This window comes from Zosterops lateralis (assembly GCF_965231275.1).
Source record: "Zosterops lateralis genome assembly, chromosome: 13".
Lineage (NCBI taxonomy): Eukaryota > Metazoa > Chordata > Aves > Passeriformes > Zosteropidae > Zosterops > Zosterops lateralis.
This window is the reverse complement of record NC_139773.1, coordinates 13020975-13090466: the sequence shown is the minus strand read 5'-3', so window position 1 is coordinate 13090466 and position 69492 is coordinate 13020975. Positions and strand designations below refer to the sequence as shown.

Below are 69492 nucleotides of genomic sequence, written 5' to 3'. Positions count from 1 at the left end.
GCACAGAGCACTTCACTGCATGGCTCTGCTTTCATTGAAAGGCTGGAAAACTTGACAAACTTTGAAGAAAAATCTTCATGCCCTCAGGCTGCAGAGACAGCTGTAGTGTTTGCAAAGCAGGAATGGGGATGCCTCTGAGAATCCCACAGCGACACAGTAGGAGCAACACGATGTGGGAAGCCTCCACTTTTTTCCCCCCAGAGATCATTCACACAATTTCAGAAAGGTGACAAGAGTGCCAGCCTGCTCCCAGCCCCTTGCTGTCCTCAGGGTATCTCTGAAGCCACATCTGTACCAGCACATCTGGCAGGTGTCCCTCAGAGCAAAAGTTGTGCTCATCGCCTGAGGACAAACTCTGAGGCATCCCACCAGTCCCTCTGCACCCCCACCTATGGCCACATGGCCCAAATCTCCTCTGCTCCCCTTTCTCTTAATACATAGAAGGAAAACATCTGAGATCACTGCTGTTTTATTGTCAGATTTGGCAGCCTTTTCATATTTGCTTGGATTGAGATATAAATTGAATTTGGTTTTCTCCCGCTGACTCAGTTATTTGTTATAGGAATAAGCATGTGGTAATGGATTAGACAGGGGAAAGAGATTTCTCTTTCAGGCGTGTGCACAAGGTGGGATTTGCCATGCCCTATCCCACATTTTCCCGGTGTGGCTTTGCATCATCAATGACTTTGCAAGCACCTTCCCCTTGTTGTCTCTGGCCACAGCTGGACGTGGGATTCTTTTTATGGCAGACTTGTACTTCTTTCCCCAAATTCTGCAATGTTTTAGTGCAGAAGAAATTTAACCAACAGTGAAGTCATTTGCTAAGTCCACTCCCCACCCATATCCTTCCTCTTCCCTAGCCCCCATCAGTCACTTTGCTGAAAACAGTGCAAAGTGTTTCTGCAACTCCTCAGCTGTGCCTGCAGCAACCTCCCTGCCTGAGGAACTGTCAAGCTCCCTTTGCCCTTCCACCTTCCATTTGTGCAGGCCAGGAATGACACAGGATGCTCTCTGCATCCCAGCAGAGATCCTTCCCACCTCCCTGCTGGCAGCAGGGCCACGCTGCACCACCAGCAGCCCTGCAGGGACAGTGGCAGGGAAAAGGGCAGCGTAGGTGGCATTAACCCCTGGATTTGCCCACTTACTATGGAATTTCTATATTTCTCATCCCAGAATTGCTGCTTCATCCATGGCATGGCACACCAAGTCTTCATCCAGTGCTGCCTGCCCACCTGGGGGCAAACAGAGCCCTCCAAATCCCAAGCATGTTGCAGCAGTAGAGCCCAGCTCTGGCTCCCCAGCATCTCTCCTTCATGGCACCTTTGGGAAGTTGTCATGGCAAACACATAGGATCCTGCTATCCCTGGCACTTGGCAGGGTTGTGGGTCATTGCAGCATCCCTGAAGCCACAGCACACTCTGCAGGCACTCACACCACAGCACCCACTCCAAACCCTCCACCAGGTGCCTCCCCATAAGTGTCACAGCCTCGAGCCCTTGACACTCCATGTGTCCCCAGGGATGGTGGAGCCCAGCTCCACTGGGCTGCAGCGGAGTCTGTGCCCACAGGTGCTGGGAACTGGGGCCATGCAGAGCCCACGTTCACAGACACCAGCAGGCAAAGGCACCAAATAGAGCCCATCACATCATCCCCAAAAGCTCTACTGCCCCACTGCAGCCCCTCTTTACAAACCACCAGGCATTCACTGCCTGCAGCCCCATCCTCAGTGGTATGTGGCAGCTGAAGGCAGCTGCTGCAGGGCTTTGCCCCTCCTGATGCTCAGTGCAGCTGCAGGCCTCCAGCACGGCCGTGGCTCCACTAATTCTATCAGCATAAACATGGTTTATAGGGCTGCCACTGCTGCCTGTCAGCTTTTCTAAATCACCCCGTGCAATGGTCTCCATCCCTCATCAGAGCACCAGCCCCTCTCCTGAGGTCAGAGATGCTCAGAGATCCCCCTCAGCAGCAAACAGCACTGAAGGAAAGTTTGCATCTGGCACGGATGTGACAGGCTGGAGGCATCCAGCAAGGAAACCTTCACATCAGCCAGAGAGCAGGTCAGCCTCTCCACACCCCTGGAGCACACCCTGCAGGGAGGCATCAAGGGGAAAATAAAATCAAACAAACAAAGCCCTCAGAGGAAAGAAAATACAAGCTACACAAGCTACACAAAGTAAAAAAGCAGAATGGCCACAGACCGAGTTCCCCACCAACCCAACTGCTGCCAGTACACCCCACCCCTGAGCATTTTGGTGGTGGTGCTTTTGATTTTACTTTTTTGTTGTTGATACTCTGCCCAGCTCCCCCAGGACATGCCCAGTACCTACTCTCAGCCTTAGGGCAAACACCATTTTTTGAGCTTGAGCCCACATCAAGCTGGATATGAAGCACCAGTGGTCCCTGACCCCCACACCAGGCCCAAAAAGCCCGCACATCAGTGGTTTCATCTGCAGTGGTTTTCATCTGCCCCAGCTCTTAGGCATCTCCCTGTCCCATTGCCACACATCCCAGTGCAGGGAAGGAGGCCAGAGCTTGCCAGCAAGCAGCAGCATTTCTGAGCAGAGCTCTTGCAGCATTCCCGTCCTTTCCCTCACGATGGGCACCAGAAGCAGCCACGGCGTCCCCACCTCAGAGGAAAGGAGCCATGAGGCAGATGGAGTCTCTGGGCAATGAAGCACTGCAGCCAGGCTGCCAGGAGCCAGCCAGGGTGCTCCTGAAGAGCATCCAGCAAGCCTCAATAACGTGAAGCCTGGTGTGGCAGCAAAGCCCTTGGCTGTGACTCCCACTGGGAAAGCCGATGGCCAGGAGAGCCCCTGGGATGTCCCAGAGCTGGACTGGCCCCATCAATGGCTGCTCTGGGGTGACTCTTGATCTCTAAGGAGGCCACCCCCCCAAAAAAAAAACGTGTGAGTGGTCCCAGGAGACAGTGAGGATGATGAGGGCTCTGGGGAGCTGAGCACTGGGGAAATGTGACTCGAATGAATCCACGTGGGGAAGCGTGGGATGCCAGCTCTCTGCTTGAGGGTCTGAGCCTCCAGAGACACGTGTGTGGGGGTTAAAACCCACTGCTCAGCTGGCAGAGGCGCTGGGGTCCCCTGGGCTCCTGTGTCCTCCCTGCTGGAGTTGCACACTGATGGAGCTCAGCATTCTCCTGGGGTCCTCTGTGCTGCTCCCACCACAGCCTGCATTGCCCAGAGCCTGCCACCTTCACTCCCAAAATCTGTCCCAGGTGTGGCAAACTAAACAGCTAAGCCAGCAAAGGGACTTTGTTGCTGCAGCAGAGTCTCTAAGATGGCCCTGTCCACCCCTCGTGTCTTACCTGGGCTGAGCCCCCACTCAGGCACATGTGCCTCTCACAGATATTTAAAAATAGAAATAATAACAACCTCCTCTCTTTCCTGCCTGGCTGGAGAAATAGCTTAATTAGTTAATAAGGGGTTTAATTTGTTGTGTAGCTGTGTGAAGAACTTGCAAAGGGCAAGCTAAGTCAGTAAGTCCAAGCAACAAGCCTTAGAGGTAGGCTGGGGAGGGGAAAGTGCACCAGCTGTGCCCAGCCATGTCCTGCAGAGAGACCCAGCTCTGCCTCCAGCCTCACAAGAATTTCCAGGCCAGGCTTGAGGATCTTCTCTTGGTGGTGAAATAGCTGTGTGCAGGGGGAAAAGTTGTGCAAATCCATGGTTTTTTGTTTTGCTGAACAATTTCTGCCCATGTTAGCAGTGCAGCTGGATCTTAAGCAAGAGGTTGCTGCCCCCAGGTCTGGGGGGCTTCCCTTCTCTGCAGTGAGGTGTGGAGTTACCAGCATTCCTCTGGGATTTCCCCTTTCCCCTTTCCTGGGGAAAGGCAGGAAGGTGACCAGAAGATGGTTCTTTATTCCCACACACTCAAATCCAACAGCAATGAAGATTCTGGCTCTTTCACATGGATTCCAAAGTCTCTCTTTCCAAATGCACTGGGCTTGGGACACTGCCCTCCTCTCCTGTGCCCCTGTCCAGCTGCAGACACAGGACCTGGCCACCCAATACCCAGATCCTTTGGCCAGCAATGGTCTCAGTAAACTCCTGCCTGATCCAAAACAACTTGGCAATTGTTTATCCACAGCAACATTAACAAAGGCATAAAATGGATCTTTCTATGGAGTCACTGCCATGCTGCAGAAGAGGCTTCAGTGCTCCTCATCCCCAAACCTGGGGCAGGGGACGAGGACCCTGTGGTGGCAGCCAGGATCCTGCAGCAGTTACAGCTCTCAGGAAAGTCCTTACAGGCCTGGTTTCTGCTGGATCTTGTAGAGGGGGAGCTCTTACACTCTCTCGACCCCACTGAGCACCAGCTGATATCCTACCAAGGGCAAGGGCCAGTGCTGAGCTGCTGATGGAGTCAGAGGCAGGGAAGGTTCCTGGGGTCCACCAAGAGCCACATTGGGAGATACTGGAGGAGCCAAAGGATTTTCCCCAAGTATCCAATGCAAAGCCACAGCAAATTTGCCTTTCTTCCCCCATGGCAGCTCTCTGCATCCAATTTGGGTGTCATTATAGGTAATTCCCTGCTTGATGTCTCATCAGAGGTGGGGGAGGGAGGCACCATTTCAAGAAAAGACAAAAGGGCTCTTTCTTCATCAGCATTAACCTCAGGCAGCTCTCGAGAAAAATTCTGGGCAATTAGTGGAGCATAAGAAGATTTATAATTGAAATCTAGTTTGTAGCACTACAGGCAGCTCCCTCGAAAGACATTTCTCAGAGACCAAAAATAAGGGGGAAGAAAATAATAAAGAGAGACAGAGGGGGAGAGGGAACTAGTTAAAGAATTTTAAAATCTCACTGAAAACTCCATTTAGTTTAACATTGCATGATAGCTTTCATAATTCAGAACAAAGTGCAAAGCTCTTTAATGAGGCCATTAATGACCCTTTAATTTACTCCACCAGGGCTGAATTCATAAAACATTTATGTTCCATTTACACAGGATTTTCCTGAGACTGTTCGGGGCAAGTCACCATCACAGAGCAGGTGGGATGAAACAGAGGATTCTTCTTTTCTGTCCCCACTCTTCTTAACCCCAGCACTGAAGCTCCACATGTGCCTTTTAATTCTGCCAGAGAAGCTGCAGGGACCCAGGAGGGAGGAGAGCCATTTTTGACTCTTCTGCATGGTAAACAGATGCAGAGTGCTCTCTTGGATTCTGCTCTAGGAACAGTGAAATCCTTTTTAAGATTGAGCTGTGGCATCGACAGCCAGCCTTAGAAAACGTTTTTAGAAATCATTACAGCCCAGCTCCAATTCATTACTGACTTGTGATATCAGATTTGCTCTTGGGACAGCACTGTTGAGAGCATCTAGGGAGATATGACCCCCCAGAATTCCAGGCTGCTTTCCATGCTTTGGGTAGTGATGGGGGAAGGCTCAAAGGATGCAGGTACAGAGATGAGTGCTGAGGATGCTGCTGCTGACTGCTCTGCTTGCTGGTGAGGGTGGGCTGGACTGGGAGCTGCTCCCAGACTGCTGGTGGGGCTGGTCACTGAGATTGTCTCTTGCCATCTCAGCATCTCCTGTCCCTGCAGCTGTGGGAAGCTCAGAGAGCTGTCAAGGACACAGAGGGCAGTACCCTGAGGTGAGGAGGGGCTGGTTCATTGCCCCCATTCAGCACTTCCTAAAAGCCACATGAGATGCAGGGCGTGCTCCAGCCTGGTTGTCCCATGATCCAAACCAAGATATTTGTCTCTCCATGATTTTTTCTTCTGTTACAGACTGCAAGCAGGGAGAAACACCTAGGAATGCTTAATTGCTTGTATTGCCTGAAACACCTCTTTTATTTAAAAAAAAAAAAAAGACGAGACAACTCTTCCTAGCTTATTCTAAAGACCTCACTCTCATTTCTTCAGTAAATGTCAGTTTCGGAACATCTTCATATAAAAAGAGCCATTAATCATTGCAACGAAGTTCACAGCATCTTAATTTCTCTTTGACCAGCCTTCTCAGCTGCTTGCACAGCTTCAGGACTGTTAAACACTTCTCATCTGCTTCCCTTTGTGGTTTTGACTTAAGGAAGGTTTGTTGCACCAGCAAACAAAATATTCATGGCAAAAACAGGAGGACAGAGGTGCCAACCCACAAGAATGAGCCCCTCAAAAGCCTCTGCAGAGTGAGGTGAGGAAGATGCTCCAAGGCTCTCTGCACAGTAAGAAAGTTGAAACCATTGGAGAACATGTCCAGAGTCAACGTTTCCAGCACCAATAAATAACAGCAGCAGTTCACACCTCACAGTCTGTGGAGCTGGGTCTCCCTGCAGCTTGTGCCTGGTGAGGTGTGGGGACACAAGCTCAGAGGGAAATGCATTTTCCATCTCCCTTGCTCCCTGCCCCTCAGGTTCAGGTTCAGGTGTCATTCTCATTTCCATTCTTCACTCTTTATTTTGCTGACGCAGATTAGAAACCTGATGGCCCATCGAGGTACTGCCACTGCTTGTGTTGGTGCAGTTCATGAGTCACCCTCCTCATTTCACAGCTAACAGGGCTGCTGACGCTGGTGCCCTCAGAAAGGACACATCAGCAGGAGCATGAGGACCTCTGAAACCATATCAAAAGCAGGCTGTGTGCACACTGGTTTGTTATTGTAGGGTCTCTGGTGTGCACTGGGTTCTACGCACTGGGTTTGTGGTTGTAGGGTCATTTTTTACTTCAGGGGAAAGAAGCAGAGAGGAAGATTGCTTGACCTACTTGGATCATTCATGCAGAACTGCTTTGCAGCATAGGGTCAAGTTTGTCAGAACACTTACATCACAAGAAGAAATCATGGCCAAAAGAAACTTTAAACAAGTTCAAGGAAAAAAATAACAAAACCCCCACAGACATACACTCTGATGGAGAGAAAAAAAAATGGACACTGTTTTTCAAGTATTTCAAAACATTTTGAAATCTCACACTCAAAAGTGATCTGAGCTATTAAAGGCACCAGGACCCTGACAGGACAAATAGGAAACTGGTCCCACTTCCAGCCTAAAGTGTCAGCAAAGTGGTGTTACAGGAGACCAGTGAATGAGAGGGGAGGGAACCTGCAGCAAGAAGAGGAAGCAAAATGGAAGTGGCTGCCCAAGGGACCAGCAGCAGGTTACTCACTCTGAAGGGATGCTCTCCATCCCAGCACAGAGGTGGGACACCTCTAGGTGGATGCATTTTGTGGACAACAGAGATAGGAAAAGGCAAATTTTCTTGCTGATACCACCCTCAAAGGGAGAGGCAGGAGTGCTAAGGGGAGCCCTTGGATGGAGCTGGCTGTCCCCAGCAGTGGGATCATTCCTGGGATGCTGTGACAGCTGACTGACAGCAGGGAAAGGACCACATCAGAGCAGAACAGGAACATCCTGCTGTCCCACAGAGCTTCCTGCAGACCTGGATGCTCCAGGGGTTCTTTACTCCCTTTGGCCCAATAAACAAACAGCTCTGGGCAGCTCCAGGAACAAGCTGCCTTAGTTCAATTGCAATTTGATTTCCAGAAACATCAATGCAGGGATCCAATCCAAACTGGACCCTGGGTTGTTTACTAAGCACAAGCTGCCATTTAGTTGGAAACACATGGGGTCTTATTATGTTTCCCTGGAAAAAAAACAATGGTTTAAACTAAAGGGGAAAATATTCAGTAAAAATCAAAACTTGTACTCATACACATAGAGGCTGTGAAATCTCATAACCACTCAGTTCCTCACTCCTCCATCCAGGTTTCCTACTCAGCACAACTCTATTTACAAAGACCACCTCTAGGGAAGCTTACAGCCAAGAGACTGGGTTTGCTAAGGTTACTCACACATTGACAGTCACATGGGGTCAAGACTTGCAGGCTATGAAATACAGGCAAGCTCTTGAAGCTTTCCATATTTAAATAAAATTCTTTTCACCTTCAGGTAGCCCATACACCTCCGGGGCTCCCAGAGGTAAGACCTGGCAGCTCCTGTCCTTGAGGACATGCAGTACTTGAAGGCAGCAGATACACCACCTTTATGAGGCTCTTTTTGTATTTCAGCTAAAACCAGAAATGCAGTTTTGGCCATGCTGAAAGACCCCTGCACATACATCCATGAGTAACCCAGCCTCTTCTGAGCAATCCAAGATCTCTCTCCACCCTTACAGCAAAGTGCAGACACTTGAGGATCCTCATGTGTCCACTTTGCTGCTGCTACTTTAAAACCCAAAGGACAGGGCAGCTGAAACACTGAAAGCCTCAATGTGGTCACTTTGACAGGCCTAGGAGGTGGGCCAGTGCTCACAGGGTGTCTGTCCCACTGGTGGTGGGGTTGCTGTCTGAAAATCAACGTGGTTTTGAGGCAAACCACGAGGTACAGACAGGAGAGGATCAGAAGGCTTGTAGGAATGCCCTGTTTTCCTCTGTACAGCTGCTGGGTCTTCTAATCAAGACTATCTGATACACTGATGTCATGCTGGTAATGGTATAACTCTATATCAGCCTAATGGCACAATGGGTTTACAAAAGGAGCAGTATATGCAGAAATACGCATTCATGCTTGCAAATCCTTCGTAAGCCTGTAATCCTGATTTTCTTTTCCAAATAATAAGTGCAGATCTATTAAGACCCTATCACTAGCTGCATGCTAAATTCCCCTCTTCCTGCCCGGAACCTGCAGTGTCCCCTGCACTTGGAGGGGCAGGGGGTGACATGCCATCCCCATCAGCTCACAGCCCCTGGGGTTCTTCCTTCACCTGTACCAGGGGGAGCACACAGAAGCAGCCATAGCTTCACTGCCATTCACCTCATTTCTGGGGGGTCTGAGGATGCCTTCTTGAGGGCACTTCTGCACCAAAATGAGATATATTTATTCACAGGCATGCAAATAAGCAAGGAGATAATCAGCAGTGCTTGACAGCTTCCTCCATCCAGCCCTAGCATCTCCTTCTTGCCATTTGTGCCCCAGCACTGACAAATCCTCACCTCCACCAGCATCTCCAGTCACAGACAGCTGCTACCTGGGAGTCTTGGTATCAAACAACATTTCACAACCATCCTCCAGCCCCTTCATACAAACAACCTGGAAATAACCCTTCCAGGAGTGACAAAGTAACAGTCACTAATTATGCAATTAATTTATTCTTTGGCACTAATAAAAAAAATTACTTTGTTACAACGGAGGAGAAAAAAGAAGAATCTAAGGATTTATTCAATTAAAGCTACAATGTATTGAAAAACCAAGTAATCGTAATGACACAGACAATGCTGAGATTGTATAATTAGTAATTAATTACCTACAGAAATGACACTTTCTTTTCTTTAAAGCTATTAATTTTTCTTTTTCTTGTTGTTGTGTTTTTGTGGTTTTTTGGGGGTTTTTTTGTGTGTATTTGCATGCAACTGTCTTCAGGGCACACAAACCATGGGAGCAAACTGGTGCATGGCACAGAAGTACCAACCTGGTTCAGTGTGCATTTTTACCTGTGGACAGAGATGCTGTATTCTCACCTTTCCCATGCTGACCCCCACCAAGCAGCAGTCACAGAACTCCCTCCCTGGTTTCCCTCTGCCTGTAACAACTGCTCTCCACACCAAAATCCCTAGAAAAAAATGGGCAGCAGGGCAAATTGTGACTCCAGCCATGAAGAGCCACTGGGCCAGAGCTGACAGGCAGAACAGCCACAGCCTTCTGTGGAGAGAGTCAAGGCACAGACTGTTAGCCCACTGCTATATTTATATATTATGCTTTATATATTATGCTTATAAGTCCTGATGTTAACCAATGTTATATATATATTTTAAGTATTCATGTATTCACAGCCATAAAGGCCTTTTCTCTACTTGAGCTAAATTGTATAACCGTGACCTATTGTCCCAGAAGGCTTTTTATTCATGTTAAATGGGTACTGAGATTAGAGCGTTCCTTGGTAGTAGGTGCAGAAGTGTTCTGGACGAGACAGGAGAAGATGAATGGTTGTATTGAGGCTCAGCACAGAAACCAAAAACAGGAGAACCAAGCAGCTCTGCAGGCCAGATGGCTTGGCATCTGAAAAATCAGATGTGGGGTTGGAGTGGGGACAGTACTTCCCAGCACACATCTCTCACTCACTCAGATACCCCCAGTCCTGGTAGCTCCAACTTCCCAGAAGGATCCCTCACCACCCTGCAGTCCCATCTGTTCCTTGACCTGTGAGCAAGGGAGAGGGAGCCAGGTTGGGCTCTGTGGTGCTGTCCATGGTGATGCCTCACAAGTGCTCCATGCTGCACCTCTCTGGGGCTGTCCCACCCTGCCCTGCCCCTTGGGGACAGCATTCCTGCTTGTACTGCCCCTGGCAAACAGCACAAGTGTTACTGGCTCTCCCATGGAGCCTCCAGCCCCACCACTGAGCACAGATGCACCTTGGCAGCTCCCAGTTAATATTCACAGGGAAACGCAACCTCCCTGGAAAAAACTCTGCATCAGCATCCTGCACCTGCCTCCCTCCCTGCCCAGCCAGGAGATCACTGCAAATCACGTCAGTGAGGCTGGCAGTTCCCCTGCTCTGATCTTAACCTTTATCCAAGGCCAGGGAACCCCTCTGGCTTTGAGTCTCATGGTCACACAGGCACAAGCAGCGAAATGTTCCTCGTCCGTCTGTTCATTCCCAGTGCGTGCCAAGGACAGCCTCCAGTTCCTCAGGGACATGTTACCTCCACGCTGCCTTGGGAAGAAATCAGGACAAGGCAGGCCTGGGTGCTGGTGCCAGGGATGTATGGTGACAGCCAGGGATGCTGGTGTCCCCTCACTGGCTGTGATACTTCAGTCACTCCAACACAGTCAGGGTGGAAGCGGCAGCGAGCTGGCTGCTGGCTGTTACACTGGTGCCAGATGGTGGATGAGATTAAAAGAATTTGATTTTCAAATAATCCATAAACCTGGCTGAGCTAATGTCGTTTCATATGCATTATCTTGTAATCCCAGGGAAGAGAACGTCTCAGAGCAAAGAGCCTTATTCTCCCTCCCTGCAAGGACTCTAACAAGCTAAAGATAATCCCCTTTTTGTTGGAAGGTGCTTACAGAGGACCTACAACACCCAGAGTGTGGCACAGGCGCTGTGGCTCTGTGCTGGTGCCTGTGAACAGGACAGCCAGGCACCCAGCACCATGGGTGCTCTCTTGTCCTGAGCTTCATAGAGGTGGGAGCAGCAGAGGGTCCAGGGACACATTGAATATAGACCCCTGGCCAATAAAGAAGGGGTTTTGCCACTCCCACCTCCTAACAGTGCATGGGAGCAGATGCTGCTGCATCACTGGGGTAGAGGAGGGTATACATATATTCTTCTAGGTGAGTCCACTTTTATGTGCACTTTTGGAGATAAACCCCAAAGCCCAACCCAAGTAAATCAAAGGCATGCTGTGCCAATCTAGAGAGAGGATCAGGCCCTCCCTAGTGACTAAACCCCACAGGCAAAGTCTGGTGACCACCCTCCCCCTCAGAAAGTGAGGGACAGCATGCGGCTGAAACCTCAACACTGCCCTCTCCAAAGCAACTGCTGCACAAGTAGGCCTATAGGAAATTCATCCTTAGGGATTTCTTGACTTCTCCTTGTTTGCATCAAACACACACAATCATTTTTTGCCTCTATCCCTATCCCACATGGATGCACCCCTATCCCTCCCTAACCCCTGCACAGTGCCCTGGGCAGACCTCAGCACCTGCCCTCCATCCACCCTCTATCCTCAGATGCTGCCTGCCTGCTCTCTGCCTCTTTTCCCTGCTCTAGGAGCTCCTTGGACTCTCCTGCTACTTGTCAAGCCTCAGTGGAGCAAAGACAACCATCTGCCAATCACTGGGATCCTTCAACATGTGAGGTACAAACTTGAAGGCTGCAGTTAAAAAATTGTTGATCCTTATTCCATGCTCCAGGTTCCCACGCTGCAGCGTGCGAGAGCTAGAGCAGGAGGTTATTTTAAGGGGAAAGGGAAATAAAACTCCACTGAAAGGATTTCCCAGTCACTGCCTGCCATCTAGTGCCTAGCACTGAGCTGTTTCACGGGCAGCAAGCAGCATCCACCTCCATCCTCGGGGGATTTTGGATCTTAGATTAGAGCCAAAGACATTTGAGCATCAAGCTCCCAGCACTGATAATTCCCTGTCATGCTCCTCACTCTGGGCCAGAGCCAGGGAATGGGTTTGGAGTCAAACAGCCCAAATCCTGGTGGGACCTATCAGGGAAAACAGCATGGGAGTGAGGAGAGGCAATGCTGTGTGCCTGCCTGGGTTGTGACACGACGCCCAGCTACAAGAAGCTAACTAAATACAACACAGTTTGACTTGCTGCAAGCTGCTGCCTTCAAGGTCATGTCATCGTCGTCAGCAGCTCTGATCAAAGCAGTGCACACAGGCATTGTGTGAAGAGTGCCACAGACAGGCTAAAAATAGGGAGAAAAATGGAAGCATGAGGGAAAGGGGTGAAGGGTGAGGCTTGTCAGCTGTGCAGGAGACTGAAAACTCAGAGAAAATCGGAAAAGAAACAAAAGTAATCTAGAAAAACCAGCTTTGTGACTTGGAATATTCTGGTGCTTGGACACACCTCTGAAGTTTCCCACTCAGTTCAATTCATGGGCAACCACTGCAGCAGGAGCACAGTCCCTACCAACCCCTTGTAGCTGGTGATTTTAACTTTGTCTTCAAGCAATGTGGGGAGCTGATGCTCTCCCTTCCTTCCTTCAGCAGGGATGTACCTGGTATCACCTTAGAGGGTGTCTGGCAACTTCTTGTTCCTCTGAAAGGGCTCAGACAACTACCTACCCACAAGGCAGAAGAGAACAGGCAAAACAGGTACAGCTTACCATAATCCTTTTTGCAGGAAGAGAAAATATGGATATGAAATCCAGAAAGATCTGGGACAGGTAATGCCCATCTTGCTCACTGCCTCCTGCCCCTGCTAGCCCCGGAGCCTCCAGCATTGCAGTGGAAGGCACTGTCTGCTGCACCACACTCCCTAAGGAGGGACAAGACTGGATGCTGAGCTGGTGGAGCAGAGGCTGAAAAGTGGGTGCCCATGGGTCCCACCCCCTTAAATGGAGCACTCAATGCCCCTCCAAACAGGGCACTGGTGGGATCAGACACCCTGAATGCCCAATTTATCTCCTCTCTAAACCCTTCATGGCTTGGCTGCCCGCTCCCCATCAGATCCCGCTCTCCTCAAGCTCATCCAACACTTGCAGTCTGTACCAGTTGGTAGTAGCTCAGCTTGGGAAGCAATCGCTGTTCTGCAGAGGGGCGCTTTGGGTGTGACACAAATGGGCTGCACCGGCCATTCGGAAAGGGCAGGCGGGGCGGGCAGCGCCTTCCCAACACGCAGAACCTGATTTACTGATTAGGACACGGCTCCGATTTCCTCCAATGCGTCCAGAAAAGCAATGGCAACATTAACAAAAGGATTACTCAGAATTCAAAAGCAAATGAGATTTGTGACCTATTATATTAACTGGGGACTGAGGAAAGCTCTACAGAGAGAGAACGCTGCCGGCAGGTCACCAAACCAATTATTAAGAGCTCACAGATCACGAAACTAGATATATACACACATCAAGATAAATTTCTATTTGCCTGCAGAAGCAGGATGCTGGCTGAGCCACCCTCCAAAACCAGTGTTTTTTCTATGTGCCCATTAAACCTGGATTATATCTAGGTTTGGGTTTTTTGGGGGTTTTTTTTGTTGTTGTTGTTGTTTGGGGGTTTTTTTGTTTATTTTGGTTTTTTTTGTTTTGGTTTGGTTTGGTTTGGTTTGGGGTTTTTTTTGGTTTGGTTTGGTTTGGTTTTTTGTTGTTGTTGTTGTTTTGGTTTTGGGTTTTTTTTGTTTTTTTGTTTTGGTTTGGTTTTGTTTGGTTTTTTGGTTTTTTTGGGGGTTGATTTTTTTTTCCCAATAATTCACTCACCCCACAGGTTTAATGCTGAGGAATAACGTTTGGGAGGGTAAAACCTGAAAGGAGAAATGTAGTGGTATAATTACTTTGATAAATGAGAGCAGAAAGCAGGCAGGCAGCAGCAGTGCTGGCCCATGCCCATGGCATGATGTCCCCAGTCTCCCTCTGCCCAGATGCCTGAGAGGAAGAGCAGCCCCTCAGAAGATGATCTGCCTTCAACATCAGCTCTCACCTTAAGCTCCAACAGAGCTCAGCTTAAACTTCAAACTGTTAACTGAAAAATCTTTTCCTCAAGTTTTGCATCAGTTAATTATGAAATTGGATGTTCCGCAGCCAGGTAAAGAGCCAGTTGCTGGCAGCACACAGTCCTGCTCCTGGAGTGGGCTGTGATGGTGAGTCCTAAAGCTTTGCATTCCTTCCATAAAGGCTTCGTTGCTGTGCCTCGGTTTTGAAGCTTCATTTTAATATTGCTGAAAGACCCTTCATAATTCAATTGAAAAATGCTCCTGGGTCTTCAAGCATTGCCTATGAAGTCCTGACAAAGGATTTTATACCCCACAAGATCTGTTAGGGGAAAGTAGCCTTGACAGCAAAGCTGTAGCTAGAACTACCTGAAGGGGGTTCCTGCTGTCAGCATTTCACATTCACCTCAGAAATTCCTGGCCTTCCTTTTTGAGGCATTGATGTCAAGGACTGGGTAGTATCAACAAAGCTTCTGGGGAAATTTGACCCTAAGTACAAGTTTCCCAGTAGCACCCCTTCTTTTACATCCATTCTTACTTTTGCAGAGATTCACTCAAGCCTTGCCTCCTGACTGTCCCACTCTGTGTCTTTCCAGCATGCTGGTTTGTACCAACCCACAGGGGTTTCACAAAAAAAGGGAGGGAAAAGGTGTCCTCAAAAGCAAAAGGATGGGACCTAGTCCACTCCTGTCACTGGTGACATCAAGCAGATTTCTCACACAACTTTGTGCTGGGTCTCTGGGCTGCCATGAGCAGAGCAGCCCATGCTGCATCCCCTGCAGGCAGCAGAGCACAGCAGGAAAGGGCAGCACCTGCAGAAAAATTCCTTCCAAGGAGACAGATCCCTTCCAACACAAAAATGGGATCTTGAACATAAAGGCAAAGGGACTGATGCTGCTGGAAATGCTTCATCCTCCAGGACAGGGAGTGAGCCCAAAGGCTGCACCAGCTGGGACAACACAATTCCCATCCTCCCTGAGCCAGCTCACTCCTTGCCCCAGCAGTCAGGAATGCCTCAGGATGCCACCTGCACCCCAGCAGCTCTCCCTGCTCATGGTTGCATTTGGGAGAATAGCATCTCTCCTCCTACAGGTTTTCAGAGAGCAGGAAGAGGTGTAGCCTGTGGCTCCAGAGGTCTCTCCTAGCTCTGTATGTATTTATCTCCCAATTTTGAAGCCTTTCATTGCTTGGGGCCAGCCAGAAGGAGCAACAGTCAACAGTTTCCCATTATGTGAGAAAGTGTGAGGTTCTGAACAGTTCACACTGTTATCACACAACATATAAAAAAAATTCTGCTTAGAGAGCATCAGCCCCCAAAACTTACACAGACAAGGAGGGATATCAGCTAGGGAACAATTTTGTAGAAGTAAAGGAAAACTGCACCTGTGAAGCTGACAGGTGTTTTTATTAGGACTTGTTCTTTCTCCTCCACTGCAGAGGAGTGCTGGTATCAACTTGCCACAAAGAAAACCTGCAGCTCTCTCTTCTAACATGGTGGCTTAAGCAATGGCTTAGATGCCAGTGCTTTAGAATGCAAGTGCTCCTTCCCTTTGTGTCTGCTACTGAAGACTTTTAGCAACATCTGCTGGACTGCATCACACCAGGGTCAGGACATCCTGAGATGCTTCTTTCCCCCTTGGAGAGGAAAAAACTGAGGTTTTTGTGTATGACTCTAAAGAATGGACGCATCCTATGCCAAAAATGGCTTTGAGAAGCAGAAAGGCTCTGCATCCTGAGCAGTCAGGAGCAGGTAAGAGCAGCACAGATCTAACCTTGCACTGCTAAGATAAGCCTCACATTGCTGGTCTCAAGGTGAGGAGTTACAGATCCTTTCCAAGACCCCTCTCTCCAGGGCAAACTTCACAGGAGAGCTCTTCAACTGATCTCAGTGCCATGCACTGAAGAGCCACAATAAACTTAGTTTCTCTCCCAGGCACAGTTGTGTCAGATTCTGGCAGAGATCTCATGTGAGGGGGCCTTTGTCAAGGTGAGAAAAACCCTCCAGGGTTTGGGTGCAAAGAAGCTCCAGGCTCCCTCAACACCCAGACAAACTCTCTGGTGGTTCTCCATCACGTTTGCAAGGGGAGCTCTGTGTTTCATGTTCAATAAAAGTAAAATGCTCACCCTGCTCTTTGTGCTGGACTGCAGGAGGAACACCTGGCTGCAGCAGCTCTCACACAGCCACCACTCCACAGGTTTCTTCTGCTCTCTCAGGAAAGGCTCTCAGGCTTTGTGCTGCCCTTTCAGCAGTTACCAGCAAAATATATCCCACCAGCCTGCTCAGAGTTCTGCAGCTCTGAGTATGGGAACAGGTTCACACTGAGTGGAAAGACAGCCTGCAGCCACCAAGTTCCCAAAGGAAAAGAACAGCCTCAGTGACCTACTGCAGGAGTTGGGAGTAGAGGAAATGAGAAGACTCAAACCATCCTCTAGGATCCTCCTGCCATCCCTCTCCCCAAGGCTGGGGAAAAAAAAGAGACCACACAGGAGGTGTGTAAGAAGGTCTGAGGACAAGGAAAAATTATTAAAAAATGAGAGATGCTGTTGATTCTGACCTTACCACTGCTGAAGGTGCTACACATCTCTCAGCATAGACAATGCCCAAAGACTTGCAGCTTGAGTAATCCAGAAATAGGAACTGCCTGTGTCTGAAGATCAGCAAGGTTTCAGTACAGCCTTTTCTTTCATTTGTGCTCTGTCTTTTGGGAGCAAGCACAGATTAAACAGAATTTTCTATGCTTTGAAAGTTTTGTCCCAGCAATACAAAACCTGCCTTGGTGTGGGAAACAGGACAGACTCTTTAGTTAAGAGCATGCTTTAAGCCAGTGGCCACAAGGGCTCTGCTGCATCTTCTGGAGCCAGTGACACCTTGAAACAAGAGTGGCAGAGAAAACCTGTACTGACTGCACCCATGCCTGCCCACAGGAGGGGAAGGATTCACTTCCTCCTGCTGCAGGAGCTTCCAGCCCTGGAGAAGGCACCAGGCCTCCCTTCGTCAGTGCTGACCTCAGAGAGCAACCATAACTTTGCAGTCTTTCAGGCACATGTTCTGCTCCACATTTCTTCTTTGCCACTGCTCTCTGCTGCAGACTCAGCCAGGCCTCTGAGGATGCTTCCAGGAACCAAGTTTTGTTGGTAATTTATGGGAAACCTGCAGCTCCCAAACTGTCCAGCATTAGAAAATAGAAGGTTGCTGTGCTACCATGCACCCCAATGGCTTGCAGAGTGATTAAGGATAACTTTAATTTGAGGCCTGGAGCTCAACAGCTCCCAAAGGATTGATAAAATACATACAGCAATCTCCAGTTCCACCTCTGGAGGCTGAACTCTCTCCGGATGATTAACGACAGTGATTTCCTCCCTCTCTCCCTGCTGCTGGGGGAAGCTCATTCCCTGAGAGGTCCAGCAGCACTCCTGACTACTGAACAGCAACATTTACAACCACAAAAATCCTTCAACAACAGGACCAGCCCCAGAAGGCCAAGACAGCACCACATAAGCCCCAGGACAGATCTTCTAATAAAGAAATTGGGGTAATAGGGTCAGGCTACCTGAGGCAGACCCAGCTGTGCTGGTTAGCAGTGCTGGCCTGATGCAGTGGGAATGGGAGCCAAGAACTCCCTAGAGACACCATTGAGGCTGCTCCCACAAGGCAGCAGTGCTAAAGTACTTTCTCCTCCCAGGAAAAGTGAGCCTCCCAGCCCAGAAAGAAAGCAGCTGCTGTTATCCTCCTTCAGTGTCTATTGCTGTAACCTGAGGCTCACAGAGTTGGGAAGGCAGCTGCCTATTCCTCATGGATCCGTGTCCTCCATGGCCACTGTGCATCACAGACTTGGCCAGAGGCAGCTGAGGCTAAAAGTTAATAAGCTGTGAATATCCTTGCTTACATCTCCCCAGAAACCCGCCTTATCCTGGCTGGTGTTCCCACCTGGACACACAGATAACCCTCCAGTGCTGCTCTTATCAGAGAGCAGGTACCAGCAAGAAGCATTAGTTACAGCAAGGAGAAACCCTTTGAGGTTGAGCCTGTGACAGGAGCCTGGAGAGGAATGTAAACCTTCTGGGTACCACAGCCCCAGGGAACCACACTCTTGGGAGAGGTAAGGATCACAACATGAATTTCCAGAAGAGGTGGAGGAGGAGAATTCAACAAGAGCAAAGAACTCCCTCAGGAAAGCTTCACTTCCGAGTATAGATTTTAATATTTATTCAGTACAGGGCCAGTGAAGAGAACTGGGAAATAAGGCAAAGGCAAATTATCCTCCAGAGCCCAAGTGAACATCTCATACACACAGACCATGCAAAGCAGCAGCTGTGCTCCTCCCTGGAGCCACATCCCACATCTTCCCCATCTGCTGGAGCACAGGCCATTGCTTACAAGTCCAGGAGGAATCGATTGACTTTTTTCAGGTATTCCGACTTCAGGTAATCTCCCAGCTCCTTCTTTGTGACCCACAGGTGATCTGCCTTCAGCTCTGCCTGGGACAAATCACTGCTTTGGAGAAAGGCTTTGAAGAAGAAGACTTTGGCTCCCACGTTATTCTCAGTTCTGATGGCCCTGGGGAATTTATACTTGTAAATCCCATATGGTGCATTCCCCAGGACTTTGGCTTGAATGTGATCTCCTGTAAGAAACCAGCAATGCAAGAGAAAGACAGTAAAACCTAAGAACACAGAGCAACAATAACTGCTCCCTGGATAACAAAACCGCAGCATCAGCCATTCCTTGTATGTGATTCAGACTGACTGTTCCCTCTTTGGCAGAATTTTTTCACTGTGAAAAATCTGTGGTTTTTTTCTCATGAAAAAATAGCTCATTTGGAGACCGGAGAATCCTCTCAGAGTGGGAGAGGGAGAATGGGAAGGAGAGGGTATCCAGCTTTGCCAATCTTGAGTGAAAAGCAAGGACACATGTTTGCCATCATCCCTCACCTGCCACAGAGAAGCTACTACAGGGCAACAAAAGAGAAAGAGAAGCCCAAAGCAACCCCAAACATTAAGGCATGTCTGGTGATACCCCAAAATCAGACCATGATGGCCCAGACACAGCACTGCTGCTGCTGGCAGCCAGAGATCCCAGCTCAGTGTGCCAGCCCTCTGCCATAACATGCCTTTTCCCAGCACATGGGAGAAGACTTCACTACAGCAGGTGGTAAATATCCCTCAGACAGGGCACTGGAAGAAAACCAGTGGGGCAAACAAGAGGGAGGGTAAGCTACACACCCAAAAATGTGGCCATGGCTCGCTCAGCTGTGCTCCGTAGCGTCTCTCCAGGCTGCCACTCTGCTTGAGGCAGGAGCCACAGCTCCTGGTTCCCGATTTTCTGTTTCACCAGAAGCGTCAGGTTGCTGTCCAACTTCCTGTTCAGCGACGTTCGATCGTTGTTTTTATCAGCGTCTGCCAAAAACCAACACGTGCTGGAAACAAAGTCTCCTGGCAGCATGCTCTGATCCCCTTGACTATCAACCCTCTGTGCCTCACACCCAGAAACAATACAAATGTGGAGAGGTGGAATAAGACAAAAATCTAGACAGGAACGCTCTCAGTCACTCTGGAAATCATTGCAGGATTGAGCTGCTGTTTTCCTTTCCAGAAGGACTCTATAAGAAGCAACCTGGATCTCCACCTTCATAAAAATCAACAAGAGCACTAAGCAGAGCTTGGGAATTAAATGACCAAACATTTCTCTTGTCTGGAAACCACATGTATTGTTATCATTTTGCCCTGGTGAACACACACATTTTTGCAGCATGGGAACACTGATTTCCCTGTCAGACAGTTAATTGCACACATGCTGCCACAGAGTCAAGACTTTCTTTAAAACAAACAGAAAAAAGACCCGAAAATGCCTTCCTTCTACTGAACTGCACTCTGGCAAACAACCCAGGTGTTCTCATCCACCACGAACTCCAGGGTGTACCTGTTATCCGTGGGGCAGCTTTGAACTGCAGAAACTTCTGTTCCCACTTCTCCTCCAGGTCCTGAGCCATGATGACCGTCTTGCCAAGCGCTTCATCCTCATCATACAAACTTTCCTTCTTCTTCTTGAGCTGCTCCTCCTCCTCCAACTTACGAACTTCGTGGTCTGAATAGTGGCTCTTCTCCAGCTCTATCTAGAAAACGGACATAAAGAATTCTTAAGCCACCAGCACTCTAGGTATCAGCAAGCAGAATTATTTCCAACTCAGCAAACGTAAGGCAAGGGAATTTCCTGAGATTGAGCAAGGCTTCCCCGCTTGCAGCAGGAGCGTGTGACCGGAACACCAACACCACAGAGAAAGACCATAGGAATAGCACGAATGCCCACAAGATGTGGTGCAAATCGCAGAGCACCCGCAACATCACAGACGGCGTGTGCAAGGCCCTGATGTTGCTCTCCCCTCATGCCTGAGGGCGCCATTTCGCCATCAACACCCTCAGCCAGACACACACACACACACACACCTCCCTTTACCTGCTCCATGAGCGCCGCCATCTCTTCCTCCACCTTTTCCAGAGGCTGCGTGATTCGGGGAAGCCTCAACAAGCACATCGCCCCGAAAAGCTTCCACGGGCGCTGCGCGGCAGCGCTGCAAACCCACCGAGCGCCGCCGGCCGCCCGCTGCCGCAGGGGCGCCGCCATCGCCGCCCGCGCCCCACAATGCCCCGCCATGTCCCCTCCTCGCTCCCGGCGTGCCCCGCGCCCGCCGCTCCCCGCCGCGGGTCGGAGCCGCCGCCATCAGCGCCGCCATGGCGGTCGCCGGGCAACGCCTGCTGGGCTGGGGGTGAGCGGGGAGGGCGGGACGGGCTGTGGGGAGCGGGGGACAGCGAGGGGACAGCGGGGAGGGTCCTCTTCGCTGCGGGGTGGGGGCTGGGGGCTTCCCTGTATAGCTAGATCCGGTGCCCACACGCTCAACCCCGGCTCTCACCGGCCGTTGTCTCCTCAGGGCCCGCGCCGCCGCCCTGTGCCGCGGGCTCCGCACCGGCCCCCCGAGGCTGCAGGACGTGGCGGGGGCGGCTGCCAAGGAGACGGAGAAGCAGAGCGCGACCGAGCAGAGGTGAGAGCCGAGGCCAGGCCGCGCCGGGAGGGCGCTGCCATCTGCCGCTTGCTGCGAGGTTTTATCGCCTCCGGTGGGTTTTCAGACGAGGGAGGGGAGGGAGCCGCTTGACTCAATCAGAAACGCAGCTTGTGTTTTTCGGAGGCTTGATCCCCTTCTTTCTTTATTTCCCGATATGAAATGAAACTTTGTAGTGTTTAAAGAGCGAGGCCTGATAACTCTTGTTTTGCTCCTCAGCTCTTTAATCCTGCAGAGGAACTCCATGAGATGGGATGGCAAGGTGTATGAAGAGGTCCCGATAGCGCACATCAAAGCAACGTACAACAAGTAAGCAAATGAGCTGCTCCATTCCTGCTCTCGTGTGAAATAAAAGCTTAGAACCCGGGGTTTGGCCTGTCATCATTTTGATCTAAAAATCAAAAACAGAGAAAACAGAGAAAAACAGCCAGGGGAGTGGCGTTCATGGCTGGGAAGATAATACTGATTTAAACCTCAATGTTCAGAGAGCATAACTCCTTGGAGTGTCTTAAAAGCAATGAGATTGTTTTTATACATTTTGATTACATTCTGATACAAATAATCAGATGCTGGTAGTTTTAACAGCAGGTTACTTCCAGCCCACTGCTCTAGCACTATTCTTGTACAGGTGTTGAAAAAATTATTATATTCTCCATGAGAGACAGTTGTGTTTCATCAGTGATTCCTCCTGTGATACGTTGCTGCTTAAGGCTCTTTCAAGTTCTAGAAGTGGTTTGTGCCTTTTTTTTTTTAATAGAAAAGATAAAATGCAGTGAGAAGTGGGTCTGGAAGAGCGGAGTGGGGTCTGAGGTATACTTAGATTAAGCACACCTTCTCCAGAAAGGTTCTGCCCGGGTCTGTAAGGTGACCAGAAGGTCACTGCTGGGTGGTCTCTGCAGTGGGATACTTTGAAAAGGAGATACAAGTCCTGCAGCCAGCTATGCCAGTAAGGTGAGAAACTGGAGAATAAAGTTTGCTTCTTCCCTTCACCCCTCTCCATGGGCAGCACCCACATCCAGGTGGTGAGCTTTGACAACAAGCCGTTCTCCCGCACGTCCTGCGGCACCGAGGGCTTCCAGAACGCCAAGAAGGGCACGGCCATCGCCGCACAGACCGCGGCCATGGCAGCCGCCGTGGTGAGTCCGGGATCCCGCCTCCAGAGGGCAGCTCTGACTGCCTGCCCCGCACCTGGCACAGGCCTGGCTCACAGGCAGCGCTCCAGAGCTGTTTGTGGTGCTGGAGCAGCGTCCCAAGTTACATTTGCACACAGACAAAGTGTGTTTGAAATGCCCTGAGCGTGAGCTGAGCTCTGCAGGTTGTGATTGGAAATGTGTGACTGTAACTTGGAGCCTGTGCTTCCCTAGCGCCAGTCTGCAGAGCCTCCTGTTTTCCTAAGTGAACATTTCTCAGTCATTTGGGGAATGTAGCCCCTGAATCAGCAGCAGTTCAAGTTTTGCACCGTAGGGGACTGAGAAGTAACTGTAGTTATTGTCTGGATGTTTCATGTCTGCTCTCTGCCACAGAACTGAGCTCCAGCCAGCAGTTGCAGTCAGAGAAAGTGATGTTCTTGCACCTGTAGTTTCTAGCTGCATATGGTTTATTGTAACTCTTTCTAAAAAAAAACCATCTGGGTGTCCAGGTGGAGGAGATGAGGCTGGCTGTGTCACAGCCCTCATTACAGCAGAATGAGGCAAGGTTAAACTGAAAATCTTTATCCTAAATTAGGTGGAACTCACTCCAGCCTTTCATGCCAGAGGAGTTTGGTGCCACTGCTGGCCAACAGCTTATTGTGGTTGACTCAGAGGGATATGAGAACATCTTCACTATTAATCTGTGCTCGTTGGAGCCTCGTAATAGCTGTGTAGCTGTGCTTGGACAGATTTATTCTGTCACTGTTGAAGTAGTTAGTACATTAATTGCACCAGAACACAATGAGAAAGAGAGCCAGAGGAGCTCCCTCCACGTGGTGGCAGCAGGGCTGTGCTGTACAGCAGTTCTTCATTTCCAATTTGCAAGCCCCTAGAATTTTTGCACTGGAGGTGTGGACTCCTGCACAGCAAATCTAAAGCTTGCCTGCTCTTCTCATTTACCCTCCAGAAAGAATCTGCCTCTCACAGGGGAGAAGTCACCACATTAGAGAAGGGAAAACAGCTTAGAGTTAGTCCTTGTTAGTCCCTTGCCACTTCAGTCATGTATCCATGGATATGTCCTTTTCTGCCCTGGCTTTAGGTCAGAAATAGTTTGATTTGAGAGCTTTCTCTGTGTGCAGAACTGACAGTCTAGCACAGAAGTTCTCTTGAACTGCCATGGCCATACCCAGCCTCCTTTGCTCTTGGTGCCTCTGCAATAATCCCCATATGTAGCTTCCATTACTACCTAGTCTTTATTTTTATTTAAATATTATTATGAAAACGAAAGACACCAGAGGAGCCAGATTTTTATGCCCAAGAGAACACTAACCAGTTGTTCTTTCCACAGAAGGCACGTGGGAAGGGTGTACTGCACGTGCGGGTCATAGTGAAAGGACTGGGACCAGGACGCAAAGTAGGTGTTGGAGTTTCTTTTCCATACTTTATTTTATCAGCTGTCATGGATGTTTTCTGGACTCAGGCTGGTCTCAATTAACTTGTTTTTTCTGAATCTGATATACAGGATTCCTCACCCAAGTGCCCACTAATGAATTTTTAGTCAGTAGAATTTTAGAGTAATACCATTTTGGAGGGGGAATAAAAGCTGTATGGGTGAAATAGCCCCATAGCTTATGGGTGAAATAGGAAAATCAGTGGGAATGCTCAAGAAAGGACTAGAGCAGATAAGTTAAACTGGGTTTTCTGAGATGAGTTATTATTTTTAAGAATTACAAAGTGAGAAACATTGGAACAAGTTGATTTTCAGATGGGGGACGAAACTGTTGAGCCCTGAGGTTTTTCCCTTCTCTGTTGTGTGTGTTGATGATGTCATTGCTGTCTGGTTGCAGGCTGCCATCAAGGGGCTGACGATGGGAGGTCTGGAGGTCATCTCCATCACCGACAACAGCCCCATCCCCCACAACGGCTGCCGCCCACGGAAAGCCAGGAGACTCTGAGGGGCAGTGCAAGGGGCACACAGCTTCCAACATCACTTCATCAGGGACTGAGCTGAACGTTGGCTTCTGTGACAGATGCTGGAAGGCCACCCTCCATGGAAGTACTTGTTGAGGGAAGCTTGGAGAGACCATGCTGAGCCTTAAAAGTGCAGGAGGTAGAAGCTGCTGGTGAAAGCAGGAATCCGTGATTCCCTTAGTAGGAAGCCTCTTGTCTATGAAGTTTGTTGATTAAAATGTTGGTCTTTTGACAGCCATTCCTGCTGTGTTCCCAGAGGTATTTTGGCTTATTACTGCCTTTTGACTGCTCTCTTCCTCTTACCACCATATGTGGTTCTTGTCTAGCCCTCCATTTCATTAGTCCCCTTGTCAGGCAGAAGGAGAGCCTGAGATCTCGATCTCTTTGTAGTCATTTGTAGTAAACAACTGCACGGGGTCAGGTCATCTTCCTTCCCTCTTTGTCTCACTGCTCACATTGGGAAACAAGGCATGGGGTAACTCTTTCCTTCCCCTTGGCTCACAGAGCTACATGTGCCCTGTGGGAGGCACCTGTTCACAGAGCACCAGCCTGGATCCATTCCTGGCAAAGATCTGTTGCAGTGCTTTGTTTCACCCAAGCTGTACTGACCTGCCACTGCTCTTGGCAAAGGAAAGTCCTGTTCTTTATAAAGGGGCTGCTGGGATCTTGCCAGGTTTGATGTTTGCAGTCTCTGGCTCTGCCTTGTGCACCACAAACTGGATTTTCTGGGGTCCTGGGGAAAGCAAGCAGGGGTTAGTAGGCCCAAGTAATAATGAAATGCTGCCAAGGAGATACAAAGCACTTAAGTCTTGAGCTGTACCTCTGTGTATCCACAAGCAGCAGGAGCTTGTGGGTCTGTGATGTATTATCGCTGTCCCAGCTCCATCCAGAATTTCTGCCAAGGAAATATGTCAGGAGCATTAAGCAGGGAAGGTAACAGCAGTAACTGACTACAGGATTGATTTGCTGGATGGCAGAGGCACAGTGCCTAGCAAAGGGCATCTCATTGAAGTCCCTGCTGCCAGAGAAGCCCTGGCCCTATCCAATATGCTGTGGGCGAGTACTTCACCTGTAAACATGGTGTATTTTAGAGCAGCCAGCAGTTCTATTGCAAATGCGGAATCTTCCTTTCTATTATATCTCGTTCTGTCATTCCTCTGTAGTTTCTTAAATTGCATAGTTAACTATTTTCTCCCTCTTTAGAGAAAGGGTGCCATAGCAACAAGGCAGTGAACCTCCTTGATGGGGCTGAGTGGCATACGGCAGGTTTTGAAAGAAATCACTCTGCTTAGAAAAGCCTGGTGAGTTGCATTTGACAGGAGAAAACAAGATTGAGACAAATCTACTTTAGTCCAGCTCTGAATTTGAAGGGAGGGTAGTTGATCTTAAAGGGAAGTTCCTTGAGCTGTCACAGATTTGCCAGTGAGGAAGAGAGGCTCTTCCATAGATGTTTGATGCACTAGAAGAGTTTTCCCCTCACTCCAGAAATACGGCTGCACTAGGGACTTAATATTCTGCTTTTTAAGAAGATAGCAGGTCAGCCAGAAACTGCCAAGGTGAACTCTTGAGTATGCAGGCAGCTGGCTGGGGAAGGTGTGTGTGATGTGCTTACAGCAAGGCTGAGCTGTGTGCCCAGCACAGCAACCAACCTGACAGAGGAGCACCAGGCTGTGCTGGCAGGTTTGTCTTAACACACAGAAACCAAACTGCTGTTCTCCACTGCAGCCTGTTCATTGCATCAATGCAGAGGTGCCCACATCACATGAAGGTGGTAGAACAAATTGAAAAGTAAGATTGTGAACAGATCTGTGGTCCTTCTGGACTACAGGAAAAGGTATGTGGGTGAATCAAGAGTCAGAAAACAAGAATAAATCCTTGTCTTACCCTGACTTAAAACCAAGGCTGTGTCCTCTGCAAAGGCCTCTCCTTGATTTCTGGGTGTTTGTGAAGGTTTTAGGAAGTCTGCCAGTGCATCACCACTGCTTACACACTGGGAAGCTTTATGTCCCTTCCTTCCCTGCCTCTTTCTGGTAGCTGCCCTTACTTCTCCCTTTGACTGACAGTTCTGTAACACCCTCTGCGCTGGACAGAAGAGGCTGACACGATTATCCATGGCTCAGTGGCAAGGATCTGTACAACCTGATGCAAATCTTCCAGACCTCCAGTCCCTGTCCTCTGAGCTCCCCAGCACAATACTTCAGTTGTACAGCTTTTTACTGAAATCACATTTTCCATCCACCTTCTCTCCTGCCCTGATGGAGCACTCCCAAAACCATGTCCTAACTTAGTGCACAGTCTGAGCTGTTTATCCTGCAGCACATCCTGGGGCTCTGGAGCAGTCAGTGAGCTGAGGGAGCACAGCCACACAAAGCAAAGGCTCGGGTGCTCCTTCCTGCACACACTGTACAGTGGGAGAAGGCTTAAAACTCTATTGTGGTTTGTGTTGCAGGGAATTAATAGACACCAATAGTGCTTAACGATTTCCTTACCCTTCAAATGAAACTATTAATTAAGGACCTGGTTTTAGGCAGACACTGGTGTTTGCGAGTTCTAATTGCTTTTCTTGGCGTCTGGGTGGAAAGCTGTTTTCTACTGGCTCACATTCCTCCTGAGCAGCAATTACTTTATTTGTCAGTAGCATGGCCACAACATTAGCACTCTCATTAGGGTCATATCCTCTCCCTCTGGGCTTCCCTATCGTTTTTGGACATTTTTCTCTCCATTCCCTCCTAACTTCTGATTCCCTACACACAAAGATGACTTTTTCTGTGAAACAATCTCAGAAATTGCTGCTGGCTGCAAAGCTTCATCCTGGTTCAACCCTGGCCTTTCCTGAGATTTTGCCTTCTGTTCTAAAAGACAGTCACGTGGACCTTTCTCCATTGTATCCCTGTAAATCCCTGCGTAAAACACAAAACACTTACAGATAAAATGCTGCCTCAGGTCTGTTTACCCCTTACTGAGTGCCACACCACCTTGGGGAGTTAGTCTAACTTAGTTATCCTTCCCTTGGACAGGGATGGCACCTGGTGGCCTGGAAAAATAGCCCTCAGCCATCTCCCTAATAGTGTATTACTCTGCAAAGAGGAATTACTTCCCAATCCCCAGCAACAAGGACTTTCTACCCAGAGCTGCAGCTTTATCTGCTGAATTGGTGATTTACTATTTCTTCCATGAGCATCTCACTGACAAGAGTCAGGCAGCCAATTTGGATCCCTTTGTGAGATTCAATTAAACTGTTAAGTGATGTCAGTGTCCTTTAACAGCTGACTGTACACACAAGCAGGCAAGGAGCAGGGGGAGAAGGGGACAGACCCTGCAGTGCTAATAAACTGTAGCAGCAGGGGTGGCTTACGGCAGCCTGGCTGCAGCTGTTAAAGACATCTGTGCAGGTTTTGCTGGCTTTCCCTCTGGTGTGGGAATACCTGGCTCGAGATGTGCACAAAGCAGGTCACTGAGTAGGTGTTTACAACCCTAAAGCACTCCTGGGAGTCTTGAAGAAGTAATAGTTCAAATCAGGTTATGTTTTTGCACTCAGACTTCGGCAGATAATCACGGTGCTGCTTTCATGCCTGGCATCCCCACCTGGCTCCTCTTCCCCTCCAACCCCAGCCCATGACCTCCCAGACCAAAAAGAGATAAAAGGCCCTCAGATTGTTTTTGTGCTTTCCCAATGCTCTCCTCTCCCTGAAGAGGCATTAATGGGTACTCCATGGTAGTAGGAACTGCTCAGAGGTTTTACTAATGAACAGCCTAAGAGCATCCAAGTCTCCAGACTGATGGTGAAGCGGGGCTGCAGGGTCCTCTTGGGGAGATGTAGAAGGGAGCCAAGCCTCAATGCTATTTTGTTTTTTGAAACCACTCACACCTCTTCTGCTGAGTTCTCCAAGCTTCCTCTGCACTAGTGCCACTTGGCAATGTCCTCTAATTTCTCCATAGTCCATAACTCCCCTCCTATGCCCACATCTACTGAGAGTGGAGGCTGTGCACCTGGACCCCAACATCTCAGCAGCTCGGGAGCCCTAACAGCCGTTGCTTGGGAGAGCTGCTTCCAGCAGCAACCTTGCTGCTTGCTTTTCTAAAAAAAAGTAAGTAGAAGGGAGAAAGGATTAGGCACAAGGGGCTCCTTTGCACAGTAGCAGGCCAGGTTTCCCACCCACACAGGGCTCCAGGTAACAAATAAAACCTGGGGCCCCAGGCAGGAGAATGGCATATTTTAGCCACCTGTCTCCCATCCTCTGCCTCTTCTGCAGGTCTCAAGGTGAGGTGAAATAAGACTCATCTCTTCATGCACCAGCCTGCAGGCACACAACTTGCTCTCCTGATTGCCAGCCAGGCTCTCACACAGCCCCTTGGCAAGGGCTGGGCACTGCCTTTTGTTTTGCTTGTGCCAAATCCACAGAAACAGCAATTTCCTGAGCTGCCAGGGTCAAACTGACAAAGAAATGCAAATTTAGACTGGCCAGCCCTGTGGACTTCATAGGAGGGCCAATGGCTGGAAAGCAACTTTCTTCAGCACTGGGAGATACCCTGAGATAATCTGTCTCTGGACATGGTTGTAAAACCTGCCCTTTTACCAAAATCCATCAAAAAAAGTGAGGCTGGCTGAGGAGATCCCCTTCCAAGTGATCCTGCAGCCAAGAGACACAGTCACCAAAGGGCCAGTGTAAAACTGGAACAAACCCTGCTTGGCCATAAGCAGCTGTACAGCAGAGCTTCTCTCCCCAGCCCTTATCAGCATCAGCAGATCAGCACCAACATCACCTTCAAACATGAGCCTCTCTGGGGAAGCAGCCGATGGGGGATTTAAGGGGTAGGAGGCAGGATGAGGATTAACTCAGCCTTTGCTGCCCAAAGCCAGACAGGCTGCACTGCACAATGATGCTGACAAGATGACATTTATCTGTCCTATGTTACAGGAGACCCTGTTTAGCTGCCAGTTGCTCCTTCTTCCTTACAAAGAGGGATTTTACGAGCATTAAGTACGAACCAGTCAGGGGTGAACCAGTGACTTACCTACGCTGCTGCAGGTATCAGCACAGATAATCTGGACCTTACTCTGACTTCAGGACCAGCCCCCAAAAAATAGGGCAGCAGCAATGAAAATTATCCGTGACAGCCAGAGACAAGGGAGCACGTGCTGGCTCTGCACTGGGGCCAATGCCGGTGTTTTGGGATGGGAGTCCCACACGCAGGGACAGCGCCAGCGCTGCAGGAACCCACAGCGCGTGTGTTCATCCCCGCAGCTCGGGCCAAGGCTCCCTGCTGGCCAGCACAGGGGTGCTGGTGCCCCTCACCTTCCCGAGCTCGCCCTCTGAGCGGCTTTCCCGGGCACGGCAAGGCCGTTTCCATGCGGATGGGCTGTTTCTCCCCGTTGCTGTGGCGACGGCACTGGGCGCCAGCAGGTCGGAGGCGGGAGGGCGAGGATCGTATCTCCCCGGAGCTCACCAAGGGCACCGGGTACATCTAATCCGGCACTGCTCCATTTTAGGCCTCCGCGGAGCACCGAGGAGCTATCAAATGACCGGCTCAGCGAGGCAGAGCGGGCACTCACAGGGATGCAGCGCTGCCCACTGCTCTTAACAACACCCTAAAATCACGTCCAACAGCAGCCAGATGGCCCTGGCAGGGCTTCCCTGCCACCTGCCTGCTTCCCACCCTTCCAAGGCTCTTAAGCAACTGGTCCCACACATCCCAGCTCCAGCACCCCCAGGCTGGCAGGGCTCTGGCAGGGCTGGATGTCAGTGCTGCCACTGCACCCTCACTGCCCCATCCAAGGGAACCAGAAGCTGCTGCCCAGTCAGGCAGTGGGACACTGACAGTGTGCTCAGCCACCCACTTCTCTCTCATACCCTTCTGTCTCCCTACCTGATGCTGTGGCCAACACACCTGGTTAGAGGAAGGACACTGGCAGAGGGAAGGATGAACTTGTGCAAGAGTAGCTTTCTGAGGGAAGGATTCGCCGCCAAAAACAGGGGCTTAGGGAGTCCTCTGGGCAAAGCCAGGCCTGCTCTGGACTACATTTGGCATTTTGCAAAGCTGTTGGGTAGAAGGAAAGAAAACAGCCATGGAAAGTAGAAATAACATGTTCCTGGCTTTAAAGACTGAACTCAAACTAGTTTTGTCATCCACAGAAAATAAACTCCTCCAAAGGCTCCAGTTCATACCTGGACAAAGCAGAAAGCAGCAAATGCTGGGGACTTGGTTGTGTTATCCAAGGGCCCTGGGCATCCATGAGCCATCCCATCACATTCCTCCATAACTATCCTCATTAATCAAGTGAAGCCCCACACATTTCCCAGATGCTGCAGCACAGCCCTGAGTGGCCAGAACCAAGGGCAATGTATCTTTTTCAGTTCTCACATGCAAGACCACAGCAGTCGGCCATGAATTATCAGTTTCCAGATTGCTAGTTTAAAACTGCAGTATTTTAATGTCAAAACATCATTAAAAAAAAAAAAAAAGGTGCCATTCAGTGTTTTTCCCACATCAGTATTTTTCTGAGAACTCATTTCCTTACACAGTAAGTACAGCTCTTCCCCAAGAGAAACAAAGTCAAATCAGACCTTGGCCAGCAAACAGCTCTAGCAGGGGCTGGGGCTGCCTGAGCTAGCACCAGGCTGGAACTGCACTGCACAGCTCAGCCCACAGCCCTGGAGCAAGAAAAACGCCATTTCACCATTCCTTCCTCCTGAGGAGTATTTGACCAGAAAAGCTTTTACAACCATGTAACAAGACAGGGAAGCACAAGATTTAGGCACATCAATGACACAGACTCTGGAACTTGCATAGTAAGGATAAAGTAAGCCCACAAAATTGTGTCCTGTTGTCCACAGGACATAATTTGGTCTGCAGCATGCACCCATCTGAAAAAGGCTCACAGAAGGGCAACAGGCAGATTTGTCTCATTGCTATCCCTTTACCACCTCTCTGCCTGCAGCCCTGAGAGATCCTTGCAGGAGAAGCTGTCAGAAAAGCAGCAAGACAGATCATAAAGGAGAAAAACAAAGAGATTTCCTAAAGCATTGGAAATCTGATTCCTCTAGCTGGGTCAGAATGACCAAGGGAAGAGCTTAATAGATGCAGAACCTGAGAAAAAGGGAGGTCCTGTCAGTACACACAGGCAGCTAAATCAGGGCCAGCCATGAGCACTGAAAGGTTAATTGACAGGAGTCTTTAGTAGGGACACATCTTAAATGTATCCATATGTTTGACTCTAAAGGAATTTCTGTCTAATGCCTTTTATATGAGAAATAATGCAATTGTCCTGCCTTCACTACATTTTTTTTTTTTTTCTTAAAGCAAAGGCAGCACAAGAAGTAACGAAAGTTGGGATTTTGCTGCCAGTCAAACATGGTTTCCAGCTCAAGCATCTCCTTGTCACTTAGTGCCTATCTAAAAAGCCTCGGGCTCAAGAGCTTTCTGGTGTGCTCAAGGTCTGCACAGGAAAGCATCTGAGAAATGGAGGAAAGGTTCAAAGGAAAATCACTTTCATGCTCCAGATGCAAATGGTTAGAGGAACTAACACAAACAGGGATGCTGCAGAGTTCTCAGCCAGACTGTTCTGCAGAGGCAGGGAGCAGCTCATGGAAAATCTGTCAGTGCCTCAGCCCAACCTAAAAGAGTGGACAGGCTTCTCTGTCAAGCAAGGTGTGTTCAGCTTTGTGCTGGTTTTGGCTGGGGCAGTTACAAAGGATGGAGCCCTGCTTTCCTGGAGATGGCTAAACACCTGCCAGACCATGTGAAGTGTGAATTAATTCCTTGTTTTGCATTCCTTGCTTTGCTTGCATGTGGCTTTTGCTTTTCCCATTAATCAGTGTTTATCTCAACCCACAAGTCTTCTCACTTTTACTTTCCCAATTCCTTCCCCAGTCCCATTGGTGAGGGAGTGAGCAAGTGGCTCTGTGGGGCTGAGTTGCCAGCTGGGGTTAAACCACAAACTTTCATCCCTTGATTATGCAGAAAATGACCAAAAGGTTAGATAAATGCTGTAAATGGAATAACGGAGGAGTCCCTGAATTCAAGCTGGGCTAGTAATAATATACAAAATGTAACCAAGAACTCCTCTCTCGGCATTAGTTCATGTAGACAAGAATTTGACAAATCTGCAGGAACTAGAGAAATGCCTCAGGTGGGAACATTCTTAAGCACACTTGTACTCCAAGTGCCAGGAAGAGGCAGCAAGCTCCCATGTGATATGTCTGCACAGTCCAAGGCACACCTCTGTCATCTCTTCTTAGAGAAGGAATTCCCATCTATACCATTCACATTTTTGGAAAAAAAAATACAATAAATCAGACTCTTAAAGCAAATTCTGTTTATTCTGTTTTTGTCTTGTGTTGCTAACAAATCTTTACCTTAACCTAGGAAAAATATCAGGTAGAAAATATTTCCCCTTTTCTCCCACCCTCCCCAACACACACACTTTTTGTTTCTTAAATAAAATCATCAAAATTTCAAGCATGAGAGACTTTTCTTTCCATACATTTCTGTAATAAAATTAACTCTGTTGTTGATATAAAATGCAGCAGCCAAGACCAGAGGATCTGCTGTGCTACTCCAAGGCAATTAGTACCCAGTATGATCAATTTGTCTGCAAACATAATAAGAAAATACTTAGCACTTATCCAGCACTTTTTATCCATGAATCTCAAAGTGTTTTACAAAAGCTGAAAATATGTTTTTGGCCTCATTTACAGAGAAGAAAACACCAGCTGGAGCAGGAAGAGATTTGCCCCCAGCCTCAGAATTTAATGGTGGTGCTAAGAACAGATCTCTTTCTCAGCCTCAAGTCCAACAATCCGTGCCACACTCTCTGCTTCACACAGGACAGCCTGAATTTGGCAAAAGCCCCTACTACAGAAATGCTGAAGTTTATATTTTTGCCACTAAAAAAATAGTCTCAGTGGAGCTCTGACAGGTAATTTAGTAAGCACTGACTTCACTGACTTCCCAAGGCTGTGACACCAAGGAGTAAACACAGTCTCAGATGGAGCTGCTGGAAGCTCGAGGGAAAAAAAAGTCTCATACTGAAGTGCGAACAGCTGTAAGAGTGGTGCAGAGGGAGGTAAATCCATGATCTACAGTGTGCAAACGATTCTCCACTTGGAGCTTTAATTGAATGTTTGAGGAACAGATCACAGGATAAAACCCTAAAACCTTGACAAATAGTGTTATTAGACGAGAGGAACCTGCAGCTAAAGCACTGACACCTCTTCTGTTAGCAGTCTCCTGACCCGCCAGCACTCCTGACAGACCTGAGACACCATCAGTGCAAACACCAGGAAAAGAGCAGTGAAATGCAATGTCTTCCCTAGGAATATGTTTAGCAAGGCCAGGAGAAGAAGTATGGTGAGGCAGAGAGCAAAGGCTGATTCAAGGACCCCAGGACACCCTTAATTTTGAGGTCCACCACTCATACCATGAGCAGGCACCCCCAGCCATACAGTTCTTCTCCGGTGCATCACCAGCCAAACAAATGCATTACTGCAACACTCCTCTTCACAGGCATGTGGCCACAACCCATCACCCACAGCTCATTTTGGTCCAATCAAGACACCCACAGGGTCCTTTAATGGAGAGGGTCTCCTGTGTATTAGCACCAATTTTCTATTGCCCCCACTCTACCTGCTAAAGGAATGGGACAAGAACAGGCTCCAGTTTCTGATGGAGCACATTGTGATGCTGAGATGGTTGTGCTGCCTGGCAGCAGTCATAAACTCCTCATGTAAAAACCCCTAAATGCTGGCCTACAACCAAAAACTACATTTTTAAGAGAGAAGGGCAGGCCAGCATTCTCACTGGCCCACAGTGGCAGGTAATTACACTCAGGAGCTTAATTTAGCAGCATCACAAATACTGCCATGGTCCAGCCAACACTGACACACTGGCCAGCTGTGCTCTGAAGCCTGGAAACAGCATCTGGGTTCTCACAGAGAACAGTGTAACAGACAGAGGTAAGCAACCTAAGTCAACAAGTTCATCGCCAAACTGCCCACCCACAGCAGTGAACATGAATTCAGGTCTCCACCTTTCTTCCTGGGCAAATCCTACTAATTTTCCACGCTGGTACTCCAACATAACAGAGGGTGCCAGCAGCTGGGTCTCCCTCAGGAGCAAAACCTGAAAATGGCCATGAGGATTAACCCCCATGCTGCAGAAAAGTCCTTCTGACATGACCAAGAAGGTGCTGTTTCTCCCCACACTCTTCCCAGACACGCATCTTCCTCCTGCACTCACCTCCTCGTGTGTTACAGACACAACCAGCTGCCCTGGCCTGCTGGTGTAACACCACCTCTCACTTAGGAGCTTTTACAATACTAAGGCACAAAGATTAAGTGACTTGCATAAGAGTCAGGAACACACCTTGTGTCTCTCAACTGTAGTGATTTCCCATACCTCTTTTTTCCTGACCTTTTGCATATTAAAATGATGTGAGTAGACTGTGTGGATGAGAGCAGGATCTCATTTCCCTAGCAATTCTGAAGATACAAACAGGGGTAGCTGCATCCAAGCCCTCCCCAAGGCTCCCATCCCTTCCCTCTGTGACAGGCCATTTGTCCAACAAGGTAGGAGGGCACCAGTGCAGAAGGGAGCACTCCACAAGTGTGATGCAAAGCTCCATCTCTGCCATCCTAAGACCCACAGCAGGACAGAAAACAGCCCTGCCTCTGGGAAACGCGGAAAGGACCCTTAGCTATGCTTTGTTCATCAGCAGGAACGGGGAAGGACAGCAGCACTTAATGCAGGGGGATCTCCACAGTACAAACAGGGTCAGAGGAAGCATCCACTCCCATAACTGGGGTGGATCAGCTTCCCACAGCTGAGGCTGAGGGCCCTGCGAGATGCCACCGGCAGGAGCTCCCAGGTGAGGCTTCTTTCCACGAGTGATGATTTGGTTTCCCAGAAGGTGACAGTGTGTGGCTTTGGTGCAGCCGTGGCAGAGCCCCAGAGCCGAGGAGAGCAGCCCCCAGCCCCTCTAGGTGCAGCTGTGCCTCATGTGGAAGTTGACCACGTACTCAGCGTTGGTGCGCTGCACCGAGATGGCGAAGGGCTCGAAGGGGTGGAAGGTGAAGGCGACCAGGCGCCGCACCGTGTGGTTGATGGGGCGCCCCAGGAGCCCCGCCTGGATCTCGAACTTCAGCAGGCCAGAGTCACGGGCGTAAAATCTGAAAGGAAGAGAAAGTCGATTATGGCTGTTCCCGATTATTGACTTTGCCATCTGGGCTCATCGCACACAGAGACAAGTGCCTTGTTCAAGCTCTGGTGCTCCCTGAGGGGCAGGAGGTCCTTAGCTGGGTGTCTGGCTCTTGGCTTTGCAGGAAAGTCCCTCTCGGGGCAGTTGTTTTCTACTGTCTAAAAAAGCATCACTTTTGTTATTAGCATTGAGAGAGCTCTGCCTGTCACATTGATGGACAAAGCTGACTTCACAAGAGGGAGTCAGTTTGGTTCAGACCCCGCCTGTGCTGGCTCTCCATCCTCTCTTAATGCAAGCTGCTCCCCTTGATCCCTAAGGCAGAAATACTGTACACAACTGAGCTCCCTTCCCTTAGCAATGGCCTTCACTGAGAGTGTCAGGCCACCCTTTCCTCCCCCTGGTACTGCCAGGGAAGACTTTACACTGGTGTCCTTGTGCCTGCTACCTCCCTGTTCAGTCAAGGATGTCGATCCAATCCTGCTCAAGTGTGCCATGTTGTACTGTACAGTTCAAGTGAGGCTTTGCAATTCCTTCTAGATTGCCACCAAAAAAGCATTAATGACATAGGCTGTGCAGGAGGTACCTGAAGAATTGGATTCAATAGCCACAGCAAGGACAGAGGTCAAGAAAAACCTTATGATCTTGTGCTGACACCCACACACCTGCCAAGCTGGGTCAAGCTCACATGCATCTCCAAACAGGTGAGCTCTGGAACACAGCTCCAGCACAGAGGGAACATTTTCAGGGGGATGAGACAAACAGCACTGAAGAGACAGGTGAGTCCAGGGAAGCTCTTTGCTTTTTGAACCTCCTCTGCACACTCTATGTAACTGACATAAACCCAGGTAACGCCACTGTGCTCTGCTGCTGTCAGAACACAGGACTCTCTGCAAGGATCCCACCCTCCCTGAGACTTTGGGGAAGGCTTTTGGGATGAAGTGGTGGAGGTTTCTGGATGTGGTACCTTCACCAAGGAGCTGGGCTCTAACTCAAGTCCTCACCCTGAAGCTGTCTCTGTTTGTTAGACCATTTTCATTAGACCTCTTCCAGCTTTGGGCACAGAATTGCCATTATGCCTCCCAGCTGTTTTCTGTTCCACCAACACTTAGTGCATGCGGGTATTTTGCATTTTCCTCTGATTTTAACTCCAAGAATGCTTTTAATGTCGGAGCACATCTCCCCCCTGCCAGCAATACGATGCACTCAGCTCTCAGCCTGGAAGAACGGATGATGACAGATACCAGCGATGCTGTTTCAGGAGCAGATATACTCCACATTTTAACAACACGGCCTATTAAGAACCTCATGTTCTTCCTGGAGGGCCACTCTCCTCTCCCTTCCTCTGAATCAAAGTGCCAGCCAGCCCTGCCTGAAAATTGCACACAAGAACCCAGCAAGAGAGTCACAATCTTGGTATTTGGCTTTTCAAAAAGCCCTTTCCCTCCTACACAAGGCTGGGTATGCAGAGGGTCATTCTTTAAATAAAGCACAGTCCCCCATCTGTTCTTCTCTCCCCCAATTCACAACAATTTACTACTCAAGATGAAGCTCCCTGTAATCTTAAAGATGTGCTCACTTTGGTATTTTTAAAGGTATTTTTAAAAGTGCTCTGCAATCAGAGGCCATTTCCATAGGCTCTCATTCTGGGGCTAAATTAGGCACTGCAATATAAAATTGTATGTCAACAGAAACAGCAAGACCAGCCTTTTCAAACCGTAGGAAAATGGAAGATTTGTCTGCAGACAAATTCTTTGGTTAAATGGCTCCTTATTAGCCATCTAGATGGATTTTAGAGACCCCCTGCTATAAGCTGTGTTAGAGGCTCTTCCTTCAAGTGCCATCATTTCACCCACTGAATATCTCTTCAAGCCTCCTGAAAAGGGACTGGAAGGTGGTGGTGATGGGGAACCCAAAGTCCTTCCCACCTGACAGCAAACAACCACTGGTCTCTTAAGCAGGCAGAATTGAACCTTCTGGGATGCAGAAAAACACTAAGGGTTAAAAGAACACAATGCACAGAAATATTGAATTGATGTGGAAAAGGTCTGGAAGCCTTCCTAGCTCACACATCGTGCTAGGAAACTGCACACAGATTAAAACACCCTTAGCTACTGAAGGGTTTTCCATTCCAGACAATTACAGGACTTATATTACAAATCCTGTGCTCCCTCATTTCCAAGCCCTCTAACCCCAACAGGCAGCTGGCATTATTTTATTAATCCCTTTGTTTTGCATGTGAGAACCACAGCAGCAGTATTTCAGCTACTGAATGGTTAAGGTTAGCGCCTCATCTTCTGCTTACTTTCCAAAAAACCAGGAGCCCCACTGCTCCGAGGCTCTATTCAAGTCCTAATTGACTCTGCACAGCTTTGAGCTTTAAAAGCTCTGGCTATGAAACGCTGGTTTGCTCAGGGGAGGGAGGGAAGGTGGCACTTGGCTTTGTTTACTACAAAGACTCCACCACAGCAAATGACTGCGGTTCTGCTGCCTTTTGTCCGCGGGAGCCGGGCGCAGGTTGGCGCTGGCAGACAACTGCCACCCTGCAAGTTTTCCCAACGTCAAGCATGACAAGGGGGAAAAGGGCAGGCTTTCTTTGCAGATAACATGGAAGCTGGAGATCAAACCAAATCATACAGGCAGAAGAATCAATTAAATATACATAATTTGGGAATTGAGAGCGCAGGAATAATCAGAAGTTCCCTGCCACCTGAGTCAGGGCCAGGGGAGATATGAAACCACTTTTTGAGAATGCATTGATGAAAATAAAGTTGGGAAGCGGTCCAGAATGATCTCCCTAGGCTGCCTGAGCCCCCAACATGTGTGCAATCACTAAACAAAGCACTCAGGCACTGAAGGCTCTCTTTGTTTTCAGAGCATAGGTTTGCTTCTGCAGTACTATGAGCAGAAAGACTATTCTGCCTGGATAACTCAGGCTCTTTAAGCCTTTCAAGCTGGAAATGTTGGATTTTTAACCACTACCTCTTTCAGCCAGGGCTGTAAGCCAACGGAAAGAAATAAATAGTCCTGATGTTTCTTCAAGAAGCACTGCGAAACTCCCTATTCTCAAGCTCAGACTTACTCCCCCTGCCAGCACTGGAGACTCAGACAGAAGAGGCACAGAATGGCCCTGACGTCTGGCTAAAATTCCTACTACAGACAGAAATTTCCTACAGATCAAAGAGAGAAGGGAGTATGAAAAGGAGTAGAGCTCCCAGGGTGAGAACAGTAAACAAGGGAAGTCTGAAAAGAGCTCAATCAATACCACAAGGTTTCTGAGTAACACCTAGCCCAGATACTATTTTATTCACAGGACAAACCAGACAATCCTTGCCAACTAAACCCACATGCTCAGAGGATCCTTCCAGCATAGGAAAGCAGACATCAGAGCTGTATCATTCTGCAACCCAAACACAACAGCAAGCACTGCAAGAAGAGGAGGAGGAACAAGACCATTCATATGGAAAAGGCTGAGACTCCACCACCCAAACCTTCCCCAGAGCAGCTCAGCGAGAAAACATGAAGAGCTCTCCCACACATCCACATTACTGTAAAGGAGTGAGGCCAAGTTTTGTGGGACTGCTGAAATAAATCCCCTGGTGAAAGGATTTCCTAAGGGAAAGCCTTCCATCTACTCCCTATTCTGCCTTGATGCCACACAGCAGAGGTGATTTACAGTGACTCCTTGCACTCCCTCCTCACATACAGCTCCCTGGCCCCTCCCTTACCTTATGGGGTGATCACCACAGGTCTTGGGCCGCTCCATGACTGACACCCACTTGTCATCATAGCTGAAGAGGGACAGGTCGAGGTAGGGGCTGCCGCTGTAGGACTGGGCGCTGATGGGGAGCTGCCCCAGCAGGCGCCGCACGGCCTCCGTGTGCCCTCCGTACTTGGCGTTCACAATCGTGTCTTTGAACCTGCAGCAAACCAAGAGACACCTTCTGTTCACAAAGGCCACGGGGGAACAGCACATCTGAAATAAACTAAGCAGGAAAACAGACAGGGAAAGCAAACAGCTGCAGTGTAAGAACTAAAACAGCTCACTTCCAAAGATGTATCACAGTGATTCAAGCATCAACCAGTTCTGCTGACCTTTTCATCCTCCCTCATCATTGCTGTCTCACTCAGAATGTCCAGAGTGACAGGAGAAGAATGTGCCTACCCACAAGGTATGGACCCAGCTGCTCTGCAGTACAGGAAATGAACAGGATCAGAAACAGGGAGAGATGGATTAGCAGCTCATCAGTCAATCCAAGTTTTACCATGAGGCCTGGAAACAGCATGAGCAAAAGCCAGGGGGTTTTCACAGTAAGAGTTGAGCCCTTAAAGTTGACTTGACAATCCTCCTCTCTCCAGCCAGTATTTTAAATACGTAAAGGGAGAAACCTTAGATGAAGAAGAACCTTGATGAGAAGCATAGAGCTCTCCAGAAACTACAATGAGCTGAAAGTTCTTCCTGGCGGAGAGATTAACACAGTCTGGATTTCTTTTTCCAAGTAAAATTTGAAACTTTACATGTGCAAGAACAGTCAGATCAGCTGCAGGGACGTCATACAGTAAGGAGGATAAACACTCAGCCAGAAGCCAGCTCACTGTGGACTATGCTCTATGGTACTTTGCTGTGGAAGTTACAACACTCCTGTTACAGGCCCTTGTAGCAAGGGGATGAAAAGACTCTCCTTTCTACTTTAACAAAAGGCAGGAGTTGTTCTCCATGAGTCTTCGGTGAGTTCTGTCATTCTCTCTCCCATTAAGCATTATGGATTTCCTGCCTGGCTGCTCTACAAAGTTACAGACATACTCAACTTCGTCAGACTTATGTGACATCAGCCTAAAGTCAACAGAAGCTTGATGCCCATAAGTGGATGCCAAGTACTTTGGATGATGAGAAACAAGTCACTCAAAGAACAAAACAACCTGAGTCACAACAAAATTTTTCTAGAGAAGTAACACACTCTGCCTCATTAAAACCACATCTGACTGTTACAACATATTCTAGAAACCCAGGTTATTTTGGTATTTTGCTCAGCTTTCGCAACAGATCTAAGCAGATGAGTTTCCCTTCTCCAGTGATGAGAACCACGAGTTGGTGACTGATGTCGAGGAAATGCTACAGAACACAGTTTGGTACACACTAAATTCACAGAATGTCACTTGGCAAAATACACTCAACTGGATCATGCCAGCATCTTGATAAATCATACCTTCAGGGACCAAAGCTACTGGGCAGTAACACTTTAATAACCTCCAAAAGAGCTACTGCTCAAGGAGAGACAGAAACATCTTTCCCTCAAAATTCCTTTCCTTTTTCTTCTAAGCAGCAGCTTGCAACTGCTTTGTTCCTTCCTCTAACAAGGTAAATGCTGCCAAACATAAAATCAGACGCATCAGGCTGCAAGATAAACTACGTATAGTCCTGAGCCTTGTACCACTTGGCAAAGGGACCAAAGGAAGTGGTTTTCCCAGGGTTGTATTTGATACTGGCCTTCAGCGGACGGGGGTGAGCGTGTGTCTATACGGAATAAAGCATGCTCCGAATGGCTCACCGGCGCTGGATCTGCCTCGCAAAGTTGTTGCTGGAAGCTGAGCAGGGGAACTGGACAGCTTCACTGTGCAGGGTGGCATTCCTGAAGAGGTCACAGAAGTTCTCAAACAGCTCCAGCAGCTCATCAGACGTGTTCTCAAAGACAGCAATGACCTCCGTGGTCACCATGTTGTACACGACGAAGAACGAGGGCTGGAGAAAGAGACAGAGGTTAGCCAGGAGAGCACAGGTGGAGCAGCTGTCCCTTCCTTCTCCCAACATCACACCACAGATCCTTTCCAAATTTCTCCACAGCACAGGAGAATCCCACATCCTCACACTATTCCATCCTCCTATTGGAATGCCTCAACACATACTAAATTATCCACCTCTCAGCTGTGATCATTTATGAAAACTTAATGGGCTTCCAATTTTTCAACTCAAACTAGACACAACTGTTTTCTCTTCTCTATCCTCCACCAAATCCAAAACACTTACTCAAGTGCCAAATTTAATTTTCATTCCCACTGACAAAATTACTTCAGATCCAGTGCTAGCTGACCTTAAATCATCTTTACCTCTGCATAGATATATTATTTTCTTCCCCTCCTTAATATCTGCATCACACAGAGATGAGCCTTTTTAGTGTACTGTGCACTCCATCACTGCCCACAAAAAGCTGTGCCCTCCAGGTACCCTGGCAACACAGAAATGAAAATCTGAAAGACATTAATGACTTCTTAATGCTGACATTCTTGTGCAAGATGGCCCTTGTATCATGCTGTGGATTGGCAATGCCAACGAATCCTGGCAAAAATGAGCAAGAAATTGGGAAAAAAGGTGACATTGTGTCAGCACAGCTACATCAAAGGGAGATGACATTCCCATTGGGACAGGGCATATTTAATTCTTGGTCATTAAAAGTAGCTTTCATTAGAGACAGGAATGCTGGCACCACAAAGCAAGAACTTGTCCCCAGTTCAAGGGGATTTCCCGTGGTATAGACACATATCTGAATAAGTCTTCTGTCAATAGAGGCAATTCCTAAATGCTTCACCTCCTGCTCCCAAACAATGCTTAGGGATGACCAGGCACTCTGTCCACTTCACCCACCTGCAAATATCACAAGGTTTGTTTGTTTTACAGCCCCAAATAAACTGTGATAATACAATCCAGCCCCCACATGTCCAAACAAAGCACACTAGATGAGGTTACTCACTAGACTACTGCCTGAGGAAAGGGGAGCCATTCTGAAATAAAGGGTTGGAGCAGAGAGAAAATAAGAGAAGACAGAAGAAGGAAAAACTATTTAAATCACTGAAGACTGCAGGAAATATCCTCCAACTTTAAATAAAAAAGTTCCTTTGCCAGGTTATCACAAAGACACATATAGAGGATGTCCTTGAGCAGGGAAACCCTCACTGCTTTTGCAGCACCTGTAACACCACCAAAACATCATCACAGCACGGGAGGCAGCAGCTGAGTGCCACAAAAATCACACAGCAATGCTGTCAAGCCTATCAACACAAGCCTACAACAGCAACAAACCCCCAAGCTAGATATGCAGAGCTCACTCTTAAAGATCTCAAAGGATACAGTGCAGACCCAGACAAAAAAACACAAACCACAACCATGAACAGCAACTCCTCAACTTTCTTGGCAGAGAAGCCTGAGGGGAGAGAGGAGCCTGAAATTGGATGAAACCTCATGTTCTGTGTCTGACAGACTAAAGAAAAATGGGAGCTGTGGTTATTTTGTGAGCCAAGTTTTATTCAGGAAGTCCTAATACAATGCCTACGTTCAGACAGGTCTGTGGAGACTCCTCCACATCTGGAATTATCTCCTGGAAGAACTGAGAAATGAGATGCTTTTCCTCCAGCACAAAACCCAGCACCCGAGGCACACTGCAAACAAACCACAAACTGCATCTTAAAGTAACCCTGGGATGAAGAGGGTCGAGAGCTCCCTGCAGCAAACCAGGCACAGAAGCCCCACTAATCACAGCAGAGTGCAGAGCTGAGCCTGCCACAAACATTTACATCAGGGTCAGGAGCTCATTCCAGACACCAGCAATGAGCAGAACCCTGCAGGCCACTTCCACAGAGCCTTCATATTTCTGAGACAGACGTTCAACTTTACACCATTGGGCAAAATGGATTAGATAAAGCCATACCTATTTTCTCCCAAAACAACTCCCCCAAACAAATGCCACAGAAGAGGAAAATAAAACAAAACAAACCAGAGTCATCTTCCAGGTAGGACTGGACAAAGGCAACACACAAAGAGCTACTGTCTGTTTCTTCTAGGACCTAAGTCCTGGGTCTGGCAAAGATGTGGGGAAGAGAAGTGCATGAGAGAAAACAAACCTCTGAGGAACAATCAGACCTATATGCTGCATTGGAGATTTCTTACAAATTCTTCCTGAATACTTTCAACAGAATAAAACCAAGCTGATTAAAGGAATAAAAATAAGCTTAAAAAATCCTCTTAGTTTCACAGGGCTCAAAACGTGACCAACCACTCTAAAAGCAGTAAAAAGAGATGATCAACATGCAGGGTTGTGAAACATCTGGAGGGACGCAGCACTGACTGAGCTACATTTGCTCTAATTCCCTTCTTTAGTACTAAATTGAAAAGAGACGCAATTGGCCCATTAGCCTGATCTAAAAGCTGCTACTCCAATTTGGAGAGATCATAAATACTACCTCTTAGTAGAAGCTTGAAAGACTAAGTATGTAGGCAGAACAGAAATGGTAATTGTACCAGGGAAAATGAAGACTATTATATTTGAAAAACATGCTTGAAGATACATGAGCAAAGGGAGAGACTACCTCTACAATTTAAATGGACTATATAAAGTATCAGCTGAAAATAAATTCAGTCAGGGATTTGGGGAGGGAAAGAGGATTGAACAGCATCTGTGAGCATGAGGAACAATGCTTGGAGAAAAAGACTTGCTATGCTTTCTCATTTTGCAAGTGAGAAGGAAGGAAACAATGAAATTAAGAAAACTAAAGATACAGAAGTTATTTAATATCAGAGGCATCAGGGGTTGGGGCTTCACACAAGAATCAGATACTAGGGATCCTAAATAACCTTTACAGGCTCATTAAGGAACTGCTCACAGCACTGTAAGTGAGCAGTTGTCCCAAAGCAAGGAGCAGCCTGAAGAGGGAGGCAGGATCTGTGCCACCTGGTCTAGTGGACACCTCACAGGGTGGCTGGAATTAGATGATATTTAAGGCCCCTTCCAACCCAAACCATTCTGTGATTCTATACCTGGGAAGGATCTGTCACCCGCAGCGTGACCACGTCCTCACTCGTGTATTTGATAAACAGATGGTTCTCATCCAAGAGCTGCATCTTCCACATGCGGAGCTGCCTCAGCTGGTCAAAGTACTGGAAGAATCTCCTCTTCGCTATAGCACTTCCATCCTGCTCAGCCCTTCTCCACAGGTACACCAGCAGCCTGTGCTTCAGGGAGTTTATGAAGGGCTCCTTGTAGGGGTTGGCCATCCCTGTCTGTGTGTCCCTCTGCACCTCGGGGTACACCGCAGACAGGGTCAGCAGATCGTCCTCGTAGCAGAAGCGGCCGATGGTCCTCACGTCGATGAACGTCCCCTCGGGCGTCACCTGAAAGACGTGGATGGTCTGCTGCTGCACGGACAGGATGGCCAGGATGTTCTTGTACAGGTACAGCCCCTGGTTGTGGGACAGGATGACCTTGTCGCACTTGAAGGTGCGGGTGTCGCAGAGGCGGCCGGTGTGCAGGTCGATGATGTGCAGGGAGTAGTCCTCCAGCGGGGAGCGCGGGTTGGGCGTCACGGACTCGCTGTTGCGGTACACCTCGAAGAAGGGCGGATGAGGCTCCTCGGGCAGGTAGGCAGCCGAGCCCACGATCACGTAGCGGCAGTCGTCCGTGAACAGGCTGCACTCCCGGTTCAGGTGCTCCCCGTTGGAGGCCACGTTGGTGATGTGCAGCAGCACGAAGAAGCGCTCGAAGAGCCGGCCCCGGATGTTGACGGACCTCTGGTCGTTGCCGTTGGCCAGGATCTCCCCCTCGTAGCCCTGCAGGAGGTCCTCGGCCGCCTGGCAGCCCTGGTATTCATAGATCTCCAGCGAGGTCTGGTCGGAGGAGAAGGCGATGAAGTAGCGGCCGTCGGGGGAGAACTTGCGCAGGAAGCAGGGCGGCTTCTCCACGTTGACCACGGTGAAGTTGGGGAAGACGTTCTGGTGGAAGACGCGGACCTGGTGCCAGTGGGTGCCCGCCTTGCCCGAGCTGATCCGGCGGCGCTCCAGGCGGTGGATGACGTTCTGGTTCTGGATGCGCCGGGGCCTGATGGTGGGGGCCTCATGGTCCATGGTCACAGCTCTACTTCACCTCATCCTGCGGGGACAGCACGCGTGCCCTGGGACCGGGGTGGAAGTCAGGGTACAAGGAACCTGCTCGTGGGGACCCACAGCACCCGAAAGGTCGGCTAAAATGGACAGAGGGAGGGGAGGAAGTAACACAGGGAGCAGCTGGAGAGACTGGGAGAAAGGTCTCAGTAGGAGGCACCAGGAAAACAAGAGCAGAGATCCCTCCTGGGCAGTCCTGCCTGCTGAACAGAGCAAGGCACCAGGAGGGGAAGGAAGGAGCCAGGAAGGGGCGCAGGCACAGGTGGACACCAAGGGAATAAAGGGAGCCTCGATACACCGGGGAGTCCAGGAAGCCAGAGATAAATGCAGACCTGACAAGCAGCAGACACACGGTACAGACTGGAAAGAATGGAGGAAGCTGGGGGCGAGGGGGCACAGGAGGGATCACCTGCGATGTGTCTGGGCCCACCTGCCGAGAGGGAAGCGAGGAGCTCCGGTCCCCCGGGCTGAGGAGGGACTGAGCTCCAGGGAAGCCCGGGGGCAGCTGAGGGCCCGCCCGCCAAAGATATCGGGGATCCCAGATACTCTCCCGCTGGCCCCAGGGGCGAAGGGACACGAGAGGACCGGGGGCCGCGGTGGTCTCTGCGCCGGTTTAGGACCGGGGAGAGGTCGCGGCCGCGCTCACCGCTGGGGCCGCGCCGGGTCCCGTTCATGCCATGGCCGCCGCCATCTTTCCGCCACGGCACAGCGGCGGGAGGGCGGCACCGCACTTCCGCTTCCGGCTCCGGATCAGCGAGATGGGCCTGCCGGGCCAGAGTGTCGACAGCGGCGGGGCTCGGCCCCTGGCGGCGGGGAGGACCCCAGCACCGGGCACCCCCGGCGCCCATCCCGGATCCCAGCATCCATCCCGGATCCCGGCATCCATCCTGGACCCCAGCATCCATCCCGGATCCCGGCATCCATCCTGGACCCCAGCATCCATCCCGGATCCCAGCATCCATCCTGCGCCCACCCTGCACCCTAGCACCTATCCTGCACCCCCCTGCACCTCTAGCACCGCCTTCACCCATCCTGCACCCACTCTACACCCATCCTGCACCCATCCTACACCCACTCTAAACTCATCCTGCACCCCTACTCCACCCCGGCCACCTCATCCCAGCACGCTCTGCAAACGCCATCCAAGTCCCCTACGTTAGCCTTCATCCCCTCCCTGCACCTAAACGCCCCCTGAACCCCTCCTTGCCCGGAGCATCCCGGGCTCGTCCATCCCCAGGAAGGATCTGGCGTGGCCCCATCACTCCCTGCACCCCCCGTACCCCGAGTCCCAACACGGGGACACCGCAGGGGACATCACACCCACCTCCCTCCAGCATTTTGGGGTACACCCCAACACCAACAGCAGAGATTGGGGTCACCCCCGGGCACCCCTTTGGCCTTTCCAAGGGACTTGAGAGCCTTTTGCTCGCCTTGGCTTTTAGCAGCACCCCTGCCGCCCCGTGCATTAGCGTCGAGGGCAGCTCTGAGGGGCACTTCTCCTTCAAAGGGAGGGAAGGAGGAATGTCAGGGGGCCCTTGAGATCCATTTGCCGGCCTCTTGCCGAGGCTGAGCCGACGCACCGGCTCTTGGAGCCACTCCAGCAGCAGGCGTGGGAGCCGGGAGCGGGGGCGCAGGGCAGGGCGCTCGAACTGGGGTGCTGGAGATCCCAGCAGGGTGTTCCCTCTTCTTGTGGGGCCAGAGAGCCCAGCGGGATGTTCCCTCTGCCCGTGGGGATGGAGAACCCAGCGGGGTGTTCCCTCTGCCTGTGGGGATGGAGAGATGAGCGGGATGTTCTCTTTGCCCGTGGGAATGGAGAGCCCAGTGGGGTGTTCCCTCTGCCTGTGGGGATGGAGAGCCCAGCGGGGTGTTCCCTCTGAGGCTGGGGCAGGTGGACCCACAGGGATGCGGCAGCAGCGCCCAGCCAGTGTCACCTGAATGGAAGGGGGATGTTCCTGTAGCAGCAAAACTCACACCGCGGAATCCCCAGGGATCCTTGGTGTGTTTATGGGATGCTTTAGGGTCTCACCAGCAGTGGGACAGAGCATAACCCCACTGCCCCAGGGGATAAGACCTGTGTGGCCCCAGCTGCCTTCCTGTGGGGATGGGGGATGTCAGCCTGCCTGGCAGCCCTGAGCAGTGGGTAAGGGATGCTGGGGGACCTGTGGGTGACCCCACTGCCACCCCACCTGCCTGCCCCGTTCCCATCTCGCAGGGGTTTCATGCCCAGCAGCCTTATCCCGTCCCTCCTGCTCTCCGGCTGCAGAAGGCGCGATGACAAGACTAAAATGAATGGCCCCGGCGTCCCTCTTTGTCTCTCTGCCTCCTGCCTAATTAATTGAGATCCACCTTAATAGGATCAAGCTAAATACCGAAGAACATCCAACCACACAGCAGCTGGCAGGAAAACAAGCGGCCCAGCACACAGGCACCACCAAAAGGCAGCTCTCCGGACAAAAGAGCTGATAATACAGCAGCAATTGGTGCTCCCAGAGCTAGGAACTTCATCCCAGTTCGACCTGCTCACAGCTCAGCCCCCTCCCTGCTACTGGAAATGGGTGGGAAGACCCTCACTGGGGCAGTTCCAGCCAGTGGCAGCGATTTGAATCTTGTGCAGTAAATCTCAGTGCAGGCACAAGGCTGCGGGCAAAGTTAGTCCTGGTTTCTCTTGGCCTGGGGGTAGGCAGGAGATGTGGGGTCACAGTGTCAGGCCAGGACTCCTGGGACATTTCCCATGTCTCACAGCATTTTGTGCCACCCCTTTGGGGTCCAGCAATGGGGGTCACCTGGCTGTCCCCACCCTCGTGTGCTGGGACACAGGTGGGCTGTCCCTCTGCATGTCCCCGGCCAGAGGAACAGGGCAAGCCCCAGTCAAACATCCAGAGCTCTGATACTGGGGCTGGTGTGGATGAGATGGGGGATTGAGGGTTACTGGGTGCTCATATGGCCATTACTGGGGGCTCCTCCAGCCTTGTAGAGCCACTGGGGGTCCATGGCTTTGGATGCCACTGGGCTGGTTTTGGTGGGAGTCCCTTCAGCAGTGTGCCAAGGAAAGAGCTGCTCTGTGCCTTTGTGGCATCACCAGCCCCACCAGTGCCCTGCCAGTGCCACATCCAGCTCCAGCTGGTTTCCCCCAGAGCCAACAGATGGGTAAAAAAAAAAGAAAAAAAAAATAATATCATGCAGCTCATTTGAGCTGCTTTGGATGTTTTTTCCTGTTCCTGAAGCAAGGACCCTTCTGCTGTTGTTGCTTTGGCTGTTTATCAAGAGTTTCCCAGCCTTGGATCCCGAGGCTGCTTTCCCAGGATTGGAGAGGGTGTGTGAGGAGAACAGAGCTGGGGTGGGCTGCTCCCATCCTGGCTGCCCCAGCCAGATACAACTCCCAGCACAAAATCCCTGTGGGAAAATTAAGACCATCTCCTCACAGGAATGCTTGTGGAGGAAGAAACCCTCCAGATCCTGAGCCAGCCCCCTCTCATGGCCACTGGCTTGGTGGCTGTCGAGTTCTTCCTTGAGCTGAGGGCAGGGGAAAAGAAAATTACCTTTGTTTTGTTTTGTTTTGTTTATTCCCCTCTTAATATGTAAAATAAGAGGGTGAAGTTTGTACAGGATCCTGGTGTGGGGAAGGAATGCTGCAGCCCTGAGGTGCTCCCCAAACCCCAGGGTATGCAGAGATAAGTGAGGCTGTTCTGAGGGAACTGGCTGCCTCCATGGGGTCCTTTTTAGGGCAAAGCACCCTAAAGATCATTACAGAACCAGCTGGGGGAAACTTAGTATTTATAGTACTTATCAGATCAGAACAGCTGTGGGGAAACTCTTGTTGGTTTGAGAAAAGACCAAAGGAAACAGGGAGTCCTTGGGTGTATCTCATCTCTCCAAAAAAAAAAACCAAGGATGTAATTAAATATTTTAATCTTCTCCAAGCCTGGGTAGTGACTTTATTCACATTTGCAGAGCTTGGGTTTCCCATTGCAGGGGGATTCATGTTCATTTTTATAAAGGGGTGAACAGGTCCTATCAACCACAGCCAGGATTCACCCCTGTCCATGGAGCTGCAGCCCCTCTCCCCAAGCTGGGCAGGTCTCACTGGGATGAGGTTCCAGCAAAGCCAAGTTTGCAGATGCAGCACTGGTGGACCTTCACAGCTCTAAGGAAACCTTCTTTTCTCACCAAAACCTCCCTTGCTCTGGTTTTAACTGGTGTCAGAGGCTCCTTTTGGAGTGGAACTGGACAAATTTTAGAGGCTGTTAATGGAATGACCACCATGGGATGGGGTCCTTGGGTTCAGGGCTGGGCCCCCTTTTCTTGCTCCAACACACCAGTTGTCTTGTCTCTGCTTGAAGGCAAGATCTGCTTCTAACACCCTCCGAGATTTTCCTGATTTTTGCAAAACATCCCCTTGCAGGGGCAGAGCACAGGCACGACCAGAGGGGCAGGAGATGGGGGCTCGCTGGGGGTGCCTGCTCCTCTCGGGGTGCCCAGGGGATGGCTGGGGGTGGTGTCACTGCTGGGGCTCAGGGATCAGGGTCACAGGGGATCGGGGACAAGCCGTGACCAGCCCCTCCTGGGCAGGGGCACAGCGGCACCGACCCCTGCTGCAGGGTGTCCAGGGGGTTATCCGCGCTGGGGAGGTCTCCGAGTGCTCCACATCCCATGGCGAGAGCTGGAGCTGCCCACCCGCTTAACCCACAGCCAGGTCCCCGTGTGGGTGACAGCCCTGTCCCCTCCCATACAGCAGCCAGGGGAGAACCATCCTGTCCCCCCCGTCCCCTACAATACACCCATCACGGGGTGACAGCTCTGCCCACCCCCGTGCCATCCGTGGGGGTGACAGCCCTGTGTCCCCCGTGCCACCCATGGCGTGACAGCCCCGTCCCCCCGCCGTGTCCCCCGTGGGGCGGGGGGGCAGCCCGGCAGCCTCCTCCCGGCTGATGCGCAGTGACATTTGCAATCTGTTGCCATGGGCGCTCGGGGACTTTTGCTGTGGAGGGGAATCGCTTTTCTCCCCCCTCCTCCTCCTCCTCCCCTTCCCTCCCTCCCGATGACGTCATGGATGACCACGGTGGTGACAGGGCCACCTGTGGGCTGATGAGGGGTTTAAAGAGACAGTCTGCAGCTGCAACAGGAGCCCTGGCTATTGTCTCCGCACCTGAGAGCGGGGAAACCTGCAGCCCCCAAACCTCCATCCATCCATCCACCCATCCATCCACCCACCGCATCCCATCCCGCCCGTCTCACCTCATCCCTGCATCCCCTGCCTCCATCACTGCAGCTCTCCCGGGACCGAGGCGTCCCAAGCTGGGTCCCGTTTTTCCCTCCCCTGTAGCGGCTCCTCCAAGGTAAGGCTGCGCTCCGTGTCCCCCCGTCCCGCTGGGGACCCCGCAGGGCTGCAGCCACAAATGCCGCCGGCACTATCCAGGGCTGCAGCCTGAAGGGACCTCTGGGAATCCAAAGCCTGGATGGGTGCCCCCAGCTTGGACAGGACAACAGAACGACCCCTGGGACAAGAAACCCCCCGAGGTGGAAGGTCCCTCCTTGCGTGAGGGGGTTGGGATGCTCCTGCCCGGGAGGTGTGGGGGTCTGCAGCGTCTTCATCCCTTGCCAGCCGGCATTCCCAGACCACCTCGGAAGATGCCCGTCACTGGGCATCTGCCTTCCTTCTATGCCAGCTCCCTGGAATAAACCTCGTCCCTGCTGTAGTCCTTGTTGAGGGGACCCTGAGAGCTGGTGCCATGTCGCGCACCCAAAACCCACCATGGCCAAGCCCTGAGGGGGCCTGGGTGATGCCAGGAGCCCCGGGGCATGCTGAGGGAGCAGGCAAGAGAAGGAGAGGAGCTGTCCTCCTCACCTCGTGGGGGAAGAAGGACCAACTCTGCCCTGTCCTAAGGGCTTTGTCCTACTGTCCTTTCAGTTCCAATGGGGCAAGCAGCAGGTAAGTGCCTCTGTTCCGTGTCACTTGGATGTGCAGGCAGGGAGCAAGGTGGAAGGTGGCTCTGGGACCTGTGAGAGGCTTGGAGAAGAGCAGGGTGGAGATGTGCATGCAGGCATTGGTGTATGTATTCCCAGTGAGAGGAAGGCTGTGTCCCTTCCCACCGGACATACTCCAGTGGTGACCCTGCAAGTCACCAAACTCCTCGGTAGCTCCCACCAAGCAGTCCTGGAGGGTTTTTCTGAGCCCACAGCTGCCTGCAGATCGAGATCCACTAGAGCCTGTGTGGACTCCCAGCAGCTACAGAGCCACTGGTCCCACAGGGGTGGCTGTCATGGGAGCAAAACAACCGGGACAAACCCCACAGCAAGCTGCCTCTGCAGCCTTCCCGGGGACATGGGGCAGGTGGGGAAGTGGTCCATGCTCCAGTGACTCTGTGGTCCATCCTTGAGGACCTGAGCAAACCCAGTGATGCAGCTGCCCCTGGGATCCCACTGGAGTCAGGCAGTTCACATCCTGCTCCTGCAATGCTGGGAGCTGAAGGAATAAGCAGTGGCATGTTTCTGCCATCCATCCCTCAAAAGATGCAGAGCTCTCAGGCTGGGCCTGTTTTTTGGGTGGAAGAAGCAAAATGTGAATTGTCTGACAGGTGGAAATTTCTGCCTGGGAGGTCTTGGCATTTGCCCACCTGGCAGCAGCAGAAGTGCAGGGGCACAGCCTGGACCTCTTGGCACATGGCCTGGGAGATTTGAGGGGAACACCCACAGCCCCTGTGATGCTCTGTCACTTCTGGTCCCCTGCTGCTCTGGGTGCAGCCAGTAAATTGGGGAGCTGTGGCTGTGCTCAGCACCCCAGTGTGGCACAGGGCAGCCCTGGGTGCACTCACCTGGCTTTGGAGAGCTTTGGGGAAGCTGAGGCTGCTGCTCTGGGAGCAGCTCCCTGGAAGGTGCTCAGAGCAGGGTCTGCGGCAGAGACCCTGTTGGGGGGAAGGCTCCCAGGTGTGCAGTCAGGCTCACCCCCTTCCTGCAGGTTGTGTGGGGCAGGGGCTGCTGGAGCAGCAGCCACGGAAAGCAGGAGCTGATTTAATTAGACGGGCAGGGGCGAGGGCTGCCTGTTTTTCCAGTGTCTCTAAAAGGTGCAAGCAGCACTGAACAGGCACGGGGTGGGGGGTCTGGTTCATGCAGATGAACACACGGAGCAGGCGGGGGTTGTGCAACGCACGGGAGGAGTTGTGGAGTAGCTGCCGGCTGTGCCCGGCGATCCAGGGATGTACCATGCAGGCAGCGTTCTTTTACTGCTTCAGAATCCTGCGAGAGCAGCATGTAACCAGGAGGGAACTCTCGCCTCTGTGTGAGGGCACCCAAATATACACATACACACACGTGTCCTACCCCAATTCGTCGCGGAACTGGGGAATGCCAACGCATGAGCTGGTTACACTCCCAGCTCCCCCCGGCAAGCGCTTCCACCTCCCCTATTCCCTCAGGGAAAACCCTTCCAACGCTGCTGCTGATGGATATCGCTGCCGGGAGCTCGGGCTTCTTTCTTGACCCTCCTTCTGCCATCATCCAAATTCCCTCTGCTGGCTTTGTAAGCTTCAGTTTGAGATGGTGCAGGAGCTTGAGGATAAATGTCTGTTTGCCAGGGTCTTAAACAAGGATGGGATCTCCAACAGGGATTTCTCTGGGTGGGGAATGAAGTTGGGACCTTGCTGTGGTGATGAGGAGCCCAACCCTTTGGGCACAGATGAGTGAGTTTGATGAAGTGACCAATTCCACCTTTTCAAGGCTTCTCACTGGTCTGTGTTTTCCCATCAGGGTCTGAGCCCACCGAAGGCTCAGGATGTTGCTGTGTGCCGGAGCGATGGCTCCCTCTGGTCAAACACAGAGAAGGGATGAAGGTGCCAGCTTTGATCAAGCCCTTGGCATGCTTTAGGCTGAACTGTGCCCAGGCCACTGGGAGGAAAGGTGAGGAACTGATGCCACCAGGCAGTAGCCAGCATCCCTCACCTCCCAACCTGGCTCAGCTTGTGCAAGCAGCAGGCACTGACTCCTTGGCACCAAGGCTTTTCCAGCACAGCCTCTTAACCCCACTAATTCCCTTGTGTTCTCCTGCCAGGCCGGCTGTCCCTCTGCCAGGGGATGGCCTAGAGCCTGCTGATTGCACCAGCGAGCTGCCACGTGTTTCCATCACTGGGGGTGTTACTCTCTGGTGTTATTCTGGGGACTGCTGGTCCTTCCCCAGCAGTGTGGGACAGGATGGTGGTTGGCAGCATCCCTTGCCCCTTCACCGTTGCCTGCTAAATTATCTCAGTCATGGATTGGTGCCCCTGCTCCCAGTCTCACCAGGGATCAAGGGCAATCCTCAGCACAGCACAGCGCTTCTCCCATTCCTTCTTCCCTGGTGGAAATGCAACAAAGACACAGTGAGAGGAAGGTCTGCCTGAGGTTGCCTAACTCACTCTCAGCCCAAAAGTCCACAACTCCAAGGCTGGTTTGGAGATGCCAGAGTTGATTTGGAGGTGCCACAGCTCATCCTCACAACAGTCCCCTGCTCTCCTTGCCTTCTCATCCAGGGGAGGCTCAGGGTGCCAGCATCACCCTGGAGCATCACTCACCTCCCATCCCACCTCCCCATCCCCTCCTCCTGTCCCCAGGCCATCTGGCCACACTCATCCATGTTAAACAAATGCTGGAGTCTATTATCAGGCCCTGCCTCCCCCTTCCCCCCCAGACAGATGGAGGCTGAGCACACCCGGAGCCCCGGCCCGCAGCATTCATGTGTGTGAATGAGAAAATTGAATTATTTATGGCCATGTGAATAAGGCTGGCGGCTGCGGAGGCCGAGTGGAAAGGACTCCATTACGTGGAGAGTACCTGTTGCTATGGAGCTGGGGCTTCTTGCCCCCCATGCACAGCTGCATCCCTGCCTGCCCCCCATCCTACCCTGATCCTCATGGAGCTGGGATGGAGAGCAGAGGGCCACAGTGTGACCAGTATGGGTTCTCTTCTCCTTGCACTGTGCCTGCTGCCCCTGCAGACTGGTTTAGAGGTCACCCCCAGTCTCTGCACTTCTTGAAGCAGGACCCACAGTGCAATGTGGGGATGGTGTGGTGCTGCTGGCCAGTGGCTCCCTGACCCCTTGGGCCACCATGATCTGCAGCCATAAAACAGTGGGAAGTACTGGGGTGGGCAGTGCCAGCATCTCATGGCCAAGGCTGGACAAAGCAAGTCTGGCCGTGGCACAGCATGGTGTGAGGGGTGACACTCAGCTCCCCTTAAAACTTCCAGCCCTGGAGGCAGCAGGAGCTGTGGCCTGAGGTCCCCCACTCTCCCCATGCCCAAGCAGAAAAGCAGCTTTGCAAGAGCAGGGGCTCCTTTCAGAGCCACCTGCATTGCAGCCTCTCCTTCAGGGATGCCGAATCCTGCAGTGATGCTGAGGGAGGTGCTGGGGCTTCCCTCCCTCCCACTGTTTCCCCTACTCCTCTTTGGCTAAAAAGTAGGACTTTGTCCCTGTTGGGGTGCAGTCCTTCCTGCCTTGAAGCCACACTGGGGTCAGGCCAGGCACCTGGGGACCATGAGGGGATGGGATGTGGCAGCCCCAAAACCTGCACGACAGTAACGCAGGGACTCCTGCTGCCTTCCCTGCAGAGCTAAGAATAGACTCCAGCTCCTCTCCTGGTGCTGAGTGGGCTCTGCTGGGCTCAGAGGAATTAAAAGCAGGAAAATGCTTATTTTAGTTGCTGCAGTCGACAGCTGTGACTTGTATGTACCTAAGGAGTGGCTGTGCACCATGTTTACCCTCCCGCTGCCGGGAGCAAAGACACCATTGCAGACCTCTCATTCAGGCTGTGGATGCCCCTGCCATGCTCCCAGCCCCAAAACCCCACCTGGCTCCCAATCCTTCTCCAGCACAACCGGCTGCTTCCCACCCTTCTTTTCCCCACGCTTTCAGAGTGAGCCCAGGTGATGCAGATGCTCCCACCATTCCCATGCCTTGGGAGATGCTCCCCACCATCTCCCTGCACCAGCCACTGCTGGAGGCCAGCAGAGCCTTCCTGAGATTTTTAGGGCTTCTGTATGGTCCCAGGGTGCATCCAGCTCTACGGGGGGATTGTCCCCAGCACCTGAGATGAAGGAGGACTGCAGACATCCCTATGCCCGAGTGACGCACCTGCCTGGGATGCTGCAGCACTTCCCAGCCCTGGCTCTGGGTGCAAGGCCAGGGGAAACACCTGCTCCAGGAGAGCAGCTCTGGGTCCCTCTCCCCAGCGACACCCCCGAGGTAAAACCAAGAGAAAGCTAATTGTTACCATAGTTACGTGAAGTGGCCTTTCTTAGGGAGCCGCGTCATCACTGCTGTCACAAGGTTAAGGCGGTGGGGAGTGCTGGTGGGGAAAGGGGGGGGGGGAGATGTGTTTTCTTTGGGAAAACCATGGCAACAGCTATTTCTAAGGGAACAGCTGTGCACAGCGAGGCCATGGGGAAGGGGAAGGGGCTGGGGCATCTCAATGCCAGCCATGCTCTGAAGGCAGCAGTGCCAGGTCCAGCAGCTCTCCATGTCAGTCTGCATCCCCAGAATCCCCTATCCACCTGTGCCAGGGGTTGCTGGGTGTCTCCCATGGTGCTGGCACGTTGCCATGGGCTCTAGCATGCCCAGCAGAGCAACATGAGGCCACTACAGTTTGCTTGGCATGTGCAACCCCTCCTGGCACATTCCCATCGTCAGGGCTTGAAGGGCTGCCAGATGTGTGGGATGGCTGGGGACTACCCACCACGGGGAGTGGGGATGGAATTGCTTCTCCAGAGTAAATTCACACAGAAAGAGCCTCAGTGGAAAGCTCCAGGTAGATTAATGAGTGACATGAAGCTTGAACAACCATAATGTAAATAGTACTGGAAATCATAAGGATGTGTCAACACCACTGGAGTCAGTACAGGATGGGCTGATAAAATGGGAAGGTGCTTTTGGGGCTAAGGAACACTAGTGGAAGTGCAAAAGCCTTGGGGATGTTGTGCAGGTCCAGGCAGGGCTGGCTAAGCCCTGGAGACACAGAGGTCTGAGGACTCCAAACCCTGGATCAGCTTTGCAATGGCCAAGCAGACCCAGCAAGGAGAAGATGCCGGCCTCAGCCGCACCCTCCACCCCAGCTCCTGTTTCAACACGTAGCTGGGAATTATCTCTGTTTGCAAGACACTTAATTAAGACCATTTCCCTGAAGGAAACCAAGATGGAGAGCTTCACTTTTCAGTATTCCAGCGCTTTCTGGCATTCGTTTCCACACCAATTAGGGTGCAAATTAGTCATCCGGAGAGCAATCCAGTGGCTCTGCTCAAGGGAAGCTCTTCAGCACATGTGCCATCTTTTTCCAGGAAGGCAGGTGGAAGGCACAGGTGGGACAGGGACAGGGAATATGTCCTTGGGGTGCTGGAGCCTGCAGTTTGTAGTAGCAGCTTGGGACTGGGCTGAGACTCAGGGACTGGGCATGGAGCAGAGTCAGCAAGAGGGTTTAGAGTGTCTCCATGAGCTGTGTGGGCTTCTCTTAGGCCCCTGGACTTCAGGATGACTTGGTGAACCACTGGGCTCTGAGATTAAGCTCCCTGTTGGCACTGACAAGAGAGGGAGATGAATCTGAGGATGAGATGCTCAGGTCTGTGCCTTGCAGTGATGGGATCCAACCAGAGGGTGCATCAGAGGGCTGGCACAGAAATGTGGTTCAGTGATGGTTGAATCTTGAGGTTGTTGGGTCTGAACAGTCTCCTGCTCAAGTCTTCAGATGGACATGTGGAGGCACCTCTGTGTCTGTGCATCCATCCATCTGCAGGTGAAGCTGTCCCTGTTCACTTTAGCTGAAAGGCTTTTGTAGGAGACACTGCTGAAATGTGGGACGAGTTCAGGAGGAGGAGGGCCCAAAGGGGAATAACAAATCCCCTCTGTTCAGCATTACAGTCACACTGGCTGCTCTCCCAGGGTGCTGCAGTTGTATGAATTCACTGAACATGACCAAGGGCACCTGCTGGGAGCAGTGGCACAGCCACCCAGCACTCAAGGGAGAATCTGGTTCATTCATTGATGGAAGATTGTGGTGGCAGAGCAGGCAGAAGAGGTGGTGACTGGGACAAGGCATCCAAAAGTCACAGCTGGCTGTGCACGTGTCCCCATGTCACTCAGGGAGTGCGGTCTCACTGCAACACCAGGCATCATCCCTGCTTTCCTTCCTTACTCTCTTCAGTGGAAGGCATCCACAGCCCTGCAGGAACACTGCACAGAGCCTGTGCTGATTGGCAGCCAGTCAGGATGGGAAGGTTTCAGCTAAAATACCAATTTCTTGGTGATCTCAATGGTGAGGTTCAGCTTCCCTGTTGCTTTTGATCCTCTTTTGCTGCATTTGTGGGGTGGTCTTGGCTGGTGACTCCTTCTCCATCAGAACACTCATGTCTGTCTCTGCCTTCATGGGACAAACTCAGGATCAGGTGTGTGATGCTACTTTCCCTAAATATTCCAACTTTCTCATTTCCCATGGGCACAGCCACCATGCAGGGACCCGAAGCCTTCCTCACCTTCTGGCCAGCCTGCCTGCTGCCCACTGCCTGCTCCATCTCCTTCCAAGCAGAACCAGAATTCCTGTGAGGAACACCTGCCAACAGGACATGCCCTCCAAGCCCCCATTAGTTAGCAGTTGTCTTAAGCACTGCAACATTTGATGCCTTATTCCTCCTAATCCTGCCTGATGTAACCGTGGCTGTCCTCATTAGCCACATAATTGTCTGGCAAACACAAAACAGGCCCTGACACAGTCCAAGGAAATTGGCTTCAAAATATGGAGCCACGTTCTCAGATGTTGTTGAAGAGGTCTCATTTGTTTATTTGCATTCACACGGCACCCTGTGGATAATGAAAGACAGACTGCTGCAAAAGCACCTGTGTCTCTTAAAGATCATCTGAGGTGGGAAATGCCACCTGGGATATCTGCACTCCTGGAGGACAACTACTTCTCCACTTGGTCCCAACTCTTGCACCAAGGGGTTTCCAAGAAGAGAAGGTGGCGTGTGCCACCCATGTCCACACTGGTAAGGTTGCCCAGGGAGGGATTTATCCATCCACATCTCCCAGTGATAATGCCTTGAATATGAATTTTGAAGGGGCTCTGACAGCAGGTGACAGGGTTAGGTTAATGGAGGCAGCGGTAAGAAATCTAATTAACCCACAGTATGTTGTTTAATTTGTGCAAAGTTGTTGTGGTTACTCAACTATAAACTCCATCCCCAGCTCTAATGACAGTGACTAGCATGGCAGCAGTGGAGAGCATCCTGGAGGTGGGCAGCCACCCTGTGCTCACCCTTGAAGGTGCCCTCAATTACGTGCAGAGTGTTCCAGTGGCTGCCTCCATCTGGTTCTTCCATGGCATTTGAGACCCTTTTCTAGCTCCGGTCTTTGGAACGGGCACCTGTGCTGCTTCACTGCCTGCTCTGGCATTCAACCCTGGTGCATGGCTTCCAAAAACCAGCCTTCAGGACCCAGCAGTGTCAATCTGTTGATTGCAGTCGGGTCCAGGAGATGGCTTCAGGTCGTTGAGTTCCCATCACAGCTCTTAGGCTGTAATTATGTTCAAGGCTCTTTGCCTCGGTTATGTCTTTTTACTAATGCTTGGAGCCATTGTACTGATCCTTTCTTCAAGGCTGACCTCCTAGCTTCCCAGGAGAGAGCCAGGACTATTATTTAAGCCAATTCACAAACCAGGCCCCAAAGGCCAGTTGTCCATTATACGAGTTTTTGAACAGCAGGAAACATCAGCAGGGCTGATGATGGCTGAGCTCTTTGTGTTGGTTCGGGGAGAAGCACAGGAAAAAGGATGGATCTCACAGGTCAGGTCGTCTTCTCAGGTTAACCTCCCCCAAAGAGCTTTGACCAGACAACAGCTCCTCTGAAGAGGTGCTCTTGAGCCTGTGGTGCCCACAGAAAGGTGATGCTGCACCTCAGCACCTCCATCTGTCACCAAAGCTCCATGGTCCCCCTGTGACCGCTGCAAGAGACACAGACACACACATACCTTGCAGGGACGTCCTTCCTGTGGAGCAAAAAGCTTTAACCAGGTCCCAGAAGACTCCCAGCTGCCCAGTGAGGTGAAGTTTGACAAGAAAGGAATCGAGAAGGGAGATAATTCACCTCTGGGGTCCATTTAAAGCCAGGCAGGCTGATCCCACACTGCCACAGGGTTTGTAGGAGAAGAGACTTCCAGCACTGAGCACGCTGAGGTCCTGCTGTTACTCTAAGAGTGCTGAGGATGTGGAATACAAACACACACTTGGCAGCAATGTACACTTACACTGAGCCCTGCAAGGTCCACGGCCTCCTCCCTGAAACCTGCAGCAGCTCCCACTCCCATTCCAAGGGGACTGCAGCCCCCTCTGTCTGATGGGGAATTAGGAGAGACCTTGGCTCCCTCCCCTCTGGACACAGGCTGTTCCTCCAAGCCAGTGGAGGTACCTGGTGGTGATGCCAGGGCATTGCTCACTGTCGAGGATGGGATTCCCATCAAACAGTACACCCAGCAAGTCAGTCTGCATTCACAAATGGGGTTCCCAGCAGAGTCCCATGTGCAGGGACACAGAAGCACCCTCAGAGCAGGGGCAGCTCAGTCACCACCAGTTTGAATGTGTCCCTGAGCAAATCTCTCGGCATCCTGTTCCCACACTGCTGAGCTCCACAGCTCCTCCCCTTCAGCCTGGGGACAAAACCAGGTCCTTGGGCAGCCAAGAGGGGGAAGCAGCAGAGGAGCTTGATTTGGGTTTTCCTTTCTTTTTATTTTTTCTTTTTTTTTTTTTTCTTTTTTTTTTTAAGAATTTAAAAGTGGCAGTGCTAGCAAAGGGTAATTATCCCTCTGTTCCAGCTGAAATACAATTAAGGCGGCTCTCAACGAGCCCCCGGGATATTGTGGTTTACTAATTAACAAGCGGATATGCTGTGGCCCCTGTCATGGCAATTACAGCATGAGACAGGCTTCAGGAGCTCTAATTACACGTCAGCCCACAACACACGCTGCAATACAAATTAATGAGAGCCCGAGCTGGCAATGGAGGGAGTTTGCCCAGCAAGAGGCTGAGATGGGCAGCAAGGATGGGGATGGATGCACGAGACAAGGATGTGACTCCAAGCCTGGGGATACCGTTGCAAACTGCAGGATCAGGAGGATGAAGGGAGGAAATTTGGGATGAAAGGCCCCATGGGTACCCAAAAATGGCGCATTGAAGAAAAGGAGAGGGGATTTTGCTTTGTGGAGCCATGGCCTGATGAGATGAGTGGCATTTGGGATGACTGCAATGAATAGCAAGTATCACATCTTCCACTCTTAATTCCCAGACCAATAAAGATGCTGTTAAGAAAAGAAGTCAGATGGGAAATACCCAACAGGGTTTTGACTGCTGACAAATAACAAACAGATCTCCCAGAGCCAGGAGGAATTTTTCTGACAAATTGTTTATTGGGGAAAGTTATGCACTTTCAGCTTGAGTTGAACTAATAGCTTTGGCCAGGTCTGGAAAATAAAAAAAAAAAGGCAATCAGGATTTTTTTAAATGCAGTTTTGACACCTTGCATTTTAAAAAGCTGCTTCCTTTCAAAATGTATTTTAAAGATATAATTAAACAAAAACACAGACCACACACCTAATGAGGACACTTTGTTTCTGACAAAATGAAACTATATTTATCAGCTTTTGCCAATATTTATCAGAGTTCTGCTTCTCCAAGCTCAGCAGTGACACAGGTTTTCTGTGACATTAGTGTGCCTGTTGAATTTACTGCTCCTGAATTTACTGTCTCCTCTCCAGCACCTGTCTGCTGCAGGCAGCCAAGGAGGGACAGTGGGAGGTGACATGGTAGATGCTCCAGGCTTTGGCCACCAGCATCACCTGCAAATGCTGCTGCAGACAGAGAGGTTCTTGTGCAGATGGGAGGATCTGGGGAAGATGAAATGAAGCTCCCATGTTTTGGAGCTCCCTCCAGCCTCCTGCAGGGGAGGAATCAATGGAGCTCAGGGGCAGCCCTTGCAGGGGATGGAGTCTCACACCAGGGGGGTGCACAGCAGGTCCCTCATTTGCTCAGGTTGTGACCAAGGGCTGAGAGCAGGCAGGTGAGGACCTTTCAGACTATTCCTTCCTGTTCCCATATGCTATGGGGAGGACACCTTGCACAGTCCCCACTGCCAACACCCCGAGCATGAAACCACCAGGGGCCACCTCTGTCACAGAAGGTGGCAGGGGAAGGGCACACACCTCCTCACACGTAGCTCCCAGTATAGATCCCATTAACCATCGCAATTAACACAAGCCAGGCCCTCTCCCTTCCTTGTCACCCCAGCCAGAGCTGTACATAAAATAACTGTTTATTACACAGCGGGCAGAGCCCAGCTTATCGCTGCAGACAGGAAATTGCTGCGCAGAAACCACACGTTTCACTTTTAATAAGTTTGGCAATAAAACATCTCATCAAACGAGGCCACGACAGGGCAATAATGAAGCTTCCGCGTGGACTGTAATTGCTCACTGCTCTCCTGGGGGCGAGCCAGAAAATGGGGAGCGAGGGGGGAGATGGATGGCAGCAGCATCCTCCCTCACCTCCTGCTCTGGGAGCATCCTTATCCCTGGCAGCATCCCTGGAGCGCTGACACCCTCCAGGACATGACTGAAGAGGAGATCTGTCCATTGCTGGAGGCAATTCCTGTGGAGTGTGGATGTCAGAGGAATAGGGAGGCTCTTGGTGCTCTGAGGGAAAGGAAAAGGTTTTCTGCCTTCCAAGCACAACTTTCCAGCACTGAGTAGTCTTCACGGCTGAGCAGGTGCTCTCACACACAATCCATCCCCATCCTTAGCCAGGAGGGACAGTCTCCTGGAGGTTTTGCACAGATGGGCTCAGGATGGGGATCTCAGCCTGGCAACGGAGGGGTCCTGCAGGAATCCCTGTGCTGGGCCTCTGCTATGGACCAAGAGGGCTACAGACCCATCATGGTAAAGGCCAGGAGTGGCACGGAGCCTGTCTGTTCTGACATCTCCGTGGTGGTGGCCTCAGGCTGCTGGCTGGGGACACTTCAGCCACACGGCACTGGCTGCCCCAGCTGGTCCCTTGCACCAAAGGGTGGTGCTGGTATTTCCAGGTGCTCCATCATGATGAAGCTTTCCTTCTCTAAAGGAAATCAGGTCCAGCAATTGGTCACTACCCCAACCTATTTCTTAGCTTCCCAGCTTCTGTTTGGCCTTCTGGATGCTGATGGGCACAAACCAGTCCTGCCACAAGCCTAGTCAGAGTGACAGGAGCAGCTCAGGGAGTCTTGGTGAGGTTCCCCCACCACAGGTGGGTGACAGGGAGCCACCAGGCAGAGAGAAGTGATCCCTCATCACCCCTGGAGGCAAAGCTGGGTCCTTGCTGCCTTCTCTGAGTTAACCTGTTCCATTCCCACCAATTATCTCCCTTGGCAGGGAGGGAACAGAGAGGTCCAGGAGGACATGGTGCAACCAAATGCTGCAAAGAGGAGCACTGGCATCAAGGTAATAGGAGACAAACAATGCATGTCCAGGCTGGCACAAGGAAATGAAGCAGTTTAGAGTCCCAGCAGGAGTGTGCTGGCACTGGCAGGGCCTGCTGGCAGGCTCCCGGGTGGGCAGGAGGCTTTGTTCGCCTGCAGCACTGCTCTTGGGGAGTTTACCTGGAATTACTGATCCGCATTCATAAACATGATCACGTTAATTGCTTGCTGAGGCTGCAGTTGCCATCTCCTCGCAGCACTGGGACTTCATCTCCCTTCCCTTTCCAAATGTCAAGATGTGTCTGTTCTTCCATCCACTCTGCACCATGGCCAAGGACAGAGAAGTGGTTGGAGGAGGGAAATAGGCAGAGGATGGGTGAGTCCATGAGCCTGGAGCCAGAGACAGACACCCACTTCCACCACCTCCACTCTGCAGAGCAGCACCTTGAAAATAAAGACCAGACACCTTCTGGAGGGCACCAGGAGCTCTGTGGGAATGCCTGCAGCCTTGGGAAATGATGACCTGGGGGAAGGCGCCTTGTCTGGAGACCAGCTTTAATGGCAGAGCAGTGACCAGGTGGCAGGAGAGGGACCAGCTCCCAGCTGAGGACAGAGACACCCAGGCTGCTCAGCCTGAAACCAGGCTGGTGCTCATCTCACTTGGAGCACAGCCAATCACTTCTAGTAAATTATTCATCTGACAAATTTAGCCTGTTATTCTAGTCGTGCTCTACCCAGAGTTTTACAGATTTCGTTATTATTTCAAATTGTGCAAACACCGCAGAAACCTCTCCCGGGCTCTGGCACGCTCTGCCTTTATCTCAGCTCATCTGCCACATCTGAAATATGATTTCTACCATCTGGTGCCCACCTCTCCATCCCCAGCATGGCCCCAGGACCCCGGGGAGGTGAGTAACATCCCTGTTCAACACGAGGCTTTTATCAAAGGGAGAAATATCATCTGGTGAGGATCCAGGGGTCAGTGGGATCACAGGATGCCACAGCACACTTTCTAAGTTATTTTGAGTTGTCTTTCAAGGATATTTTGACTTTTTTTTCACCTCCATCTTTGTATATGGGGTAGGGAGAAAAAATGATAGCACTGTCCCCTTGCATCCTGGGCTATCTGGATTCCTGAGTCTGGTCACTTTGGAAAACTGGGAAAAGCTTTTTGTTTCCTCCCCACATGCCATAATTTCTTCTGTTGAGGTTTATTTGTAATCGTGAGGGTTCAGCTAAAACTTTTTACTCTAATAGAGAATGCAAACTACATCCTGGGAAGAAAGGAAGGAAGATGGATGGGTTTGTTGTGGACAAGCCAAGAATGATCAGACCCATGAGTGGAACAGCAATGTGTCCAGAGAGAAGCTCTCAGCCAGGCACTTGAATCTCTCATCATATAATGCAGGGTGTGAGGGAGAAGAGCAGGCAGTGATACCACCTCTTTATCCAGCCAGAGCTGGAGGAGAAATGCAAGCCCATGTCCTTCACAGCAAGGCTCGAGTTTGCTCCCACTTGTGTGGTGTGATGGTAAGCTCACACCTCATTTACAGGGAAAAAAAACAGGATGAAGAGGCCCAGGAATACAAAATGAACCATCTCCAAGAGCTGTAATGCACAGTTTCACCAAAAAACACCAGAAAATAGTATAAATTTCTACATAAAGACCTGACAGGACTCCCTAGCAAGATATTGTGAGACACTTGAATGAGTATCATTAAAGGGAGATTAATTAGCTGAACAGCAGGGATGGAAGCAAGAAATGCAAAACATGGAGCAACTGATTTAAGGAGGAGGTTTACTGACCAAAAGAAAACCAGAAAAGAAATATGAGGAAAATAAGTCACAGGGTAATCAAAATATTTTCTTTCTGACCAGGCTAGAGAAGCTGATGGGTGGTGGAAAGGGAGAACGGTGGAGTGTGAAAACACTTGTCCTGCAGCCCCGTGAGCCTCATCGGCAGCAGGGAGAGGAACACTCCCAGCAAGGCCCAGAGGGATGAGGATGGACACGGTGCCAGGTTCCCTGTGGAAGACTAGTGATTTTGTTGTTGTATGGCTCATCCCACCACAACAAGTCACAGTCTGCCCTAGGGCACAGGGCCTCTGCAGCGATGCTGAACGCAGGGGACAGGCTGCTGGCTGGGGCTGCCCGTGGCCCTGCTCCTGTTCTGACCACCTCGGACATTGCTTTGGTGAGCCTTGGGAGTGAAGCAACGCCAGGCAGGTCTGAAACCCCACCTTCGACCATGCCCCAGCCGGAGCTGCCCCCACAACTCTGAGGAGCATCCTGGGAGAGTCTGGAGGATGCAAACCCCAAGCTGCCACCCCACCCCATCCCACCTACAGGACGAAGGGACGCCTACAGGGTCGGGAAACACACAGGAAAACTGCAGGAAAACGCCTGTGCCAGGCTACGCTCCAGGGCGTGGAGCCGGACATCCCACCCCAAACCAAAACCGCGGAGAGTCCCTTTCTACCAGGGGAACAGGTGGGACAGGCTTGAAGCCCTGAGCATCACCCAGTAAGCTCCAGGTGTGAGGCTCCAACACTCCCACAAAAAAACCCACCAAAATACTGAAGCTCCCTAGAGCGGCCGAAGCCCCGCCCCATATGCAAATAATCCGCTCGGCGCAGCCAATGGGGAGGCAGGGGGCGCGGCCACGGCGGGACTTGCCCGGGCATGTGCGCGCGGCGGCTTCCGGGCCGGACACGTGTGAGCCGCGCCGGGAGCGGTCAGTGCCGGGACACCGGGGATACCGGGGATACCGGGGACACCGCGGGCGGCACGGGGCCGGCAGGGGGGCCGGCAGGGGCCTGCGGATGGGTGACAGGGCGGGCAGGGAGCTGGGGCCTGGAGCGAGGTAAAAAGGGCCCGGGTAATGGGCAGACAGGGCCTTAGGGTGTACGGAATGGGGGGGACAGAGGGGGTAGGGGCGTGGACAGGGGGCTGCAGGTGGGCGAGGGGGTGGACAGCACCTTGGGACGGCGAATGGGGCGGTGTGGGACCGGGCAATAAGTGGGGGAAAGGCGTGGGGATAGGGCGTGACGGTGTCTCCCTGTCCCCTCCCCCCCCTTCCCTTGTCCCATGGCTCCTGGCTGTGTCACACCGCGGGGGGGGGGGGGGGGGCGGTTTGCCGTGGGGTGTGTGCGCCCTTCTCTGACAGGGGAGCCTGGGGTCCGCATGGCACTCATACCCCCTGTGCACGCTCCAGCAGGAATGCCACCAGGCAAAGGACAGATGACCCCGCTGCTGCCCGCCCCGAAGGTCTGCACACCCACCCTGCAGGGCACCCGTGTCCCCACCACGGGGGGCTGCGCTCAGCCCCCGAAGGGTCCCAGCTCGCTGCAGGGTCGCAGCAAGAAGAGGAGCCGTAAGCACCAGCGGTTCATGGAGCGCCGGGCAGTGCTGGAGCAGAAGGGGCTGCTGAGCCCCCATGGGCACCCGGGCAGTCAGACCACTGAGTCAGGGCTGGAGGCACACACTGCACTCACCCAGGCAAATGGCACCGTGGCACTGCCCTGTGACAAGGTCCCCAAGCCCATACGGGTCGAGTCTGCATCCCTGTCTCCATCTGCCTCTCCAGACAGCATAGCCAGGCACCACTCCGTGCTGCTGTCCCAGGGCAATGGCAGCCCCAAGAGGGTCCGGACATCCTCCCTCATCCTGCGGCCAAGCAAGTACGTGGCCATCGACTGTGAGATGGTGGGCACGGGTCCTCAGGGCAGGCTGAGCGAGCTGGCACGGTGCTCCGTGGTCAGCTATGAGGGGGATGTCATCTATGACAAGTATGTCCGGCCCGAGCTCCCCATCGTGGACTACCGGACGCGCTGGAGTGGCATCACCAAGCAGCACATGAAAAATGCAATTCCCTTCACGGCCGCCCAGGCAGAGGTGAGGAAAAAAAAAGAGAAATTTAAAAATGCTAAAAAGTCTCTGTGTTGTCTGTCAGACACAAAATGGGATTCTTGGAGGCCTGTGCCAGGTTGCTCTGAGGCAGAGGAACAATACAGGAATGGGAGCCTCTGAAGCTGTGCAGTGGGTTGGTTTGCTTGCTTGTTATTCCTTCTGGGAACCTGAAAACTAGAAGCCAAGGAGGTAAATTTAATATAAAATGGCTTATTTTATTCTTAAGTGGTATTTCTTTTGCTATGGTGTCTGTCTGACCCTCTGTGACTCTTCCAGATCCTGAAGATCTTGAAAGACAAGGTTGTGGTAGGACACGCCATCCACAATGACTTCCAAGCCCTGAAGTACTTCCACCCAAAAGACAGGACTCGAGACACCAGCCAGAGCCCTGTGCTGAAGAAGAGGGCAGGGCTGCCTGTCAGAGCCAATGTGTCCCTCAAGAACTTGGCCAGGTACCTGCTCCATAAAAAGATCCAGGTAAGCACCAGGAACCCTGAGATGGGGAAACAACCCTGGGTTAGCTATGAACCCGTGTGGTCAGCTTGGTCCTCCCACCTCCATGTGTGTTCTCTGTGAGGTGGAGATGAACCTCGTTCACCCAGTGCTATAAATGAGGGCTATAAATAAGCTGAGAGAGCCCAGGACCTCCCAAGCTGACTAAGAATCTCAGTAAACCAGGGACAAGACCTGTGCCCTCCAGAAAGGGTAGAAAAGATACCTGTATGGCCTTGGTTATGTCAAACCTTTGCCATCTCCAAAACCCACAGTACTTGTGTCCTTCCAAGCAAGCAGAGAACATGACCTGTGAGATTTTTGCTGCCCCTTTTATCTAACAAGGCTTTTTCCCCCTTCCCTCAGGTTGGCTGCAAAGGACACTCGTCGGTGGAGGACGCTCAGACAGCCATGGAGCTGTACAGACTGGTGGAGGTGCAGTGGGAGAAGGAGCTGGCCCACAGTTTGCCCCCCCGGCCCCCCAGCCCCGTCACAGACCCCGCTGCAGACAGCAGCCAGTACCTGGATGACCAGTACTGGCCCACAGACCTGATGGCAAGCAGCCTGTGATGGGGGACAGCATCTCCTCCGTGCTCTCTGGGCCATCCTGGTGCCTTCAGCGGTTCAAGGTGGAGGTGACTGCTGTCCTCCTCCCCTGGGGCTGGTGCCCAGCACCCAGCCCTGCTCAGGGAGGGAGACATGGTGACACCTGAACACAAGCAATCTCCCAAAAATGCTGTCTGCAGCCCTGAGCTGTCACACAGAAATAAGGGCTGTGACTGCACTGTGTTTATCTGTCACTTGGGATGAGCAGGGTCCTGTGTCAGCCTGGAGGAGCCTCTGTGAGCATGTAATGGGGGCTACCTACACCCCCCATGCCTTCTGTGGGGTTCTCCTCCTCCCAGACAGCAAGGGGAAGTTTTCCTGTGGAGGGACTGAGGTGTTTTGCTGATGCCCAAAGGCTGCAAGGCATCTGGGCCAGTAAACAACCAGTTTGCTGCTCACTTTCTTTATCACAGACTCATAGAATATGCTGAGTTGGAAGGGATCCATCAGGATCATTGAGTCCAACACCTGGCCCTGCACAGGACACCCAAAGAATCCCATCATGTGCCTGAGAGCTTTGTCCAAACACTTCTTGAACTCAGTCATGCTTGGTGCTGTGATCACTTCCCTGGGGAGCTTGTTCCAGGGCTCAGCTCTAGGTGTGTGCTGAATATTTTGTCCAGGAGGATGCTGTGAGAAACAGTATCAAAAGCTTTGCTTAAGTCCAAAAATATTTCATCACCTGGTGTCCCTTGATCAGCTAGGTGGGTACTTTGTTATAGAAGGAAATCAGGTTCAAGGAGCAGGACTTTGGCCTCTTGCAGCCATACTGCTGTGGCCACTGACTGCTCCAGGTGGTTTTCAATACCTCCCAGAAAAATACTTTCCATTTGATTTTACCTGTCAGCAAATCCTTGCCCTTCAAAATGGGGGCAACATTTGCCAGCTTTCAGTCAGTTGGGACCTCTCTGGACCCCCAAGATTGTTCAAAAGTAGATGAGCAGCTCTGTAATGACATTCAGCAGCTCTTGGAGGATTCCTGTATGGATCCCATCAGGCCCCATAGATTTATAGGGATCCAACTGCACAATGAAGTTCAAGAGGAAAGTCTGGGTCTAATCAATGTCCAGCCTGGACAAGAGCATTGAATGCACTTCATTTAAAATAAATTATTCACATAATTATCCAATTCTGAATTAAAAACTCTTCTGGCTGAAACCCTTGTGTATATTCTGCATGATTTGATCTGGCAATTCTCCAGGAGTGAGAGGGCAGGGATGAGGTTGAAAAATGGCTGGCCAAGTACCATGCCATATTCTAGGGCTTCAAACCCATCTGCAGCTGGAAAAGGTGCTCTGAGTGGCTGGAGTAGGCTGTTCCTTGGGGTGCAGGCTTGTCCCCTCTGCTCTGGGGACATCTCTGTAAAGGCAGGAGGAGCAGGGGATGGGCTCAGCTAGAGCCCAGGGTCTGGGAGCAAGATCACTGTGGGAATGTGAGCTGTGGCACAGGCTGCTGTCATGGTGTGTGGGGACAGGGTAATGCTCATCTGCAGTGACTCTGCCTGTAGGTGACATATGGCTGTAGAAATGTGCCCTAGCTGGGTGTGTGAGCACCAGAGAGGGGTTTGGGGCTGGACACAGAGAGTTACCTAATTCACCAGGGAACTGAACAGCCATGGTTATAGAAAATGGGTATTTTTTTGCCACGTGCTTTAATTGCA

The 69492-nt window shown here is 51.1% G+C and overlaps 4 protein-coding genes across 6 annotated transcripts; 2 read left to right on the top strand and 2 right to left on the bottom strand.

Annotated features, from left to right (window-relative positions):
- Positions 1 to 18296: 18296 nt before the first annotated feature.
- Positions 18297 to 20756, bottom strand: MRPL46 (mitochondrial ribosomal protein L46; the record flags this gene model as incomplete). The annotated part of the gene is made up of 4 exons (XM_083871272.1): positions 18297 to 18729; positions 19328 to 19501; positions 20025 to 20217; positions 20559 to 20756. The coding sequence occupies 4 exons, from the start codon at positions 20754 to 20756 to the stop codon at positions 18479 to 18481; spliced, it is 816 nt and encodes a 271-aa protein (XP_083727398.1). The 3' UTR covers positions 18297 to 18478.
- Positions 20757 to 20819: 63 nt separating this feature from the next.
- Positions 20820 to 24500, top strand: MRPS11 (mitochondrial ribosomal protein S11). Its single transcript, XM_083871227.1, has 6 exons — positions 20820 to 20868; positions 21031 to 21141; positions 21379 to 21468; positions 22166 to 22295; positions 23638 to 23703; positions 24137 to 24500. The coding sequence occupies exons 1-6, from the start codon at positions 20834 to 20836 to the stop codon at positions 24242 to 24244; spliced, it is 540 nt and encodes a 179-aa protein (XP_083727353.1). The 5' UTR covers positions 20820 to 20833; the 3' UTR covers positions 24245 to 24500.
- Positions 24501 to 32686: 8186 nt separating this feature from the next.
- Positions 32687 to 46082, bottom strand: DET1 (DET1 partner of COP1 E3 ubiquitin ligase). 2 transcript variants are annotated; one of them, XM_083871195.1, is made up of 5 exons: positions 46026 to 46082; positions 44261 to 45368; positions 41004 to 41194; positions 39183 to 39374; positions 32687 to 35428 (listed from the first exon to the last, which is right to left on the bottom strand). In XM_083871195.1, the coding sequence occupies exons 2-5, from the start codon at positions 45341 to 45343 to the stop codon at positions 35239 to 35241; spliced, it is 1656 nt and encodes a 551-aa protein (XP_083727321.1). In that variant the 5' UTR covers positions 45344 to 45368; positions 46026 to 46082; the 3' UTR covers positions 32687 to 35238. The 2 variants fall into 2 exon arrangements, with proteins under 2 accessions (XP_083727321.1, XP_083727322.1); XM_083871196.1 differs by lacking the exon at positions 46026 to 46082 and adding an exon at positions 45810 to 45884.
- A 19420-nt stretch (positions 46083 to 65502) lies between these two features.
- AEN (apoptosis enhancing nuclease) lies at positions 65503 to 68977 on the top strand (the record flags this gene model as incomplete). 2 transcript variants are annotated; one of them, XM_083871389.1, is made up of 4 exons in its annotated part: positions 65503 to 65559; positions 66043 to 66719; positions 67011 to 67211; positions 67593 to 68977. In XM_083871389.1, 4 exons carry the CDS (start codon positions 65508 to 65510, stop codon positions 67794 to 67796), a joined length of 1134 nt encoding a protein of 377 aa, XP_083727515.1. In that variant the 3' UTR covers positions 67797 to 68977. The 2 variants fall into 2 exon arrangements, with proteins under 2 accessions (XP_083727515.1, XP_083727514.1); XM_083871388.1 differs by having other exon boundaries at positions 65508 to 65559; positions 66040 to 66719.
- Between the last annotated feature and the right edge of the window lie 515 nt (positions 68978 to 69492).

Bases quoted from the DNA above. Each gene is read 5' to 3' on its own strand.
- MRPS11 (XM_083871227.1), top strand. From the start codon at position 20,834: ATGGCGGTCGCCGGGCAACGCCTGCTGGGCTGGGG. The intron at 20,869-21,030 runs GTGAGCGGGGAG...TTGTCTCCTCAG, and splicing joins CAACGCCTGCTGGGCTGGGG to GGCCCGCGCCGCCGCCCTGT. The intron at 21,469-22,165 runs GTAAGCAAATGA...CTCCATGGGCAG, and splicing joins ATCAAAGCAACGTACAACAA to CACCCACATCCAGGTGGTGA.
- DET1 (XM_083871195.1), bottom strand. From the start codon at position 45,343: ATGGACCATGAGGCCCCCACCATCAGGCCCCGGCGCATCCAGAACCAG. The intron at 39,375-41,003 runs GTGAGCCATTCG...GGTTTGCTGCAG, and splicing joins GCGAGGCAGATCCAGCGCCG to GTTCAAAGACACGATTGTGA. The intron at 35,429-39,182 runs GTAAGGGAGGGG...TCTTCCTTTCAG, and splicing joins TGTGGTGATCACCCCATAAG to ATTTTACGCCCGTGACTCTG.